At 36.8% G+C, this 72089-nt stretch overlaps 1 protein-coding gene and 1 pseudogene across 1 annotated transcript in view; one reads left to right on the top strand and one right to left on the bottom strand.

Annotated features, from left to right (window-relative positions):
- The window catches only part of LOC135116980 (voltage-dependent L-type calcium channel subunit beta-3-like), a 27910-nt gene extending 3343 nt beyond the window's left edge, over positions 1–24567 (top strand). The window contains 10 exon segments of the mRNA XM_064035062.1: positions 12298–12414; positions 13318–13437; positions 13987–14155; positions 17057–17243; positions 17245–17265; positions 17677–17800; positions 20538–20678; positions 21214–21381; positions 21966–22121; positions 24262–24567. Of these exon segments, the coding sequence (XP_063891132.1) occupies positions 12298–12414; positions 13318–13437; positions 13987–14155; positions 17057–17243; positions 17245–17265; positions 17677–17800; positions 20538–20678; positions 21214–21381; positions 21966–22121; positions 24262–24567 (1509 nt within the window).
- A 2036-nt stretch (positions 24568–26603) lies between these two features.
- On the bottom strand, positions 26604–60634 carry LOC135116672 (uncharacterized; annotated as a pseudogene).
- Between the last annotated feature and the right edge of the window lie 11455 nt (positions 60635–72089).

The raw sequence follows: 72089 nt of genomic DNA, 5'->3' as shown, positions 1-72089 counted from the left end.
TTACTTTTCACTGAGAATTATCTGTAACTAGATAAATCTACGTCTAGTGGTATACGTAAACGATTAAGGATTGTAATTGTTTCGAAAATTATTTCATCGTAACCTAATCTAAAATAAAACCACACGGTAGGTCTTTTGGGTCATTGACTCTCTTTCATTCAAATCTAAAGCTCTTCCACTAACCTACATTAACAAAACAACGAAATATTTAAAAATCATTCACCAATTTCGAGGTTTTGGGCATGAACGTGGATGGATATAGTGAAACATAATGACCATAGAAATGAATACAATACATGGTTACAAATAGTGTTACATGTAGAAAAATATTTTAGGAGAAAACATACTTGTGCCTTCCCAGACAAAATTGGTATACCAAAAACAACTATACTTTAAAACGATTGAGTATACCCTTAGACAATAGGTTGTTTCTAAAAATAATAATTAGTCCGTCTTGTAGATTGTCCAAAATTAAGCGATACGTATTTTTTCTTTTTAAATTGGATCAGAACTTGTTAAGATATAGCGTGTTAAAGTTGAGTGTGACGTCACAAGTTGCTACAATTTTCAGGACACTGTGACGTAAAAGGCCCCCACTCCTAATTTTGAAGTGTATTATCTTTGTCATTTTATGTTTAATTAAAAAGAAAAATACGTATCCAATATTTTTGATTATCTAAAAGCGGACTAAATATTATTTCATTATTTCGACCCTGGAAACTACCCTATTCAGAATTCGAAACAGCGAACACGCCACACAATGACACACGAGCATTGTACGTACTACACCTGCAACAGTTACATAGCTGGCTGTGTATGAACGTAGCGGTTGTCGACCCTACCGAGCGAGTAATGGAGTGCGATCGTGTTTTGTTACGCTGCGGAAGTTGGAAGCACGCGCGGTTGTGGTGCGCTCTTTGTTGAATAAATATTTGAATAGTTTCTTTTATTACTTGTCAAATTAAATAAGTTAGTAATATTTAAGGCAGTTTACTTTTGGTATGTATTTTAAAAGCGATGGATTTGTAAGCTTTTACCTACTTGCAGTAGAGATAGGTCCATGTATTCAGAAAATAGTCTTCAATGAAAAACAGTTTCTTTAAAAGCTTCATGCAAAATTTTGATATTAACTTTAACCATCGTTATCCGATGATAATCGGTAACTGTGTAAGTCTGAAATCTTACGCAAATCATGGCAAAATTCCAAATGCCATCCATAACAAACTATACAACATTAAGTTCATACGAAGCATTAAAGTCAGTATTTACTTTATAACATGTGGGCGTCACTTAGCAAGCGACTGTAAAGTGGCACCACAATTGAGCGAGCGACCCATCGCGTCTGCACAAGTAGGTCAGACACGTCGCCGGCGCGGCGCGACACCGCATCGATCCGAACCAAGCGCATGCGCCCAACACCACAAACAAAACAACCTTATTTACATACACACACAGTTCATTCTTCTGTCGCTTCCACCGAATATTTTACCGCATGCCAACTCTGATGTTACACCGCAAAATTATCATAACCCTTCTTGCATGGAGTTAGAGTTCATTTTCCGTTAGCGTGCAAGGTTTAATTTGGTAATGCAAGTGTGTGTGTCATTTTAGACCGTATGGTAAGGTAGTAAGGTTGTGTTTTCGTTGTTGGGGTCTGTTATGGAATTATTAAATGACCAACCGATGTAGTTTGTGCAGATAATTTTGTTAGAGTGTACTGTCTCTTACTGGAAATGCCTTTTAAAGGACCTCTTTGAGTATTGCATATGTCCTGTATTTTAAAAAGGAGGCTTCGATTTTTGAAGCGTAAGTAACTTATTGAATTGAAAATAATACTTCAGAAACAATTCAGATAATCTAAAACAGCATTATGGAAACGAATTACCTAAGCTTAGGCAGTTTATCATATTTTAAGGAGCATTTTATAGATTTAAATATATTAATCTTCATTCCATATGAAAATTGTCCAGCAGTTTTCCAGTTTTTCGTGAATAGACAGATTTGAGGTAGTGTTTTTGTTTTAAATATAGTATAATGATTTTTACTTGGATGACAGGGTGTTGGAGGGTTCTAGTGCCCTGAAAGTCTATTTCAGTATCATCACTGTGGAGGCTATTTCAGTACATCTACTGAAATACCTAATATCGATTGATTTATTTTCTAGTACTTGCATATTAGCATGACTATGTATCTTATGGAAATTCACATCATCGAATAGTTGCATAAAAATAATTTTGATGTTTTTTATTATCTAATCAATATTTAAGAATAATTCATCATTATTTTAATAAGTATTTATGTTTTTAACAAAATATCGGTCTTAAGTGGAATACTTAACTATGGTAATATAAAAGAGCCAAAATAAATACATGCATATGTTTTTTTCGCATTAAATTAATTAAATAAAGTAATATTCTAAAAGTTAGTTATATTCAATAAAAATACTATTGATTCCTAAATAAAAAAATGAAAATAATATTTATCAATCAGTATTTTATTTCGCAAAAATCTTTCCCGACTGGTACCTTCAAACGATGCCTACGCTACGCGGCTACGCCACTGCGCCAGTGTTACGACCCCCACTGCTACGAGCGCGTAGCTAATACGTAGGTTGTAGCCGCCGTTTGTCGAGTATTACTGAATTATTTTGTCGCTCCAATTTTGTATTGTTTTAGGGTCTGTAGTTGATTAAAGTTTGTTTTATTATATAGTACCTAGTTATCAATGAATGCTTGATATAGTGCATTTTAAATAAAATGAAATCACAGATTTACGGAAGACATAGGAAAATCCACGAGTGGAAAAAGCAACGCTAAAATTGACATTATTAATATATGGCGCGTTCGTCTTTATAGAAACCTAGTTTTGTTGTAATGGACAGCTAAATTTTCCTAAAAAAATATTTTGTTAAAATGTTGTAAAGGCCTAAGGAAACAAATGATTTAGCTATAAACTTTAAAGTTCTGCATGTTACAATATATGTACAATATTAGTTGTGTTAACATAACATAGTAATTTGCCATGGGACTAACTGACCGTGTGTAAAACCTTGTAATATGATTTTTGTTTGGAGATCGGACTTGATACTAAATATGAATAAACTTTAAGCTGATTTGGTGGTTTTATAGTTACATATTTTTTAACTGTCGAATGGCACTTGGAAAATGTAGCTAGACTTATCAAATGAGCATACTTGCATCGTTGCTTGACTTTTATGCACGAGAAGATACTCTGACCTTTTTCATTAGTAATAGATCATAGGTTAGCAGTTATAGTGTTAACAAGAGAAAAGAGGTATCACATTTTGATATTTGCTGGCCTTTGCAATTTGAACTTTGTTAATTTTAACCAAATGTGGGATGATACTCATTAAATTCTGTTTGCTTTTTATTCTTATTAGTGAATTCTTCAGTACTTCACTACAAACTAACGTCCACCTACATGCATTCATAAATATAACTCACTATCTTTCGCACGTGGTGTCACCTGTGTCCCGTTCTTCGCGCACTCGGATAAAATGTAGCCTTTAGCCTTCCTCGACAAACATTAACTATCTGAAATCTAACTAAATAATTGTTCAATTTATACAAGCAGTTTTTTCTCACTTTTAGTTTTCTTCATTAACTTTATAAAATACCTACATATGAAAGCCTCAGATCAAGAAAATAAAAGTTCCTAGTTTTGGGAATATAGGTCAAATGTTCCATAATGTGTCTAGACCTGCTCCAGTTAAATTGGAACCCCATAGACTGCCATAAGAAAGCCTTAAGAGCCTCTAAATATAGCGAGCGTCGTTAATATACAGTTTATGATATTGCGTGATACTAACATTAATGGCTTTTGGCGATGCCTAATGAAATTATTTTTCTTATTGCCATAAAGTCAAGTAGGTATAGTACCTACAGTTTTCTTCCTTGAAACTTCGAGTGATTGTGAGATCCGAAACCAGCCTATGTGTCTTTAGCATATTATAATGCAGTTGGTTTTGGATTAATAACTCTTCGTGACAAATACTTTTGTCTAGATCTAAACTTTGGAAGTTCAAAAGTTGCGAGTTTTGAGGTCAACGAACTCGTAACCTAGAACCAAAACTTCAAAATGATAAGAAATTGTCAGCTATGATTAAAAATACATTTTGATGGTTTTAGACCTATATATTTTGGATTACTTACCGTGATGATTCTAAGTCTCTTGATTAGTAAGTGAAGCCCAACCCTTTCCCTGGAACCTGACTTGATAACTCCATTGAGTCCAGGCAGGAGTGTCGCTGGAAACAATTGGCCCTCCATTATCTGAGGTGACCCACTTACGGTAATCCCTAATCTTGCTCCCAACACGGTTCGTCAACCGGAGTGCCGCCGTGCGCGCGCACCCATTCACCTAACTGCGGGGGGAGGGGGCAGCACGAGGGGAGCTTCAGGCTCCAACTTCGGAGATATTCGGGCGCATTCGCTCGCGACCGTCGCGTCGGACGGTAGTGCGGCAGCTCCGATGTGCCGCCACCACGGCCGACCAAGACGCGATCCCATTGGTGGTCCGCAGTGGCCACCACCTGCCGCCATGTCGTAACATCATGGGGTACAACAACCAAGGGCACGGGTACAACAAGTTGTTTACACAGGTGCGCGCGCAAGTGTTGTGTTGTTGCTTCAGTGTTGATTTGTGGATGTTGATGATAAGGCGGGCCATGTCCTTATGTTTACGTAATGATAATGTTGTTTGTTTACCGACGTCATCTCGCTGTGAGTGATGCACCGCCCTGTGGCCGGTCTCCTATAGGCTGTAGTAGAGGCGGTTTATATGTAATTTGTGTCAGTGGTATTTGGGCCCTGCCCTGTTCTGTATTAGTACATCCGTATTTAGCTTTATTGCCACGGGAACATGGCTATGAATAGGCAACACAGTGCTTGAGCTTTGTTATAGTTTGCGAACTTCTGAAACATGTCTGTAAGTTCTTTGTTGTTCTGAATGTAAATATTGACGGTAGTTGTAAATCAGCGTGTGTTGGCCAGTTCCGCGCAGGTGAGCAACGTGCATGTTTAATGTCCTGTGTCAGTCAGTACGTCTGTTCGCAGAAGACTCTATTTCTGAACGAGTACTGTTCTGTTTGTTTGTTTGTCCGTCGTTAATGTTAAGTCTATTATATTTGGACGCACGTTGTGTGTGTACATTGTTCAACGAAACGATTAGCTGCTAATTGTTTGTAGACCATTTAGTTTGTGGTGTGTCGAATACTATGTGTTTTAATAGTTATAGTAGCTATAATATATGTTTTAGTATACTGAAATAGTTTACAACACTGTTAATCACATACGTTTAGGCTAAAACACAACGTTATCTTTTACACCGTGTAATTCTACTGTTGTTAGGCATAGTGACGGTCGTCCATAAGTTGTCATTTTTCAAGTCCAATGGTTGGCGCCAAATACATATTCCCTCATATTCATTGAATTATATTAGGTACTAACCATTATTATCTTTACTTTTGTCTCTGACATTACCTAAGTATAATAAAAGCTGATCGGTACGTCCCTGAAATAAACAAAACAGCTTTACCTACTCCGTTATAAAACAATAATTAATTATATCAACTAACATACATATAGCACACATAATAACACACTTATCTTTGGTATGATTTTCTATTATCGATAAAATTAACTTAATAAATCTTGTAGTTGCAGTCTATTAGCAGATTACCTTCGATACTGATAAGAATGATGAATTTAGAGCATCAGCTCTCTTATCCATCTTAATTTATTATCTTAAGATACCTACATCTGCACTAATATAATGGGCTAAATTAAGAGTTCATTTGTTTGCTTAAACGCGAAATACGTCCTGTTTTCCGTCCTGAAAACCTGCGATCAACGCGTTTAACCAAACTGCCATCCGTAAGTCCACCGACTTAAGCTTTATATGTTAATGCTAGCCGTTTTCCCGCGGGAACTACTGCCTGTACCGGGACAAAATGTAGCCTATGTTACTTGCAGATAATGTTGCTTTTCAATGGAGAAGACATTTTTAAATCGGCCCAGTAGTTTTAGCTTATCCATTACAAACAAACGTACGAAGTTCTCCTCTTTATAATATTAGTATGGAAAGGTAGATTAACTTATTTGCAAAGCCTGTCTATGTATTACATCTGAGAAGGTAACATACTTAGTTCAGCGTTCCATCTAAGGGTGATTGAGTAATTTTATTTATTCGTTTATTTCAGGCATCTTGTAATACACAAAACTCTTGAGAAAATAAAGATCTACCCAACACCTTTAGAGTCCCTTCCGGGATTCAGACACACAACAATACCTTCATTGTCAGATTACCTAATTTTCGTACATTTCACAGTAGAAAAATTAAAACCATGTCAAATATCTTTGATTGACGTATTCCCAAACAAATGAGTAATGGAACGAGTTCATACAAACAAAGCTCTGAATGAAATTATTACGTGTTTACTTTGTTCATGGTAATTACAATGGGCTTTTATAGAACATCGGCCAAGTAGTATTGCGTATCTGTGCTATCTTGTATAATAGGATTTCTGTACAAAATCCCATATTATAGATTCTAAAGTTGAGGTTTAACTAATCTGAACTACGCTGGTCACTGTGAAAGTATAGTTTGCGTCACTTGCAATTTTGAAGTTAGCCATCGCCATAAGCCAACAAGTATACTCTTAACACAATTTAATGCTGTACCGGGAATCAAACCTAGGACCCTCAGTTCAAACGCCCGAAAAGTGGCAATTGCACCAATTAATCGACGAGTCATAAGATACCGTCACAAGTTTTATAAAAGATAAATCAGCCGTCTTTAAAGGTATTTAAAGTTAATTAAAAGAACTACTTTATTTAATTTCTCGTTTATTATGACGTTTCTCACATTTATCACTGTTACAACCTGTCGGCTTTGCTCTCAATTGTAAACAAATAATGTTTTATGTAAGATTTTCTTTGAACTCTATGCTATTCTATCTACCTAGTAATATATCATGATGTTCTTTGTTAAACTTTTGATTGAAATAATGCGAATCTCAAAGACGACAGGTATCTATTTCTAATCTTCTAAAATATTGTAAACATGAAAATACAGATTACGTATAATCAACGTGCTTCTTAACAAATTACGGTCAGGAATCGCAATACAAAGCAAAGTATAAACACTAGCTTCCGCCACAGGTATACCTAACCTACTTGCTGAAGAATCTTCTTCCCACACTTGGATAAGAAGTAGCCTTTACGAGTGTGTTATTCTGATATGTGTTATATAATAACATAACAGTAACAAATATACACACTCACAAACTTTCGCCTTTAAGTAGGTATATTATTGTGAAAATAAATACTTCATGTAGAAAGCAGTTCTCTTTGCTAGAAGGATCTTAAGACCTTGAATCCCACTCTCAATGGTCTTTGAATACATTTTATGGATATATTTATGACGTAATCAAAGAACAATTTGCCAACTTAAGATCTCTGACATCATCACATACGAATGCTTTCGCCAAAATATTTTCATTATCTGTTTTATGTGACCGTTATGTCAAATTCAAACGTGGAATGGGGTAATTTTACTGCATTGTCATTGGTCAATAATGGGGTATAATGTTGGCAGCGATTCTATAGTTTTATAAGCCATAATTATTCTCTTTGAAGTCGGTTTATTCAGTACTATTGACGTATTGCGATGACGTATGTATTTCGCATTCGTTTGTCTATTGGTGCTTGTTTTAATTCTATGCGGCGATTAACGTTTTATGTGCAATTGTTTAAAAGCTTTTAAAGTTATGCGTTAGTCATTTGATTGAATGTCAATTTTAAAATTAGAATACCTACGCGTTGTTCAAGCAATTTTTGTCCAAACCAAGTTTTTGTATTTACTTTGACAAGATTAACCATGAGTCACAAGTATATAACTAATTATCGAAATTACATCTGGTCTTAAAATATAATTTAATATTCCGAAATTGTTGTTCTTTTGGACTTTTGATTCATTTTTTAAACTATTATCGTCAACTTTTGAACTTTACAAATGTAAATCATTTCTGGCGTTTGTGTTGTTAAATCAGTAAGCAATGGACTTTAATTTCTTACAGGAATTTTTGAACACAACGTTGTTCATCGACTTTGAGAATGCCTATATTTGAAAATCCATCTGCATAAGTACTGAGACTTTTAATAGTTTAATGATTGTTCAACCATCTTTAAGCAGACGTGCTCTCGAATCAGTTCATCTATTCCACTCATCGAAAATAGACTAATAAAACAAGTTACTATTATTGTATGCACGTCACTGGCTTCAGAATATCAGGGTGTTTGATGGCCGGATTTGACTAGGCACCTCGTGTAACATAGGCATTCCATCAGTTTTATATCAATCGTAAAACATTGTTTTGACTGGATCTTCAATATGAAAGATCATTCTTAGAGTGTTTCAGACTAGAGCATTTTCCAACTACTGGTTTATGGTAAAATGCTCGATAGTAGCCTCTAGTGTGAAAGCCCTTTCAATGGACTACTAGCTAACTAGGTATCTCTGCTTCGTATGAAAAAAATTATGTGAACAGTGTCATACTTATAAACCACGCCTTGAGCAGAATCAATTAGTCAGTCTTACTAACGTAGGTAGCCAGTAGGAAATTGTGTTCAAAGATTTGACAAATTCCTTATTCTTGTCCTTTTAGATACTTTGCAAACCAGAAATATGATGCACTATTCATATTCTTGTTTTATTGATCTGAACATAATTTGCTATAGTCTCATTGACAATTAAAATGAAATTGAACCCTCGATTAAGTACTCGTTTCATTGATTTAGAAATAGGCAAAGTTCGTTTAAAATGACGTGACCAGTAGTCTGCCATTACAAAACCATTATTCGACTAAATGCGAATTCTGTGACCCTGCCAACTAATACAAAAAATCCGTATAAAAGGAGTTTACAAAAACAGTAAAGCTAGCCAAAACAGTGGTTGATAAATAAAAATCCGCTGGCGCTGCCCCAAAACAAGGGCGTAAAGTATGCACAGTGGGGTTATCGAGCCAGGCCTGGGTGGGGAGGTGCTGACGTCACTACTTCGACCCGCCAGACTGCCGCCGAAACCGACGAGCCAGTACAGTACAGACCATGATCAATCGCGGCCAGATAAAACCTCCTTCCTTGGCTGAATGGGCCCTTTCCTTAGTCTGTGAATGAAAGTTCTCCGTTCATATTTAGAACAATTAATTTGAATTTCGTTCTTCTTTAAAACAATTAATTTTTTCAAAATTACCGGCCACGTCTTGTAGTTTGTATGTAAAAATGTTTGTAAGTGTGAAGACGATTTTTTGTTTTATTTAAATATTTTGGAAGCTTTGGCTAAGGTGAGCGTCGTCTGTAGTTTTTAGTTAATGTGGTTTGATCTAGATGCTTTTAGTTTCATGTATTATGCTAGAATTTGGTAGTTTCATCTCATTTGTCAGACCCACATACATCAGTCATACATTCATGTAACACTTGTACAAAATGTTTTGTAAATTGTTTTAATTTGAAAATATATAATTTTTCTCGTTATTTTATTCTGTACAATCTGTATGTTTTAATTTATTTATATATTTAAATTTTGTTCTACATTAAATTGGCTATAATCAAATTTGTGATAAAAAAAAAAACAAAATTCTAAAAGTTACTAAATTCCGAGATGACACTAACATGAAACAAACCACAGATTAAAGCATGAACTAATCGTTTTATTTTTTAGATTATGTGCCGACATTACTTTGTGTACAGTTAGCGCCACAAGTCTGAAATGCTGTGACTTATATTAAATGATAACTCGAAAAAAGAAAAATTAAGAAAAACCGTTTTGTTCTAATTTCAAACATTTAAAAAACGAAAAAGGAACTGCCATTTTAATAAAAAATGCCAGAAAAGTCCTGGCAGCTTTCTATTTTCAAATTCAAAAGTGGTTCAATCAATAAGAAGGTTCTATTTTTAGTATTTTTAATAGTTAAACGACTAAATGACTTAATCGAGTTGTTATTTAAGTGGTGGCGCTACGTACTAGCCCCAAGCATGTCTGTCTGATTTCCGTCTGTTTGTGTCGCATTGCATGCAGTCGGCACGACTCACCATCGACAAATGACAAGCTACAAGCCCTTGGTAAGACACCTGTGTTTCTTTCTATACGCTTGTCACCTGTGCTGTCTTTAGTTTTCGAATAAACGTCGTGCAAGGAAAATTGTAACTAAAGCTTGGCCTCCCATGGGATGGTCCTATATCGAAGATTTTTATATTTAATACGACCGTGAAAAGGGTGCCAATTATGTAATTTTATGGGAAAAAATTGGTTACAATTTCCTTGCCAGTTCCAGATGTTTTTCAACAAGACGGTTGATGTTTCCAAATTGTGATTTTGCACACCAGAAAGCACTTGCTTACTCTATATCTCTGTGTTACTTTGGACACCACGTCGGACTATAATACCTTCACATAGTATTCTGAACTCTTTTGTAAGTATTTTCTAAAGTAACGCAAAATAAATTGACAGGGATCAGGAAATTAATCTTAGATCAAAAGTGGATTGGTAAATCTGTCACTAATTTACGCAAAAACGACTGAGCTGTTTTGGGTGTAAACCTAGCTGATAATTTTACTTACTTCCGAGAATCCGCAATTCAATAAAATAAATAAAATGTAGGTTACAATTTTTATAAACCTACTAGCTTCACAATATGTCACTACTGCTGATTTTCTTTGTAAAAATTATAGCAATAGTAGATAAAACTGCATGATTGCTGCAAAGCGTTGCGGGTATGCGCGCGCCGCTCGACTCTCGTGCCAAAATACTTGCACTACTTATGGATTGGTTCAACTATAACTGACAGTTTTGTTTCACCAAACTTTGTTGGTTGTTTTGTAAACCTCATATTTATAACCGGTTGACGCATTTTGAATTTGCGCCGAGTTTAATTGTTTAAAAGTTCCTTCCACTTTCCACATAGCTCATTTGAAAAGTCTACAGCTTTTTAAACGTATGCGCACCTTTGTACAAAAATCAATTGTTATTATAGGTCTAAATCGCTTTTGCAATGAGAACTATTTGTTTGTTTAGTAAACAAGCAAATGTGGAAGTTTTCACGACTGCGTTTGATATAGGAAGACGTGAACGACTGAGCTAAAACATATGTTTGCTGAATACGTTACATAAAACAGATTATTGGCATTTTCAAATGTGCAAAAATCTTTTCATTATATGCTGCATCTATTTTGTATGCAGGAGTAGAACTGGGCCAAATATATTTGCATTCTTCATACCTAATCTCACCCCAAGTCTTTCTTACTGTCGTCTATTGGACCTACCACAAACTTCTAGTAACCAATCACTACTCTGGGAGGAATTTGATAGTCTGTCATAATCGTCATAATCTTCAACCTCCTATTTAGTTATCTATAAACCGTGAATGGCTTACATTTAATGGTAGCAACCATGTAATACATCAGAATCTGTCGGTACAGACTACCGCAGATATAAAATACTGGAACCATTCCAAAAGTGTCAAAGAGACCTTGACCTCTGACAAACAAATTATGTGGTACTGCGGAGATAGGGTTGTAGATCGAATTTCTAATATATTTGTCTTTGAGCTGATATTCTAGCTTTTGTCTGCATCTTGGCTCGCTACGACTTTGATGATTAAGGCACTATAGGTGAATATGAGATGGGTTCCCGAAGCTAAACTAAAGGGACATAGATGGTGTACGATGGTGGATGATGGGTGTACTCATTTATTTTCATTGCGAGAGGAGTAATTTGACAAACATCAAATGCAAATTGTTGGTTTGGTTGTAACTTTTGAAATTACTGCTGTTTAGGAAAAGCACTTATTGGTAGTATTATCCTGTGCCATAGTTTTAAAACGTTTATTGTAAATACTTACAAGTGACTGGATTTACACGAATTTGAGTTCACCACTGTCATAAGTAAAGAGTGAAACATTCCGTTTACTGTTATTGACTATATATTATATTCTTCTTCTTCTTGGCGAGTCGATGGCAACTTAAATTTTGGAGGCCCAATATTTCGCTATGCATACGGCATTGTCAGTAGCGTTATAAAGGTCCTCCACTATGCAGGTGTCGGGGCATAGTGGGCAGCATAGAAGGTGCCGCATGGTTTGTGGTATGGCACCACACCCGCTTATATTATATTGCAAGTGACTGGATTTACACGAATTTTTCTTTAACGTAACTTAAGCTAACGTTACTCCCAAAAGCATTTTCCCGCTGTTTAACAGTTTCAATGTAAATGTTACAGGGCTCAGCAGATTCGAACTATTCGCAACCATCGTCGGAGCTGTCGCTTGACGAAGACAAGGAGGCGCTGCGCCGCGAGAAGGAAGCGCAGGCTATCAAACAGCTGGACAAGGCACGGGTCAGTTCACAATATACCTGTTTATAATTATTTTGGAAATATTCGTATAATGTTGTAGTATTAGTGGTGATAAGAAAAGATTGGCTAATCTTTAATATAGTAAATAATAAAGCTGAAAAGTTTGTTAGTTCAGTGGTAGCAGACAGCTCGTTTATTGAACGCAGCCACGCAGGGTAGTGTTACCTCTGGCAGAATCTAGAGATTAATAAGAGTGTTAAATTCTCATTAACTCATGTGTTTAATTTTAAATTACATTGTTAGAAAAGACCTCATACAAAAGGGCATGGCCATTCATTTTCACTTCTACAAACCGATAGACGATTTACAATTTACATTTTATTTGGAAGTAATGAAAAGCCATATTGGTTTCTTAAGCACGGTTTTTCGGGTATATTTTGGAGTGCCCCAATCTCTTCAAACACATTCTTTTGAAAATTATGCATATGACTCAGCAGCTAATTTGATTTGACTTAACAATGAGCAATTAAGCACGTTGCTTTCATGAGTAACTAAGTGAAATGGAGCAGCCACAGCCAATCATACGAAAATTTACGTAGCATGAGCGTAACGAATATTAGTATATATGCATAAATATTATTTCTATAAGCATACCCGAATATGTGTAATAAGTATTAGAAATTGGGATGATGGGGCAGCAGAATGACGATGTCATTAGTATTCAAACTACATCATCATCTGCCTAATCTTTTACTAACTATGTTGGGATCGGCTTCCAGTCTAATCCAGTGGTTTGTATAGAACAACTCCCTATCTGACCTTCTCAGTCCAGTAACCTCATCAACTCTTGGTAAAAACTGGTTGTCAGACCTTCAGGCTAACAAACATGCATAACTGACTCATCTTAACATGTCGGATTCTGGAAGCTATATCGTCATGTTCCAGGAGAAGCCAGTGGCGTTCGCGGTGCGCACCAATGTGTCATACGATGGCACCGTGGACGACGACTCGCCGGTGCACGGCAGCGCCATCTCCTTCGAGGTGCGCGATTTTCTCCACATCAAGGTACGTCAAAGTTTTCTGCATTTCCTCTTAATCTAAGTGATTTTACCTAGTTTTTAACCAATTGGTAACTATACCAACTGGGATGGGAAAGTTTTTGGGGCCATTCTCAATACAGGTTTTGACATTTGAAAGAGTACCTAGCTCTAATTGACTTTTTACTATTCTTTTGAGATCACGGTGAACCACTTTCAACGATCACACTCCATTCTCAATCACTGCTCCTGCAGATAAAATGTAAAGCAAACAAAGGCTGTTAACCTAAAATTAAGCTTTTAAAGGTCAATAAGGACCTCATCAAAAGTAATCATCATTTCAGCCTATTAGGCCGGCAATACATGAACCGCTTAAAGCAGTCAGGGCGACAGCTTCAATGGGATGGGATTCATCTTCTATGGACGCACATACACGTACCGCTCGAGCAGTTGCAAATGATTCGGGCGGTCGACAGCTTGAAACTGTCGCCCTGACTGATTCAAGCGGTCCGTGTATTGCCAGTCTCACAGTCCATTGTGTAGTGTCATAACTGACACATCAATGTACTTCTTCCAGGAGAAGTACGACAACAACTGGTGGATCGGGCGGCTCGTGAAGGAGGGCAGCGACGTGGGCTTCATCCCGTCGCCCGTGAAGCTGGAGGCGGTGCGGGGGCTGGGCGCGCGGCGCTACCCGCGGCCCGCGTCCGCCGCGCCGCCGCCGCACGCGCCGCCCCTCTCCCGAGGTAGCACCCCACGCCCGGTACGTCATCGCCATACCCGCCGCCACACCTGCACACTGGTCAACGCTCGAATACATACTATCGATTTTGAATGTAACATTTAAATGTTAAAAGGAATAATAGAATTCGATTTTGACAATAGTCGAATTGTTCGATTGTTTAGTCGATTCAAAATCGATAGTTGCTGATTCGAGACGAAGCTGTTGTAATGAAAATTTAAACTTCTAACTGGAGGTTTTGATTTTCATTGGTTTATTGTAATATCCCAATTGTCCGTATTACGAGTAAATTATATGTTTAGGTACCTTTCTGCACCTGATTTATAATTAAGTAAATAGAACAATATAGAAATTATTATCTAAAATGACGAATTGGGATATTGTAAACAAGAGTGACCATCTGCCTAAAGCTTTTTCATGCACTGGATAAAAAGGCATACACAACTTTTTACTTGTTATTCTAATTTTAACCTAAAGGGTTCAAGGCTCAGGTCCGAAGGTTCAAGGTTTTGATGAATAATAATTTTAATTCTATTTTAATATTTTTTCAAATTTTTTGTCTTTTATGTTAAGTCGTATGAAAATTGATTTGGATATAAGATAAAAAAAAAAAATATGTTTACATGTATTTGGCTGTACCAGTAAATGTTTTGTTGATACTAATATAACAACTTATTTATTTATATTTTGTGTTGTATGTCGTTTTATCTAGTGTCTGTAACGTACAACGCAGTTGTTTGTCTCTCTCTTTTACATCGTCTTGCTCTTTCTAACACTCTGGACTCGCTGTTTCGAAAATAATGGGCTTTTAACCGAAAATCTTCAAAATTAACAATTATATTAAAAAGCAAGACGATTATACTTACTGTATGTAGTTCGTGATTCGGTGTTCAATTGGCATCTTTTTGTAAATATTAATTAATACTAAAATTATTTAACATAACTGCACTTCGTCGCGAAATATTCTTCTTCTACTTATACCTACACTATTTATTTTTATTTACACCACATTTATTTTACATATTTAAAAAATATCTTTTACACTTATTTTTATAACTATTGGAAACGGTTATTCAATGTAATAAGGCACACAAAATTTGTTATTTATTTAGCAACAAAATTATTACTTTAGATACAAACAAATGTTTACTATATAACTCGTATATGGTATGTATAACTGCTTTGTACTAGCCATTCATGATCACTCATCAATTCGGTGGAATTTGCCGGAATTTCCTGGTCTTAGAGATGTACCGATTATTGACTCCTAGTCGATTAGTCGACTATTCTCTATTCGATGGTTAGTCAATTCGCTCAACACAAAGCAAGTATATAACCTATATTTATTTAATAATAATCACAAATTATTCTAAAATATCTTATTGTATATTTGTTATTCTAAGATCGAATCGACTAATCTGTTGACGTTTAAATATCGAAGGGTTTTGTTCTCGAGATCGAATAATTCGAATACTCGGCCAGCACAATAGTCGATACATCGAATAATGTGTATTTCGCACTCACGTTTGCCACATTTTCAGATGTGCCTTCGTTCGATCGAGGTAAGCTCACGCACTCATCGCTCGACACCAGGAAATGTCGTAAATTTTCACCTCTATTAATATATCTAGATGTTATCCGAGCTCGTTTGTATTATAAATGTTTTATTATTTTATGAAACACCCCAATTTGATTCCAGTAAATCGATTTTCGCCCCTACTTAAATGACCCGGTACCGAGTAATTTTAAAATTAAAACCATACTTATAAGTTAATGTTGGTAGAAATATTGAGAATAAGGTTCTTAATACAACTGACTTCTCGATATATTTTTTGCGATATTTGCTACTTTATTCCCGTCTTGTTAACAGAATTTTAAAATGAAAAAGTCCTAGTACTTTTGCTCGTACACCGTTGCCATCCCACATTACATTATGCATGGAACCTCTATTATTAATTTATCTATTTTAATATTTTTCTTTAATATCTCTTGATGTTTTACAGGAACGTTATAGCTATGTTATGTTTTATTTGTTTATGGTATGGTTATTGGTTATATTTTGGGCAGTTACTCGTGAGATGACGCTTTTGAATGTGGTCCGAAAGTCTTGAATATTTTCTGTGTTTAAATACACAGTAGAGGAAAAATCGGGTCTAGGATAATGTGACAAGAGATCACTTTGAAGAAACTGTGCCTTAACTAATAGTAGGACAAGACAATATAAATGCCTTGAAAAACCTTAAAGAGATGCAACTGAACCACCATTGCAATGCAAGGTGAATAATGTCACCTAATCCTAATTATGGCTATTATACGAATACAATATTCTGAGGCATACTTATAGAAAAATATACTTGTTATGCCTGTCCCTCAGGGTTTTAAGTCTATAACATTTCAATTCCACTAGGGATAATCTGTTTCTTACTTCCCTAGTTAAAATTGAGTTCTTTTCCTCTACTCTGTAACCTGGGATGTCTTCAATTATTGGTGTTGTCTATGTGTCTCGTAGCAGATATTTTCAAAGTATGTGTTGTGTACCTTGAATGAAAACTTTGATTTGCTCCTTATTGCTACAGCCCCAAAATATATAGACCTTGTTGTATCGAAGAGAGCATGTTAGCTTTAAATTATTTATTTGAGGGTTTTGAAAACTAGTAGAATGGGATTAGAAATGCGACAGCTGTATTTACCTCTCGCTCATACACTATAGCACATGAGCGAGAGTTGAATACATGTCGCGATTTCTAATCCCATTCTTTATCGGCACGGGTTAAGTAATTTAACATATCGATGTTTAATGAATGGTCCGTAAAAGCAAACTAAAAGGATGGTATAAAATAAAGCAGAAACTTAGGTTGTCAATTTGAAATGACGCCAGTCACTGACTATAGTCCTGGCTCTTTAGGCGAGGAGTCGGACGGGCGGGCCGCGGGCGAGCGCGGGCGGCAAGGAGAAGCGCAAGCCGTTCTTCAAGAAGGCGGAGGCGAGCACGCCGTACGACGTGGTGCCGTCCATGCGGCCCGTCGTCATCGTGGGGCCCAGCCTCAAGGGTACGAGGTCACCGACATGATGCAGAAGGCTTTGTTTGATTTTCAAAAGACGCTTTGAAGGCAGGTGAGGGTGGTATCTTTTGTATTATTTGTTATCAGGTGGTATACTTAGTTTTGAAGTTTTGATGAGCGCATGTGCTCGATGCCTCGATACAATTGGCTCGGATCGCAATATTGATCCCTTTGGAGAATTAATTGGCACGTTAAAAACTATTTTGTGACTGAAGTACCTACCTATTTCCTTCACCGATATAAACTATCAGTCAAATGTATCTCAAAATTAACAAACCTAATTGGCATAATATTTTCATATCTGAATAATCCAAATTCTAAATTCACTAAACCCGTTCGGTACCGAGTACCAGCCCAGATGCCTCCACAGACGGCCGCTAACAATTTATTTCAGAGACCGGCACCGACCTAAAGCTAACACAACTAACAACTAACAGTTGACCAAACGGGACTAACATTGCAGGATAATAATAACGCGCGTGATGGCCGACATATCTCTCGCGAAGCGCTCTCTGCTCAACAACCCGTCGAAACGAGCCATCATGGAGCGTTCCAACTCGCGGTCCACTTGCCTCGCTGAAGTGCAGGTATGTCGTGTTGCAGGATCATCATCACCCGCGTGCAGTCCGATATATCATTGGCCAAACGGACGCAAAACGCGCCAAAGAAACCGTTCGTAGAGAGGGCCGGTAACAGGACCAACTGTTTAGCCGAGGTCCAGGTGCGATTTCATTAGTAGGTAGCTGTGGTGTTGTGGTTTGAGGCACGTGATGTCGTGGGCGTGTTTGGAATGAGTGGACCCGAGGCTAGGTCGGCCACCTCTCAGTCACGGTACAAGGCTGAGTTTAGGAGTTTCTGAGCACCTAGAATTTAGGGACCTCCGCGACTTTTAGGAGCGTCTTTTCGATATGGAGCAAAATTTTAGCTATCGTAAACCACCAATTTTCTGAAACAGTTTAAGTCCTTTGTCGGTCTTCCGCAGTCGTAAACTTTAGTCCACAAATATTTTGTTACTAGACGCCTCTGATCAAAGTTCTGCAAAATGAAGTATTTTGATCAATCTAGACGAGTCACTTAACAACTTGGCACTAGTTAGAATAATATATTAAAGTTTCGCTTTTTTCATGCCACTTATTAAAATATTCTTTCATTTCTCTAGATTTAGTGACATTTAGAATATAGTCAATTTTAGTACAACGCTCGCTCGATCCAAACATGCTCATATGGTATTTATTACATAATAGTTGATTATGATTAGTGACTAACGAACACTCCTTAACTCATCCATTTAGTTAGATCAATTAATTCTAAAACCAAGTAACTTGTCAAACTTAGGTAAATAGATAAATAAAGGTAAAATAGTCCTCCTTTCGACAGTTCTAAACCAATATTTAACCATTGTATCCTATCCTACTATAGTCTAATGTTTCCCATCCTGAAAGAGTATCTACACAAACAAACCTCATACCTATTAGAAGTTTAGACGTGTAATTTGGTGTTTCAAAGCATAAAATAATTTCGCGGATTTCGCTTCTTATTTGACTATTCTGCTGATTAGAAAAATTACAATCATTGTTTTAATCTTTTGTAATATTTCATGTCTGTCAACTCGAATGATTTCAGATGTTTCAATTTTGCTTCAGGGATATATGGGAAGGCACTGATACTTTTAAAGCATTTTTTTAAAGATCCAAGAACTAAATAAAGGTCTCACTTAAATGAAGTAGTGTTTGACCTAGTAATCCCACTCACAATGAAATAAAAACTTTTCAGTTTATGCAATCCATGTAGAAAAGAATTTATAACAACAATTTTATAACAAGTGTTGTTCTACTAATAGCATACCTGACATCCCATCTAATATTGCCGTGGGTTATGAGAGTGAAGGAATAGGGAGTGCACCTGAGTCTGCGCAAATGCTCGTGCACTATATAATGTCCTGCGCAGCTGGCTGGTCTCCATAATGAGAACAGCCGCCGTGAAATCGGCCGTGGACGCCATTATTGCCTGACATGAACTACGATTGACTGACAAAACTCAACATAGGGTTCCTTTTAACACTTCTTTTACAGAACCCCAAATATTATGTAGACGAGTTGATCCTCTCCTAATAACCATAAAACGTTAAGTATGTTCATGAGGAGTGTTGCATGACATTATTAATATTACAATGTCGCTAAAATGTTATCATTTGCATTGCCATGCCTCTGCGCTTTGACAATTTTAACACTGACTCCACTAACCAAAAAATCGCATCACTACTCCTAAAAAAATAGCGTAGTTTTAGATGAGAAGATCCAAAATTCTTTGATTGGTCAAAGTGTGGAGGTACACTCGCGAGCAAAAGTGTTTATGCTCCAATAATATCTGACCATCAAACGATATTATATTATAGGTTAGGGGCTCACTTTTGTCTTTGGAGGTACTTGTGGTCTGCAATATATGTTTATTTCGCCCAAGGGTTAAAATGGGACTTTGGTTAGATATTATTGTCCTTGCCTACAAGCTTTTGACTGCCGCTGGTTATTAATTGTACAATGGATAAAAACTTAAAACGTGAATGTTCAATGTTTAGCGTGTTGTAGTTATTGGAATATGATTAAAAAATAGGATAGTTTGTTATGATCTAAGGAAGCATGACTCAGTTAGAAATTAATTAATAGATTAGGTACAAAATGTCGTGTTAAGGAATGTATATTTTTATCCGTAGGTAGTTTGATGTTAGAACGATTTTAGACGTAATAGTGTCCATTTCGACCACATTTTAAACGATTAAAATTAGATGTTCTGTATTGTCTTGCGTTGTTCACTCGAGCGTCGCAAATAATAATTTTGGAACTAAACCAGATTCCGTTGATTTACATAAACGATGTTTTAATATAATATAATAAGATATCAGATGATATTTGGGACGTTATGAGTAGAATTTTGTGAACGTCAACTATTGTTAAGAAATTACGCGCTTATTGTGAGTGCTGAAAAATGCTGCTTAGCAATATCTATATCTGCATATTTCTATGTGTAAAATTTTGACGCGCCTATGTGACCAATTCTTGATCTAGAAGTGATAAGATTATTTTTGTGAACACAAGATACAATTTCCTCAAAAGTCCCAATATCGATACATAGATAATAAAGGTTTTTCACTCAAAAAATTATAAGAAAATATTTATTACAAGTCCAGGTAGGCGTAGATACCTCTGCTTAGCCTTCAAGAAAAGAAGATACCATATAACTAAAGTAACTAACCTCATATTTCATCAATTAATTTGTCATAGACATATCAACAAAAACAATGAATAAAGCGGTTTTGTTTCTATCCAGGCTGAAATCGAGAGGATATTCGAGCTGGCTCGGACCCTTCAACTCGTGGTGCTGGACTGTGACACCATCAACCATCCCTCACAGCTCGCCAAGACTTCACTGGCTCCCACCATCGTGTACCTGAAAATCTCCAGTCCCAAGGTTGTATTACTTGAGTCTATCAATACTTGTGCCATCCTCTCTGAATTTACTTCAAGACCATAAGAAAAAGATTAACTTTTATCCTTTATTGCACACACAACTGCATTTAAAACACGCACAGCACACAGAGATTACTTATTTACAAAGACGAGCTTAATTCAGAGTTGGATCCTCTAACAGCAAACCTTAGAGCAATGCGATATAAAATCTTAAAAGTGAAAATGTTTCCACTATTCAGCAAGTCTTTAATGATAACAATATGCCGTAAGCTTAGCCTTACATAGTCTCTCAGTCGCGACCGACATCCTTAGGTGTCCATATGTTATGTGTAAAATGTACGAACTATTAAATAAGTACTAAAACAAATAAACTTATTGTATCGATATATGTGGACGATCTAATTCAAGGGAATATTTACATTTGTGACTGCAGTTATTTTTTGTAATGATAGTAGTAGTTCCTGGTCTATCCCTTTATAGGCTTGTTAGATGTTATTGGTGCATCAGGCTATAATCAGGTATTTCTGATGCCACAGGTGCTACAGCGGCTGATCAAGTCGCGAGGGAAGGGGCAGACCAAGAACCTGTCGGTGCAGATGGTGGCTGCAGAGAAGTTGGCGCAGTGCCCGCCTGACATGTTCGACGTGATCCTCGATGAGAACCAGCTCGAGGACGCTTGCGAACATATTGCTGAATATTTAGAGGTCAGTTCATTATTCTTTATGGTCCTTAGGTCTTAAAAGAATAAAAGCAATTGCCAGCATAAGGCTGAGGGAATTACTAGCTGGATTTGTTTCAGACCCGCAATTTAACTAGCCTTAATAGCCGCAATCCTTTTATAGGAAAAAGGGTGTAGTAGTAGGGATACAAGGTTTTGTATCTCAAGGATACTACGAGATAAATAGTTCAAGAGGGTGTAGCAACTCATAACAAGCATAAAACTGCGACATCCAATTACGCCTTTGTGACTCGTTTTCAAAATATTTTCCTGTATTATATATTCCGGTCGGGCTGAAATCGCTTTGTGGTTTTAAAACTTTCACAAAGCAGCCCGAAGCCTGGTAGTTGGTGATTGATACACCCGTGCATCGGAGATCACGTAAATGTCGATCCTGCGCCTGATCTCTGGTCGTGTCGGATTGCCGTCCCATCAGGCTATGAGGGTGACGGAATAGTGAGTACTCCTGTGTCTGCGCAAATGCTAGTGCACTATAATATGTCCTGCGCAGTTGGCTAATCTCCTTACATGAGAATAGCCACCTTAGTCATCATGTTGTACGTTCTGCAGGCGTACTGGCGCGCGACACCCGCCGGTGCCGGAGGAGGCGGCGCCTGCACGCGCTCACATGCGCGCACAACGCACGCCATGCCTGGTGAGCGGGATACGGGGACACAGACACATACAGATACAGCTCGTCTCAACTGCGGTGATGCACCCCATACCGCATTTTAAGGCGTTTGAATTTTGAAAGTAAAAGTTGTTTTAAGGAAACTGACGTTTATGTTGTCGGTGAACTTAGGCTTAAGGCCGTGCTCTGTAACTGCGGTAGTGGGCATCATTTCAGTTCAGATGAACCATACAATATACACTGTTCACACACTCTTAACACGACTATGAGTACCTATACATACTTACGCAAAATTGAAACTTTTCGATGTTGTACTAGTAACAATATTAATATTGCTCAATTCTTATTTAATGTCTTAATACGATTTGGTCCATCAATCGATCTATGATTCGACCCTCATAAATGTAGCTCGTTCTTCTTCGTGGACTAAAAACTTGTTTCAACAAATGACTATCAACTCAAAACACACACAAACACATAAATCTCATCATCTCCAGCCTTTTCCCAACTATGTTGGGGTCAGTTTCAGTCTAACCGGATTCAGCTGACTATCTGACTTCCTCAACCCAGTTACCCGGGCAACCCGATACCCCTTGGTTAGACTGGCGTCAGACATACTGGCTTCCACACATACAAATCTATATAAAATAAATATACCTATATTATGTATGAATATTGAATATACCTCGTGTAACCGAGTACTGCGATATTTTGATCCCCGCTAACACTGGAGGACACCGTGAGAGGTCCGACTCCTATAGCTACGAGAGGGAAAGAGGTAACTAATAACCATTGTACTAAGAGGACAATATACAGATATACTGAATAAATACACCTACATATATTTGATAGTAGAAAATTGTGCAAGTATATTTGAATCCAAACAGTTTTAGGAAATAAAAATACTTATCCATTTCGGACGACTGACATCTTTTGGATTAAATGTACAATCTATCTATTTATTTGCTATTACACTGTGCTTTTATATTACAGATGTTTATTATGATATTACAGTACTTTTATTTAGTAGACAGCATATATTTTTCATGCTCATAGTCATTTTTCACATTATCAATCTATTTTCAATGTCTACTAATAACTGAGGTACAGTCACAGAACAACTTCAGAAAAACAATTCTCTACTTAATTTTTGAATAAAGTCTGTTACTGTACCTGGTAGTACGTATTTCACCAATGCCGCGGTTGGATAGTGGTATTGAAGTGAAGTACCTAGATGTCGTGGTAGATGTTGTCCCCTCCCGCAAGTGGACCGCACACTGACCCTCCTGTTCATTTCAGTACAAGCGTCGGGGCAGGCCCACTAACACCAGGCGAGGACTAAATTCCAGGTGTTTATAGTCACGCACCGGCCCCGTCCAGGTTGCATACAATTTCTAGCGGCCCCCACCCTTCTAACCGCTTCATCGCTTGAGGGTGACGCTTCACTAACACCCCCAGAATCTAGCAGCTGCAACCAGCTGCTGGATTCCGCCGGCTAACAAGTAACTGCGGTTCAGAATGACGCTAACTGTATGCGTTTTAATGAGTGGAATGGAAACTCGGGGCGTTGGAATATTCAATTCATGGGGCCCTCTGTACAAAATCTTGAGTGTGGTGAAAAACTTTCTTTTTTGAAAATAAATGTTTACTGAATGGGACTTTTACTCTTTCGTCGAAGACTGCAGAACTTGATCATTGAATTAGTTTCCTAAGACCACGGAACATGGCCATCTCATATACGATTAGTCCTTTCATCGCAACCCGGTCCGCCTAACAAGTCGTCTCGATCAAGCATAAAGCAGCAAATCCATCAAGCAGTAGACCTTCTCAAAGGCAGTAAGCCATAACTCAGGCCAATAGTCTACAGCCACTGAAGTGAAGTGTTCCGCAGCGTCGCCGATCCCCGCCGCGGCTCAGGTAGTCATCCCGGTCCCGGGTAAAGTGCGCACTGGCGGGGTCATCATGCAGATGTCTCTCGGCCTAGTGTCGTAGCCGTAAGTGTGGGTGCCCTCTCGCCCCGGAACTCGTTCCCACTAAGTCCCCGTGTGGTGTGTGTGCTCTTCGGTCCTAGAAAACCTGGTCGATGCAAAGGCAGGATGGATTTCCAGGGCCGTCATCCTCCTCATGTTTTCAGTTTTTGTGTTCGAGTGCGTGTTGGTTTTGAAGGGTTTTGTTTTATTTTGATATCATGTCGATATCCTAAGATCCTTTACATGTGCACGTTACGGTCGACAGGCGGCAGGTCCCAGCGGCGCGGCCGGAGCGCCTGAGGAGGAGTACTACCCGCGCGGCGAGCGCTGCGAGCGGTACGAGCGCGGCTACCCGCGCGACTACCACGACTACGGGCCCGAGTACCCGCGCGAGCGAGCCCACACCGCGCATGCGCCGGCGCCGCACGACGCGTACGGACACGACTACACGCGCGACGCGTACGCGCGCGACGAGTACGGACGCGAGTACGCGCGCGACGAGCGCGAGCGGCGCCGCGACCGCGACCCGCCCGACGACTACGGGCCTCGCGCCGCGCGCTCAACGCTGTAGTGCCGCGCCGCCCGCGCCGCCCGCCTCGCGCTGCATGCCGTGCCGCGCCGTGCCGCGCTATGCCGTGCCACACCGCACTGCACTGCGATTGCCGCGCCGCACCGCGCCGCCATGCCGCGTCCGCTGCGCCGCCGCTGCTTGCGGCAATTGTATAAATTTTACATACAGAACGTAAGAGGGGCTAAGTTTAGTACCGTTAGATATTATCCGTTTCCCATTTTTGAACATACTCTGTAATTATATTGCATCGTCTGTACTTCATTGTTGCAATCATTTGTAAATAAAATACTTTATATCGATGACTGAATTTTACTTGTTTCTTTGAAAAAACCTTGTCCCACATCTATACATATAATAAATCTGTAGAAAAGTATTTTTGTACATTGAAGAAATTGACAAAAATATAGCCAGCGTGCTAAAGGATAACTAACATATAACCCATTTCCATCATTTTTGAAATTTTTGTCTGTTTATCTGTTTGTTTGTGCACGTAAAATTTACGAATTTAATGCAGACAATGCTTATATACAAAATTCTACGTAACTTGAGGTATTACTTAGTTTTGTTTCATCGAAATCGGTTCACTCTATCAAAAGATAGATAGGTAGATATGATTAATTTAGTGAATTCAAGAAGTAAAATATTACGACACGCAATCTGTTTACTATTGAAAACTGTACACTAGAATTTTGGTCTTACATATATTAGTTGATCGGCCTATTATTATCAATCTTTATACATTTTGAAAATCTTGGCAAAACTGTAGGATTCAAGTACAAACATGAATTGGACTCTCACAGATACATTCACAGGTACATTTTGCCTATTCGTGAACTAATGCAAACAAAGGTGTCCCGCCATATAAGTGTTTCTCCTGTACTGAAATTATCCTACCTTATGCGCCAGCCTGATGACTCATGTCATCATTCATCCAGCTATTCCTCAACTATGTTGGTGCTGGCTTCCAGTCAACGAATCAGTTTGAGTACCTACCAATATTTTGCTTGGAGCGACTACCTATCTGATCTCTTTAATCCAGTCAACTACACAACACATTATGCATGGTAAGACTGACAGACTGTCTGGCTCCTGATTAGTCGCAGCTAGGGCTGCCATCTCGAATTTCGCCAAACCCGGACAAACATTAAAACCCGGACATTTGGCATAAATCGCATTGTTTCCGAACGAGTACGATTTTTTAAACAAAATAATACCTAATTTGTAATCCATTTACTATTAACAAATACTTAAATTCAATGAGGTGCTTCCTTACATGAAGTGTCCGGGTTTTCCCCGAACACTTCTTGAAACCCCGCCCGACGGCCTCCAAACGAGGACAACTGGGAAACCCGGACGGATGGCAGCCCTAGTCGCAGCAGCTACAGAAAATTTACAAATGACAGCTTTGTCAGACTCAAAGGATATATACCTATGTAGATTATAGCGGTTTCCTGTGAGAATTACTTACGCACCATACGAATTAATTTCCAAATTGGCTAACTACACAGATACAGAGATTTCACGTCACAAACTTTAGGTACTTCTTTTGTTAAATAGATAAATGGTCACACATCCACAACACAGCCTTGATCAATGAATCTGTGCGGCTGCTTAGTAATCCTAATTATACTGGCACGTGAAAGAATGCACCTACGGGATAAGTAGTATTTTGACGATTCTATATTGCCGACGCAGACGAAGTTGCGGGCAACAGCCAGTACTTACCTAATTTAAATGTTTAAAGTTTTTGTAATCTGTAGACTTCCATTTGTCTCATGTCGTGCAGGTGGAAGAAATAAAACTTCTTATATCAAAAACATATCGCAGTTTATTACAGACGTGTTTGAAGTAAATTCGATGACTCAACATATCGAGATGGCGCACACCAATGTTGCCATATCAAATAAATTAAACATTAAATCGCGTAACAGTTGTTAAATAAATCTAATTCTTCATAATATTATCGCTCGCGTGCCTCTTTGGTGTCTACTAGCTAAATAATACAATAATTATATACATTCTCATAGAATTACATTTTAATAGTTGCAATATTGTGGACGTTAATACAAGAGAAATTGTTCCAACACCTTCCAAAATATTAACAGAAAATCATACTCCATACAAAAAACCCAAATAGTTTACGTGCACCCACTGAAACTTGTGACAATACATTGGAAGGGAAACAGCTTTACGGCTTTAAGCATCATTATCGGCTTTGACTTATTTACCGTAGCATTTACATAAGGCTATTCATTAATGTTGCCACAAAACATTAAAATGGCAAAAGCTTTAATGATCTTCGACTTGTGACTTCATAGCCTTTTGGCTTTCTTATTACAAAAATATATCTTCGAAATATTCTGGGTCCTTCAGTGACTTACAATTAACTGCCTCGTTAGGGTAATTTACAATCGTTATTGCAACAACTCTTTGGTTTCACACTCACTGAGAACCCTGACTGACAGGCTTTCGGAGTACTATTTCGTTACCTTATTTCTTACGGCATATGACGACGTGGCCTTTTATTGTGATACAAAATAAAAACCAGCTATCAATCACCCTTCAATTCACTCCACTCCATCAGTCAGGGCCCAAAGCTTACACCAAATACCTCAACAATCCAAAATCCATATTTACACTTTACACAAAACTGAACCGTATTTACACTTCACAAGAGTCGCTTTCACTGTTCCATCTAGGTGCTTACGGCCTTTGGCGCGGCACCGTAATCGTCTGAACCTGGCTAAGTACACGGCTAGTCAGATATATAGATAGTCATTCTTGGTTTCCCTACAGTAGCTGATGCTGGGGAACTTGTAGACGGGCTGTATCTTCTTCTCGCCTTCAGCTTCGAGGGAGAGAGCTGACAACGCTCTGGAAGGTTCCTCGTCTTCGGAGGGTTTCCTCGGGGTGGGCAGGGTGCGGGGCGGGAGGGGCGGCGCCCTCGGGTTCCGCCGCACCCTGAAGTGGCAGTCGCTGTCGGAGGGCCAGGCGCGCTGCACCATTAGGGAAGGTCGTCGGGGTGTAATTTTCGCTCGTACTCCTGCGAGGGACTGACCTGAAATGGGAGAAGTGAATATTAAAATGATTTTCAAAAGTAAATGTAAATTGAACTATTGATTAAAATTAAAAGATAGGATTTTACCCGAATTCAATATTAAAGTACAGTCGACACAGTACTTCGAATTTCATTCTGCTACTTACTACAAGTAGTAGGGAATCATAAGTGCTTTGAAACCAGATATATGCATAAGCGACTTACTACTTTAATAAAAATAATGGCATTGAAATTGAATCATTGTTTGCCACAAGTACTAGGGTATCAGAACTTTACAGAAGATATTCGCTTGAATCGTATTACTCAGTCTAATGCAAATCTAACAACTAGTGATCGAATTTCAAATGTCGTTACATACCTCATAGAGCGAGAACCTCAACACCCTCGTTGGAGTCGTAGCAATGGAGAAGGATGGCCAGCACCTCGTCAGCCGTGGTCCTCTCGCTGGTCAGCAAGCACTTGTACTGCGACGAAGACATCAGCGCCGAGTCGTAGATCTTGATCAGACCGCCGGGACGCATCTGCAGTGAGAACCTGGAAAAATATAGGGAGATATTAGTTATGGTTATTTGGCTTAAGATCCTACAGATTCTCTAGTAGAAGAACAGTGAACAAATGGGGAATTACTCTCTCAAATGGGAAAAGTTTCGGATGGTTTCTTATTGTGTACTCGATTGTTTTTTTGTCTGAAAAAGCGATATATCTATCGGTCTATCTGGTTGTAATGAAGTATTATCTAGGTGTCTTATTGCAAAATAGTAGGTAAGTTGTTTTCGGAATCAACCTTAATAGATTCTCGGTTTATGAATATCAAAAACATGCTCAAATATAAACATCGTTTCGCAAATTAAAATTAACAACTAAAATGGTCGACTCTTTGTTTTCCAATTCATAGTTACTCTGAAGAACCTTGCTTACTGAATAGTTCATTCTCACGGTTTGTCTTGTCTAACGAGCAATATACATTTTTCTCAGTCTCGGAGGCCGTTTTAGCGCTAAAGATAAATATAATTTATTACTTTTGCTAATTATTTCGGTGGGTTGAAGTCTGCATAAAATAAAATTAACTATTGCATATTTTTAGTTTAGGCCTCGAACTCCTCTTCAAAAACAATGACATTACAACAACAAATAATAATCCTTGATTTATTACACAAAAACTACCCCTTGTTTATTTTGATATAACGCGCTCATAAAATATTTCCAAAACGTCTTTAAACCTACTAAGACCCACGTCTAACTATAGGAATGGCCCATTTAATACTCCATAACAACTCAAGTTAATCCAACAGTATGTACTTTAACTGTCAACACAGAGTAACACGATACATATGGTCAATAAACGCTAAGAGACGTCTTTTCGTAGTTTTATAATTTTATTGCCGCCATGTTTACGGGACGAGAATAGCCCGCGTGCCGGAAGAAGGGACATAAGTAGAATCTTTTTGGTACACCGGACCACCGGCCCGGTGCAACGGCGATGGCCGAAGGGTTCTGTTGACCGATGCCGGGTTAAAAATATAATTCTAAGGAAAAGGGGTCTTGCTGATTTCGTTGCGGGCTGTGTCAATTGTTTTGTGAAAATTGGTTTGCTTAAGAGTGATTCAATAATGAAATAATAGTGCAAAAGTATATAATAAATAGTACTAACGTACTAATGACGTTGCGGTTACATTGCATCATTAATTGTTATTCAATAAAAATGGAAAATCTAGCCGCGGGACTTTGATCTAAATAGGAATCATCATCTTCATTCATAGAGACTAAATCATTCACTAGCCTAGCTCATCGTTATTAACAGTCACGAGAAAACTGAACAGTAAACAAGGTTGACCAGTCACGCACACTGCATAAAAACAATCACACAAAAATACTACTTGGAATACCCCTTCGGATGGCACGCCTGCAAGGCTGCAGGTCTGGCATCGTCATCCAGCACGAGGGTGGTCCTGAGGCCCGCAGCCCTCACTCTGACCTCCATGCTGAGGTAGAACAGCCTCGGGTCCCTGTGCCTCATGCGGAACTTGCTGAGGAGGTGCCGACCACCTCCTGCGCGCGAGTGCCCCACGTCACAGACAGGGTCTTGTACTCAATGTCTGGCGGAGACAACGCGCGTATACTTTGATTGTCGTCTGTGGACAAAGAGATTTTATTTATTAGTAACTTGCAATATGCTGTCAACGTCACAGAACATATTTGCTCATAGTCTTAGGACTGATGCAAATCAAAAGCAGTTTTTTTTTTGCATTTCTTGCAGTAGAGCAATTCAAAGGAACCAATTATTTTATATGCCATTGTTTTCGAAAGTTATAATGGTAGTCGGTTAAACATTGTCAACCGGATGATTTCCACTGTTGAATGGCCTCCCTTAGTTAGGGCGACACAGGTGTATTACCACGGTTGGCTGGGAGGGTGGTGTCATAATATTAGGATCCCTAATAAAATATAGGGCAGGTATTTGGGACATAACGACATTGACAAAATGTAGAAATGTAATACCTTGAAATACCTTGAATCGTCTAATTCTGCGGAATTAGAAGGCACTGGTATTTTAACTCCCCATAACAAATTAAACCAGTGCAATATCAGACAATTTTAAAAATGCGTTTAATAGCTTTAAAACTGATTGAATAAATCCGCATTTTCACGATAAACATTGTCGCTGTTGAGAGATAATCGTTTTTGCCCGGAGCTTGCGCTGATAAAATTCAAATTTTAGGTCATACATGTAATTTTGAACTGTTATTGATAAGCAAGGCAAACATAACGGACTTCCGTTTTAAGGAGCAAACTGTGTGAAGTTACTGCTAATATTTATCTGTGTTAACAATAGATAAATATACAAAAATCTTGCAAATAAATTTTGACCTCGTCGTTAGAGTTCATGTGAGAAAACCCTGTCAAATAATGTAATCGACGTTTTGAATTACGTGTCATAAAACAAATAATAATTGAAGAACGAGTAAGGTATTCAATTCCTCAAGGTTTATGAGCTTCAGGTAACACAATAGATGTGCAAAATTCAAGGTATCTACATAAAACCAGGTATAACACAATGCGTGATTCTGAACAGTTAAAACTCCGGATGGAAAGACCCAGCAATACACCTTTCGAAACTTCGTAAAACCGCTAAACAAATCGCAGGCAAAACAAGATAGTCAAGTACAGTAACTAACAACCAATAAAGTTATTATTCCGTGTAACAGAATGCAAAGATTGCAGAATATCCAGTTCCACGCGAGTCGTTCTCAGCACACAATAAGAACAGAATTACACAAAAATATGAATTAAAGCACATCGGAGATTTTGATAATGATAGATTTAGTGTTATAGATGACTCACGTGATGTTATGCAATGCGGCGCGAGCGCAGACATGACGTGCGTGCGAGGCGACGCGCGGGACACACTGAGCCTTGAGCACAGAACTGCGCTCTACAGGGGTTACATTGCAACCAGCTGTCGTTTACTTCCTCATTTTATTGATGGAGGCAGGGAATGTCGAGATTTCTATAGATTCAGGATGTTGGGTGGATCGACATTGATTGAAGTTTGTGTTTCATTATCAAATGCGTTCGTGATTTCCGATGGAGCTTCCGATGAATAATGAAGCTTTGAAGGGTGAATATTCTGATAAGCTAGCATTATCTAATCTTACTGAGGCAGATATATTGGGCGAAATAAAATTGTGCTAATTTACTAGTATTCTTCCAAAAACTGCACTTAATAAGCTTTTATCAAACTCAAATGTCATTCATCCAAAATCGCTAACGAATTTTAAATTACAACAACAAACAAATGAAAATCCATTAAAACAAGCAGTATAAAACATAGCACTTGCAACAAGACCTGACTTGGCGCCGGAAGCCCCACCCCACACAAAGGGTAAGTCGACACCTGTCCCTTCACGGAAACCAAACCGAGGCCCGATCGATGGAACCGAACGCGTACTATTGGGACCGTGTGAATCTTCCAACACATTTCGCAAGTGGCAGGTGCTTCAAAACCCGAAGATTTTTTAAACGTGGGAGAATTTCCGAAATGATTTAGGACCTCTTCAATTTCGAAATGTTCGGTTTTTCGAAGGTTTTGTAAGGAGCAAGATGTTATCAGAAAGCAATTTGCAATGGAAAGTTCATCGAACTGCATTTTGTTATTAACAATAAAAAGATGACAGTGCAAAATTGTTATTCATGAAAAATCGCCCAACATGAACCAATTCATTGTGATATTTCTTCAACTAAACGAGAATCCCAAGAGCTATTGTTCTAAATATCAAGTCCTAAGTTCGCAATATCCTGAAAATTTACATACAATACCACGTCGAAGTCGATATTAAAAACCTCATTAATGAAAGCTCTACCGCTTAATCAAAGAAAGCACCGGTAAAAGTGGTCATCTTTCGTCTCCACTGAACTTGAACTGGTGACTCGACGAAGGAAACGCAAAACTATCACCGGACGGCCCAGGAATGCGGTACTGGCAGCCAAATATAACCAGCATAAGTCAACCACGGAAAAAATAGAACTAAGTACGCTGTAACAAATTAGAAGGCTGTACTCGACAGCTAGCGCCTCGGTGCAGGTCAGCTTACGCTGGTTGGTGACAGGTTAGAAAATGTGATAAAAAGTTTTATACCTTGCATTAGACATCCTTGTCACAAGGCTATCGGTTATGGCCATTTGTTAGCGCATGCCTGGGTTTTAACGAGCATGCTGTTCAAGTTGTTCGTTCCAATCTCCTGTTCCGTTCCAAACGTAAGAACATGTCAAAACATCCGTTCTTCTTTTTCTTTGTCGGGTAATATTGTTAGTCTAGCAGGCAATCGATTTTCTCTGTTCATCATCATATACAACAATAATAATTTGAAAAATCTCCGGTTTAAAAAATACTGAAAACTCTGTGACAACTGATTCCGCTCAGAAGATCTGCAATTTCTCTATCGTTCTTACAACAGACATAAAGTAGCACCTATTATGAAACAATAAGTCTAAAAGACCAAGAGTCCTATACCTCAAATTGCGTAATGTGACCACATCGCTGCAGCAACTCCCGCGCATAGGTATAGCGTCTACATTACATACAGCACGATACTTGAACATTGTTGAGTTAGCTCATTTGTGATCATGTAGATGGCGTTGTGTGCTTCATATTTGTTAAATGAATTACGAATTGATTTAGACAAAAGATGAGTATTTATTATGGTCGTTAAGAAGTGTCTGGAATTCAAGTTTTGAGACTTAATTAAACAAACAGATATCTTTATTCCTATAGCAGGAAATTTAAGTGTACATACAGATAATGGTTGGCCTTTACAAAACTATCGGTAACCACCATAATATCTATTCGTGACAAGAGCACGTGTTGCTAATGAAACAGTTTGTTCTGCCCACGCGCACGTTGCTGGGTTAACACCTGCAGTAGGCGTTTTATTGTATCTACAGTTGTTAGGCCGAGTTGAAGGTGTTCTTGGTAATGTTATGTCCACCTACGGATAATGAATACACATGTTTTAATGTTGCCGACTTGCCGACAAAGGTGAACATCAAGTCCCTAGCTAGAACTTTGCGACTGGCTAAAATCCCAAAAGCATTCATTAAAATAGAAGTGAAGGCCTATTTCAGTATAGATTTTCCAAGTATACAACACTAAAAGATGGATTTGTGGGTATCCACATATTCAAATATTAGACTACTGATTTTTGCCAACTTTACCTGAAACTTATGATTTTTATAGGTTTGTATACAAAGAAAATTAAATGTAACATGTTTCCTTCAAAACCAATTCTATTATCATCTCCATTTAATCCAAAATCCATTGTATCGCTAATCTGAGCACCAAAATATCCAGTACTTTACAATCCGTATTGTAAGCCAAGTTATCAGATGTTCTACTTATTCGTTACGGTAACGGTACTAAATTGAACAGTACCCTGGGGCCAAACAATCTAATTTAAACAAGACCAACTGCAAACAAACAGGATAATACTTAGTTTTACCGTTAATAGTAATTCGGTGGATGTAATCGGCGACATCGTTAAAGTGAGGTAATAGCAATTTTGTTTGAACGTCGCGGCTTTTGCAACATAATAGTTGTCGAGATGTTTGAATATAAATGAGATGCTTGTCAATGACTTGATTTCTTTATGACGATTTTAAAAAGCTTGCAACGGTTTTGCAAAAAGAAACAGTACCTTCTGAATTAGATTCCTTAGTTACTCATAGTAAAATATCATCTTTAGTTACCATTCCTCAAAATGAAAAAATACCACCATTTTGGTTAATTTTATAACCATCACCAGCTTAATTCACTTCATTAGTCCAGCAGACACACTAATTATATTTTACGTAAATACATAATCATCATTGTTCCAAGGTCAGTGACACTCACTAAGCATCCCAACTCACCCCAAACTGACTCTCACCACTAGCAATTGGTCGGCTACTGTGGTAGCTCGGTAAGTGAGCAAACATCCGCTGCGCAGGCGCAGCCGGGCGCCGCACGCGCCGTCGCCGCCTCAATTAACACGGACAGACGCTTTTGATACTTTGAATATTTTAAGGGCTTCATTCAGTGATTCGTTGGGTCGAAAGACCCATATAGAAAAGTACATAAGTATAGTATAAAGCAAAAATAAAATATTAGTAGGTATGTATTTCAAAAACATAATAAATTACTAACAAAAGTATCCGCAGTTCTTCTTTAAAATAAAAAATATCAAAGGGTGTCATTTCCGCTAATGTCGTTTAGTAATTTCGTCAAAAATATGAACGTTTGAATTAAAGTGACAGTCTAATGTGGGAAATTGGGCGAAATGTTTTCCTGTCCATTACTCCGTCTGGGCGATCGTAAATATGCGGACGGACGGACGGACGGATGGACGGCAGCTAAACTTCATTCAAAACATCACAGTAGCACGCGTTATGGAATTAAACGATGGAGCCACGAAATCAGCGGGTTGTAACTTATGTTTGAAACGAATGCGGGACATTATATTACAGGACACAAAATTGATTGTAGCCATAGAGAGTTCTTAAACGTCACTCTTTAGAAATAATTAAAACGTGTTTGTCCTTCGGTAAATATTTACATTATGTATTAATTTACTTTAACGATATCCTCGCTTCCTGACTCTACCAATGATCAATATAAAAGTACAGTTTTAAGTTCATTAAGATTTACAAAATGTACAACGGATTATCTTACAATTCTTATGTTAAACCGCTGACTTCGTGTCGCGTACCACAGGACGCCGCTAAATTGGGCTGAATGAGGTGTGACGCCAAGCCAACAGCAGGAAATTAGGAAATGGGAAGCACGACCGATCGTGACGGTTTTGTCCGACCCGGTTATAGACCGGAGCGGCGCGCGTATCCGCCGGACCGGGTCTTACCTAATTATAATTGATTGCACCGATTTGTGGATTACCCGGTGATGCGGGCGAGTGAGCGCACTTGAATCGTGTAAGTTCGGATTATGTTAAGTAATGTCTAAGTGTTTATAAACAAGTAATTAGTTGTGCTATACATTGATTGATTGATTTCTGGGGTTCCGTACAGAAAATAAATTATTCGAAGTCTTCAGAATAGCACAGCTGTTATAGATTTGATGGAATAGTATGACTGCGGTTTAAATTGCTAGCCTGAAATTATTTCAACCTTGAACGACATTGCTACTATATCCAAAAGCTTATCTTTAATAAAAAACGATGATAAAAACATCGATAAAACTAATAATAGATTCCAACATGCACAAACGCCCACATCTCTACAACATTTCACGAACCCATTTTAACCCGTAAATTGCTTCAAAACTAATACAGTACGAATTCAAGCATTAAGTTCAGATAATGATAACAGAGCAGTGACAGGTTAATGGCCCATCTTACGGGTTACACCCACACTGGCCATAGTTAACCCACTTCTTGCAATTTAGTTTACACGCAATGGTCGATACGGCATAGATAAGTTTTAACTTTTAGATATACGAAGTTGCACTAAAATTGTGATGGTTGATGGTTGAGATTAGAAAAACGCAATAGTCTTTTGAAGGAAAAGTTACTGATTTGCCACCGTTTTGTATCTTGCGTATACCATTTAAGCTTAAGTTTAAATCACAGTTTAAATACGTCAACATTACCTATGATTGAAATTTCAGTACCTAAATGACATAAAATAGTGCAATTATTTCAAAACATGCGATGATCTCAAATAAAAATTGGAGATAAGGGCAGCAGAATGATGATGATGGATGAGGATACATAATGTACAAGTTTCTTCATATTACAAAACGCAATACATTCTTACTAGGAAAATCAAACATTACCATTTTAATGACGAAACAGAAAGTACAACAAAATCATTGGTTCAGCACCATCGGTCACATGCGGGAAATTAGCGAGGCCATTACAATTACTACAATAAACGCTAGAAATTGCAGGAAAATGAGACTGGACAGGAAACGCATAATTATTTCGTACTTACTTAATTATATTGTTATTATATTGCATGATGTCTGTGAAAGTATGTTACGATACTCGGAACTGAACAATATATTTTGGTTATATTTCCGAATGTTGAAAACGATAATCCTATAGCGAGTATAGATTAAAAATAATAGAAAAGAACATCATGAATTGACATTAGCTATACAGTGTGTAACTAAAATGGTGAATTTCAAAACGAAAACGAACTATAGAAACGGCTCTACAAAAATCATAAAATTACAAGATGCAACCTAAAAAGAACACTGTAAACTGGCTCCCACCAAAAATATTTAACACTTTATCTAGAAAACGGTTCCAAAATGAACGCAATCTAAAGTGCCATCACCCGACATTTAACCCTGTAACTTTGTCCCATCGACAATTTTACCATCACGTTAAAAACACTGTAAAACCAACTCTATTCCTTTGTAATATGGAATAAGTAAAGTGAATAACAAAAGGTGGTATTTCACTGCAGTGTCGCAAGACATCTGCTTCAAAGAAAATGGTCGTGATCTGAGCAGTAATGGGATTTGATATGCTCTCGAAGAGTCGATGTTAATCCGTGGTAATCCTTTTAATCCTATTAAGTTCAGTTTAAATGATTACAGGAGTTTAACCCGTTATGATGCACCAACTCATAACACCAATTCTTAGTTTAGATCTTTCACTATTAAACTTCATCTTAACATGGCAAAAGTCAAGCAAAATTTTGGCATATTTTCGTCTTTTAACTTATTGGAATCACACCTGGATTTCAAATTCCTTTCATGAAACATAATTTACGAACTAAATTCAATGACCTATTCATTCACTAGCGTCCCAATTCATTCAACCTCTAAAACAATTGAGAGCTAAACCAGACGAATGCGCAAAAGCATTGCCCTCTTTCAAACAAATGGTTAGAACATTGAGTTACGAAACTTCAACGTTCGGGTCATAAAAACAATTGAATATAAGTATAAAAAGCTCTTACGAAAGAAGGGACCACTTGAGACCTGACCTAATCTATAGCATATGTAGTTAAAGACAGATACAGAAATGAAGCAGAAGGATCATTTTTCCAAAAAGGTTTCTAAAGAATTCACAAGAGTGAAAGTGATGCATAATAGTAGATTTTGAGATATAAGTTCTAGGTTCGCAAGTACTAAACAAAGCTTTAGCACAATTCAAAGTTTTCCAAAATGGATGAAGCTTGTAGGAAAATTTCTCATAATAAAAATGACAATTTAGTATACGAGGAAAACAAATTCATTTAAAAACTCAAAATAATTGCTGAAATGCGTTCGTTATAATTTGCCACGTTCTTTTTGCTAGATCTGGTCCTTCTGCCCACATCACATTCCTACATTTCTATTTAAGTTTTATAGCTCGTCCGTCACATACGACTGACAACTGGATCAACATTGAGGTGCGAGCCCACCGGGGCGTTCTCCTAAATGCCATAAACCAGCCCCTTTGATGATAAGTGCTTTGGTAACAAGAGCATATGGGTCTTGCTAAGAGAGTCTTATGTAAAGGGCTTAAATAGATCAGAAAGCTGATGCAAGCTAGTTTTCGTGGTGTAGGTAAGTGAAGACTTTACGGTCCGATTTTATGATTGTGGAGAAGCAAAAGAAATAAATCACCTAACTAAAGTAAAGATAAAAATTTGTTGTCATGATAAAAATTCCTTGATGCCCAAATGCATTGCTGTAAACGTGTGACGCAAGTCCTGAATCAGAACAAAACAATCTATTTCGGTTCTGATTATTTTGTATGTGAATACATATTTTCCTTTCGCACTACAATTAAGTTAAAACTACAGATGCCATCAACACAACAAACACATCTATCTACAATTAACCCAGGATGTCATCACACACAAACATATCATTAACATCATTAAACAGACGTCTGTCCTCAACCTAGTAGTTGAAACAACAATAATTATTCTGAAACAAAGCCGCCATTACCTTCAGCTGGCTCACCTGCACCAGACACCATTATTACCAGACATATGCTGACAGCCCTTTATAAACCGCAGAGCAAAACTCCTTGGTCCTTAGATTAGGGCTGGCTGGTTGTGATTTATTGTGAATTTTGTTTAGAATGTTTAGAAGAGTATAATTGTAAGGTTTCAATTGTAATAAGTACTTCCAGAACTTTTAAAGACACTACGACAGTTAAGTATCATTCATACTTACAAGTTTATTTTTTATTAATTGCAAAAATAAAGTAAGTTGTGACAAGAAATGTTTTTCTTAGTTATGATTCAAAAAGCTATAAAAACTTAAAAATATTTTTCTAATAATGTAAGCACATAACTGGAGCTTAACTTATTTTAAATATCCCTTACTCAAACAACTACCTCTAAAGCTCAACCCTACACCATAAAGAGTATAAAGACAGCCGTTTACCAGAGCGTCGCGGGCGCAAAAACAAGAAGCGCGCGCAGCACGTGCGCAGAGCCAGGTGCGCAGGAAGTCATGCTCAATCACTAACATCACAATCTCAGCTTCCGTAGCTTGACGCGGGGCTGAGTAAATGTATCAAAGGACCAAAAGGATTCAATATAAACTTAACCTTTTAAAGATCGAGTTAGTACGGAATCTTTGGCAACTGATTAAAGGAATAGACTGGATAAGATAGTCCAGTAATCAGGTATGCGCTAGAAACCTCATACAATTGGGGAACCTACATATTGGTCTTGTTGGTCCTCCGATTATGGCTTTTCAAAAGAAAATAAATAGATTTTTTTAATGCGTGCTAAATTGACAGGATCAAATAAAACCGTTTTGTCAGCACCCTCATACCTTCATGTTTTGACAGTTAAGGGTGGTAAGTATCTACGAATGAAGAGTCGTTGTTCTAAAATAGCTTTAAAATATTGTCAGTCAGCTGCCTCATCATCTCTACCATGTGTCATTCAATGAAGCTTCAAAATTACCAGATTACGTCGAACTTTTACTTAGATTAACTTTTATTCAGAGCAATATACCGTTTAATTTTTACCACAAATAATCACCGTTCAATGATTTAAACGAAAAACATATTACTATCGTCCTACTTAATAGTAGTGGCGAAAAACTTAATAATTTTTGTGACATGAAAATTCAAGCAAAAACACTTTTTGCAGTAAATACCAGGAAGTTGGACAGTTATAAATGTTATGAGACGCAAGCCTTGAAAAATATTGAGGATAAACTTACAGTTTATAGAGAATATTAATTAACCTGAATTCTGGAAATCACATGCCATCACGGGTTATATTATAATTGCTATATAAGTACTCATCTTACTTAAATTTATGATGGTCATCAGCCAAAATATACACTTACTACGAAAAGACCAACACGGTGTTACGTAGCTCGCCCGAAGCGAGTTCCAGCAACCAACACAAGGTTACTGTTCTACGATGTGTAGGTATGATAGATTACGCACTAATTACATGTTTATGGAATAACTACTGTTATGTTACAAAGTCATACATACAAAAGAGTATCAGTACTGAATGGATTGGATCACTCCTCATCTGTACCTATTTAGAATGGATTAAATACTCCCAAAAGTGGAGAAGAAAATAGTCAGATGTATGGCGACCAGTTACGAAACTTCAAACATCTGACTATAGCATTATGTTAATTGTGTTTTCATGCACTGACCATTATAATATCTGCTAACGACATAATGGACAAACGATTTATTGCCACAACAGTTATGCTGGCCCGTGCAGCTCATTCATCTATATTGGCATTAATGGCACTTTATACGCATGCCTTTGCCTCGTAGAATGCAATTGAAAACCTATTCGTTTCAACTGTCAAACTCGAATTCAACTGTCAATTGAGATTGACAGTTAATGGCTTCTGTCGTTGACTTTTGATCGTATACAAAGACCAATGATGATACTTTGCTTAGTTTATCGTACATTGATTACATTGTTCAAGTATTTAGATAAGAGCTTCCTAGAAACACGTCATGTAACAACGCTTTACAGTTTACTATTTTGTTGGACAGATCTTTGATAAAACTTTTTTATTTGAATGACCACTTCAGTAGTTCAGTCGAAATGTTTTCTGTCATTTAATGTTCTAACACTTCTCGTAAATTATTTGGCAATACTAATTGGATGATCCGCTCTTCCATTTAGTTATAATTATACATGGAAACGCGAAAATAATTGAGTTATAAAAAGATGAAAGCATAAAAATATGTCCCACGCCTACTCGGACCAACTCGTAGCTACCGTAGCGACAAAATGGAAATGATGCGTGCAAGCTTATGATCTTAACTTTAAACGTTGTTGATTGAGAAGAAGTACCTACATATATTTCGGATAGTTTTTAATGTCACTAGAGAAGCTTTTGTATGTCTTTTTAAAGCAATAGCTCTATCTCTGTTAGAGCTGCATTAATTATTGTACAACTTTTGTAAGGGACCAAATTTCTACTAACATGGAAGATCCCAGCTTCAGCAAAACCCTCGTACGAAAAGCACTGTACCTTTGTTCTTTTAATACCTCAACCTTTGATTCCTATTCAAGAACACAATTCAAGAAAACCAGAACACATACGAAATCAAGTAAATATGGAGACATTATAATCGTACGACCACAACCCAGATGCCTGAAAGTGCGACTAATCGCAAATCAACATGTTCCGAGCACCGACTTGCGACCACTTGAGGTAATTTGTATAGCATTGTGTAAACTGGGTTTATGTACACAGGTATTAGATAGTATTTATTTTTAGACTTTTAAATATCAATGTGTCAATATTGCATCAGTTACAGTAAGCAATGACAGTAAGAATATAACAAAAACAAATAATTAAACATCGTTTGAGATTATAAATACTTGAAAGAAACAAATCGATTCAGCGATCCAACCGTAAAAAACTGTACCTACTTTCGCGAATGTAAGTTATTATTAATTCAAAGAGTAAATTTATATTCAAAAGTATGAACAGTTGAAGGTTAAAGGCCTATGTATCCACCAATTACAGCGATTTAATATTTATTTGTTTTCAATAAAAGCCTTTTATTAACCCAACAATACAGACCGGTCTTTCAAGCCGCGGTTAAGCCTCTCAGCATAAATATATGTAGTGTTTGATCAAACAACTGACAGATGCGCGTTAATTGACGCGCATGCGCACTGAGCGGCGCGAGCGCAGCATTGTGCGAGATTCAGGTATAACTAGTGATGTGATGAGCGGGATTATCCATAAAATATAAAGGTTTTTATTATTAAAATTTTAGAATCTGCTATATTTTATATTATGTAGGTATATGTACCTATAAAGTGCAAGAGTGCTTGAGGCAAAGTGAATGCAGTAAATAAAATGACCTTCGTAACACAGTTCTGGGTAATGAATGACAATTTATAACATTAATCAAATACCTATACAATCACATTATAAGCTTTTGAAAGGTAGCTTGCAATTAATGTTTCCTTTGTTAACACATTAAATAAAAATAACGTAAACGGGCAGTGGATTTGGATTGGATTTTGAAACAAACAAGACTATTATATGGAAACACACAAGACTATTATATTTTACTATTCTGAATTAAACTCAACCGTATTAATCCCGTAAATCATCTACTTTATACTCATCACTAACAGTCCGGTTTATGACCGGTCCCGTCTCAGTACCGATTGTGTCTGTATTCCAACAATTAGCGATTGATAAACTCTACCATTATTCGTATAACTAGGTATAAATGTGACTTTAAGCGCATAGTGTTTGTCTACCAAACTAATTTATCAATAAGACAAGTGATATAAAACAGATATGATGTCATTTTAACTGCACCTTTCGGCAACCAATGCCAAACTTAACTGTACATACCAAGATTTTGATAAATCCTTTATACACACATATATTCGACTACCAAAATTGGAAGGATTAGGCAACTAACAACTAATTGGGACAATGTTACACAAACACAATTTAATCATTGTGCGTTAATTTGTACAAACCATAAATTATTTCTACAGTTCGTCAAAGGTCGAATTCTGAGAATTAAAACAATTACAGTCTCTGACATTGAACTTATCATACGAACATACAAACAAACTCTTTACGAATACTTTTACTAATGATGGTAGGTAGTATTGTTTATAGAACCAACTTTGTTCATAGACTTGTTTAAAGAATGAAATAAAATATTTGGTTTTCTGAGCAATATTAGAATGTGATTATTCGAGATTATTTCATAAAATAGCGAGATAGATCGCATCTTCTTTTTAATTAAAGTACAGACCTAACAACACTTATTTTTTTTTCATATTAACAAACTTTTTTACGCTAAAATAATAAAAACCTACGCTAATTAGCAAAAGAATTCAAAAAGGTATAATCGCTAAATAAAGAACAAACAAGGCGCCACGGAAGGTCGGTATCGATTGCCTGCGCGGGCGCATCCATGCAATATGACGCCTGCGCACGATGCACTGATCGTTATGAGGTGCAGTAATATGAGAACTGTCTTATACTCGTAGCTCAGAGGCGGACATTGTTCTTTGAAGATCCTTAGGGCTGGTCCTTTTGATCTTTTGGTCCTTTTGGGTCTAAGAAATTGGTTTATGAGATGGTGGTAGGTATCAAATGATTGTCGTATCATATTTATTGCTTGCGTGATTTGAAATGGTGGTTAATTTATAGTTCGCGTTACTTGTGTGATTCCAGTTCTAAAATGTTTTTGGGAACTGTAGATAATTGTTCAGGATACAAGCTGTTAGTAAAACAAGAGAAAGGTTTATACAAAATGAAAGTTGTTTTTACCAAAACGAAACGAGTGTGCGAAAGTGTTTATAAAACAATTAGTTTTTGAATAAATACAATTATTATTACGATACGGATATCAGTTTCCGCCAGTCGAAGCATTATTAATTTTAAAACGGCAATCTATTAGAAATTGTCGATGATACAGGATCAAACTTAATTGGTAGAAATGCAACTGATAGAGTGTTTTTATTTAATAGTTGGTACAAAACAAATTGCATTTAATAACAGGTCTATTTGTTAAAAGGAAACATAAAGTCTTTGCCGGATGCTTCATCGCAAGATTATTGCAAAAAATAACTGGTATGCTAAATGCCAAAAATCGCAATAGGATACATTAATTACTACGTACGTATTTTTCTTAAATGGCATAAGGCTTATAAATCATTAAGGCATATCAACATATTTTAAATGTCTAGCTTCGATACAGTTTCCATTTTTGTGTTTAAACCGACTTCAAAAACGAGGTTCTGAGTTTGACCCGTGTCTCACGTTTGGCTAAACCGATTTTAATTTGATTTCGACACAGTATTTTCAAACGTGATTTAAAAGAAGTTTTAGGTATATTATTTAAGTCGGTTTATTTTTTGTAATATACTATTTTCCTTGGCAACCCTATTTCATATACAGCGTGTAGTCAAAGCAGCCGCATGCACCGATACGGTCACGACCGCCTCCCGACCTGCCCTCACGACCTTTCTGAGAATCTGTAATTATTGCACCACGCTGTTAATGATTTATCTCGCCATTTATTGGACTCTACTTTGTATGTATGAATGGAGATGAGTAATTATTATGATGTAATTTATGACGCAGATGGAATTGAGTACCTATCTTTAGTTTTGGTTAACTTTACATTTACTTTATTTTTAAACATTTTTAATACATTTACTTTTTAGAACTGAAGCCCAGAACTAATTAAGAAGGATTATTAAAATTGACTAGGAAACGAGACATACCAACAACTTAAAATAATAAGTACATACATACATAGCTATTAAAAATGTAACCAGAAGCAAGTCATACCAAAACATACCAAATTTATTCATCCTATAAGCACGTTCATAATTAAAGTCCCAAATTAAATGGACTGCACCCAAAAGAGTTACAACAATGGATCATTGGTGCAGTCACCATATGCGAGGCTGGGTGCGCCTGCGCCGGCGCGCACGCATCTCATCGAGCGAATCGCACCCACTGGCCATGTTCGTGTAAAACATATGTTACGATATCGCAAAACAACGTGTAAGGTTTCAATACAAAACGTTTTGATATTGAATTTCAAGTCTGTGTAGTAAATTAAGGCCCGGTTGTTCGTACGTTACAGTTAAATTTGACCGATGTCATTTGACCACGGTAAATTGACGTTTTGATTATGAAATTTTACGTTCGTAAAACTAACTGATACTTCAACAACGCTTTTGAATTTAAACCCTGTTAATTTTACTGTAACTAGAATTTAACCCTAACCTTGACGTAACTGAGCTCCGAACAACCGGGCCTAAGAAAACAAAATACGATATCAAACAAATGAAGATCGCCTTGTCTTAAGAAAGGTAACATTGTTGATAGAAATGAAAGTATAACATGCGCAGAAAGTAAATCAAATAATAAACCATAATAAACAAAGAGATACAATCTACCACATAAATAAACTCCCCATATAAAACTATGAAGCGTAAAAATCCGGCAGACATCATAATAATGTACTGAATTACCATACAATAGGACGCAACTATGCACTCAACCGCGGAAATATATTTGTTTGAGGAGGAACAGTTTAGCGTACTGCAATTCCGGGGAGCGTCAACAAACCCTGAAATATATGCAGAACCACAACATGTAGCTAACTATGGCAAAAGCCTGTTTAAAATCATCACGTTTGATTGTGGACCCTAAAGACCATTTTGAGCCGTCAGCAAAAACTGGTCCTTCCATACGACCACACAGCCTTGTTGACGTTATCAGAAAGATCACAAAGTAAACACTTTCCAATTTACTTTATCCAATTATCATGATGTGAAACGTTGGACAAATAACGAGAATACAAGCTTTGCGCCCACGGTTCGCCTACGTGAGGAACCGAGGTCTTATGTGATGTTGAATAACCTGGTCCTTTGTGCAGATAAACATATGTTTAGAACTTAACAGTTCATGTGTCAATATATTGTCAATGAAGAATTAGGCATCTCTGTTTGACTAATTCAGTAAGAAAACAATTAATACAGAGACTTGAATTATAATATGCAAACAGGTTTTGAAGACCTTGACTGCAACCAATATCTTGAATTCTTTGACTGTTAATTGCAAGGTCTTACGTTGCATTATCCTTATTTGTATTATCAGGGTTATCCTTAACTGACAGAGTCCATGCCAATATAAAGTAACAGTACATAAATCCTACTTCTATAATAGATCGGCAAAGATATTCCCATTAATCGATGGATCATCGTTAAATTGCAATGACATAAATATAGAATATTCCAATCGTATTTAATTAAAAGGAACATAAGAACCAGTGACTCCAGTCTATATATTAACTGGTCCTTGTATTCGCCAATCAGGGCTGCCCTCAATACCAGTCGTGTGAGTCTCTCGCTTGATCGCGTCTCCTGCAAGCCCTATAGATCTCCGGTGACATTCCGCGCGGTAGCCAGACCGTGACTGTGACCGAAATACTGAGATATTACTGATGAATAATAAGCATGTAATAAATTCTACTACCCACGAAACGTACAGAGAAACATAATAATCTGTTACAATGATTGATCAATACTCGAAACGGCATCTTCTTGTATTGTATAAAAGGTTTGGTCCTAATATGGTCCTCGAACCATTCAGCGATTTCCTTCAATTAAGCCAAGAACTTTGCATGCAATCTTTTTCTCTTCCATATTGGTTGGGATTCAAGATATTTTCTTGTGTGTACCGTAAGTATAAAACTTGTTTCCTATTGTAGATGTTAATTATGTAGCATCCAATTACTTGAAGATGTGAACTTATGCTTACAACCTTCGGAACCGGTCGAGATGTGGCTATGTGACTGTAAGGGACAAATTGATCTACACAGATTCAATAACTAGTTATTTAGGTAGGAGGTAGTAGTACCTAGTAGGCTCTTTGATAAGGTAAGATTGAGATTTAACAAGAACTACTATACTACACGGTTCAGTAGACTTTTTGGAAAACTCAACTTTTAAAAGAAAATTTGCAGAATTTTGAGGTCATTTACATTTTATATCAGCCAGAAATTTGAGGTGTTTGACATGTTATATTTTTGCCTTCCAAAGCCTTCACAAATAATATTAATTTCCTATCACATGATGTGTAGAAGAAACTGCGGCATTACAGCAATTACTTGCGCCTATAACAGTCTACACACCAAAGCCGCTGACCCGGCGGCACATTGGCGGCACGACTGCCGCGGCATGTGGTGTTCTAGTAATTGTCAAATACTCTATGAAAGCCGGCGGCATGATTGTACAAAATACGGCCGGCGGGTTGGCCAGGCCATCGCCGGCATCAGCGGCTTTGGTGTGTAGACACCATTACAGTAACATGTCTATCAAACAATTGGTCGTCATCGTCACTGTGTAATCGCGTCGGCAGCTTCATAACACATCTGCTGACAATATGACGATGCAAGATTGCTTCATACTCTCGATTTATTAAGACTGATCGCACGCCTAACATAATATCATATTTCCATTATACCATTCCATAGGTCCATTAACTGAAGTCATACGAAGGATTTTCTAAATGGAGAGCTTTTTATTTTCACACGTATCGAAAGACATAAGAAATACTTTTTAGTTAATCACTGAATTTGTAAAGTTCTGTAGATCTTCTTATAATAATAAAGCTCACCATTTGTTTTAACGTTAACTATTTAAAGTCACACATTTTAAAGCTTAAATACCCGGACAAACACCTCAATTTTGTCCTTATAGGTAGCTACATCATGCCTAAACTTAGCAATATCGACATTTTAGGTAATACTTCAGTTCTGAGAACAACTTATTATCATGCTTGGACCTCGGGGTGCTTGCGACATTACAGTTCCCAGAACCACTGACGTTTAGAGGTCGCCAATCGCGTGAAACTCGTGCGCAATGCGCAAGCGCGCGTGGAGTTGATTAATGTATCGAAATGTCAATCGGTACTTAATGAATGTAGATAGTTGTTAAATTTAACTTGATGGTATGTGTATGTGGGCAATCGTATTGTATCGTGTTGTGGCAATGAATTTGAATTGTAATGCATTGTAAATGGGCATGTAAATCAGGCTTACTGTTTATGAGCTATCAATAAGTATAAGCTCAATAAAAGGCATTATAAATGTAAAATACATCGGCTTGATGAAACATTACAGCCTATTAATTATAAAAAGTCCAATAGTACAAAATACACCGTTACCATACATGACATGCAGTCAGTGACCGAGAGTCACACGACCAAAGTCTCGATGATTCACCCGCGAACTTCCTTATACGTCGATTAGCTAAATAAAGACAGATCGCTTAATGACGTCACATGACAATTAGTGTCTACATCTGGCTATCACAAGATCTGTGGCTCAAAGTGGCCAAAAGTGGCTCAATTGTCTCCAAGTCGTTGTCGGATGAGTTGAGTGCATGAGGTTTGTTTAATGGGCTTTAAGTTGTCAAGGTTTTGTATGAAAGTAGCTTGTGAAGTGAGTCATTTATGGTCAATGTCTTTTCCACAATCGCCAACTAAGATACTTTATTTTAAGAGGCAAAAGCCCGGATTTTTAGTTCAACCAATTTCGTTAAACTACAAATACTAATTTATTTTTAAACGGTTTTATTTATTCTAAATTGTATATGTACTAGACATTGACAGATGAGTAATATTTAAAAGCCTAGCATAAAATATAAAAGCATAAATATAAATAACAATAAAATGGTTGGTTCCAACATTTCTATAAACAGGACATTGTTATATTAAAACGTTTGAATGTAAGTCAGTGTCAGTCATTCATTTATAACTGATAGTTGTAACATTGGCATAAAACAAAGGACAATGTTAACCAAGTAGCAATAATATCAGAGAACGACGCAGTTACTGCCATAACTAACTGCTTACTGATTAATTAGCTCGTAAATCTGCGCCGGCGCCGTTTACACGGTAGGCGCCACACGACGCGAGACATATTCCGTAAATAGTGATTTTAATTACAATTTAATTTTATGAGCGAGAAAATAAACAATTACTATGTTATTTATAGCACCATCCATGATCAAAAACTATTTAAAATTGACAAGCCATAATTTGCATTTCATTGGGAAAAGCGCATCGAATTTCCCCAAGATAGTTACCACATAAAATCCGATTCCTAGTCGATTTCGGTAAAACCGAGATGAGGAAATGTTATAGAATGAAGCAACCGATGACAGTATACTTTCTTGTGAAAACCCGACTATGTTGAAAAGAGGCTTTGTACTAACGACCCTGACTTGAGAGTCATGAGTTCAATACCGAGCACGTACATTTGTGATTGCAATCGCCGATCACTAGGTTACTGCTTAAAACGGCGAAGGAAAGAAGCTGGCGATGTTGAACCTTTCAATAATGAGAGGTTATGAAAATGCATAACATAAAACATATTCTATCGTGAAAAGAAAAATTGCTGTTCAACTTGTAAATTGTAAAGCTGCATTTTCTTTTAAATATTTCAAGTAAAACTCCGCCAAATTCCGACTATCAGTTTAAGTTATAGATTTTATGTAAACTACTAGTTACTTAAGGTATTCTGTTATATAATATGCAATCTGTAGTAACGTAACTGACCGACACGGATACACAGACGGAGAAACACAAGGCCAGCGTTTAATTACTGCACGTTTTGTTACTGCGACACATATCACTCTCCGTCGAGTAGAGAAGGAAGGAAGAGAACCCACAAAGACATTTCCCTGTCATTGATATAACAATGATATTTCGCACGTTGTTATGTAATACGGAATTAAGTAACGAGAATTTATTGGTTCCTAGAAAATGACGTGCGTAATGAAAGTATGTATTTTATCACATAAAAGTTTTATGGAGTTTTCCGTGCAGAAAGTGCGATCGTGGTTCGAAGATTATGCCTCATTTATGGCAAAGAAAATTATTTATACTCTTAAATAATTATAGTAAACTTTGAAATCAGTCATAGAATAATTAACGTAGACTTTTCATAGCTTAATTTGTTGTTTTATTAACGCGTGCCAATAATGCTGTTCTAAGTACGTACATTTAGTAACAATGAACCATTTTACAATTGAAGTGATAGGTATTACTGCGTCACTGTTGCCCCTACAACTAAAGTTACAAGGATACCTTTGACACTTCCTGCTCTGGTTATTCCGAGCGCACGAAGTAATATAGACGTCACCAACTTGTTTTGATGCTATTTTCTAGGAAAAGCACGCTATTATTACTACTAACGTATTTGTAATGAGTACTACTATTTGTAGATCATTCAAGAATAGAATAATAAACTATCGTTGTGTTATATTTGTAGAAATAGTGAGCTTTATAAGCAATAACTTTCTTCACGTAGATATCAAATTGAAAGATGATGATTGAGCAGAAACAAGAGATGATGATTGTTTACCAGCGTTTTGTGATGACAACATTTCAATTCCATTTTATAAGATTTTTCTTATTTACCTAATAACAGTTGACAATTACTATTACAAACCTTTCGTACTCTCAACGTCTACTTTTACAAGCAAGGTCGTTGATACATTATACTATTGCAGACTCACGAGTGGATGTCATCGGTGTGATGATGACCGGCCGTACAAAATGTGTCAATATTATGCGTTAGCATGACTCATCATACGGTGTTAAGTATTGAATGATTTAATAACTTCACTGCGGTTGCTTGCACGTGGCCCCGTGCGCATGCGTAGTGATAACAGTTCTTTGCTATAACTGTAGTCGTATAATATGTACCTTTACTTGTAATAATAAAGAATATGACTTTGTGAAGGTTATTCGTTGAGCAGTTACTCGTATTTCTAGGCTTTTTAAAACAATAACCTGGGATTTTGTTACAGTTTTATATTTATTATGACTATGTTTTACGGGTACACTTTTAAAAGCTAAAACTGTCTTTTTATAAAATCACGCGAATGAGTAGGTCATTACCGTTTCCAATTATAAAATAATCAAGTTAATATCTTCCTGTTTAGCTAAACGTTAAAGTTAACGTGAATTCAGATTTAATTCATGCGTACCTAATATTGAGGAAATATATCCGTTTACCAAATACGTACAAATATACACGATAAATTAGTAATGTACACTTAGGTACAAAATTAGTTCCGCACACATATAAATCCAATAAATTATTCACACAAAGCGCATTAAATGCATACACCTATTATACACCTAATGCCTTTACAATGCAACACAAAGGAACTATATTTCTATAGAAAAACAACATAATAGGAACACTTAACATTTCACGGTAGAGTAGTGGAGTTGTATGCGCACGCGCGGATCTACGCAACAAGTGCATATCCGGGTACAATGATCAACTTCCGGCCCTATATTGGGATCAATTGGGCCCTATTGGTCCCGGGAAATGTAGGGCTCTTGCCCTTCGTCCGGTATCCGGCATTAGGCATGGGAACATTTCGTGAACAGTTTTATCGACGTCGACATAAACTCGTAAACTCAATTTACAGACGTACAAAATATAAACAAAACTGACACAATTTTAACTTCAAACAAAATACAAAATGTCAGTAACAAAACCACAAAGTCGATATACTTAATCAAATCTATCACGCTCTATACATATCGAGTACCAAACCGCCACAATGGACCACGTTGCACAATTAACGAACACTAGCCGTTTTCCCGCGTCCCGTCTGAGCAACTGCCCGTACCGGGATAAAATATAGTTTACGTTACTCGGGAAAAGTGTAGCTTACCAACAGTGAAAGAATTTTTCAAATCGGTTCAGTTGTTTCGGCGCAAACGAACAAACAAAAATGTTTCATCTTTGTTATATTACTACAGATTACGAGCAACTCCAGCAGTTTACACAATAGACCATGCATAAAGGATAAACAAGCATGCATTCGACCGACATGTAGCTACTGGCCATGATACACTGTTAGATAATATCGTACATGCACGATGTTTGTATTTAGCAACAGCTATTATCTGTTATATAAGTATTGGATAAAAATCTGTATGGATTTACTTTATGAGACGTTAAAAATCTGTAAGATACAAAACAGATTAACATAACACCTTGTATCATTAGGTAAAGTTCATAAATAAGCTTCATACTTGCACGTTTATTTTAGGTTTTTATAAAAATGTGCTTATTGTAAATCTAAAACCAGCAACGTTTTCAAGTGCATACATTAGTCATTTTGCATGACTCAACTGCAGCCATTAAATTAGTCACCAAAACAACATTCTTGCACAAAAACTATCGACTAAAACACATCGACATTACCCCATCCCTAGTCCCAGTTACGTCGCGTCGGCACTACAATAGGTCGATAAAGTATTACATAAACAGTCGCAGGCGCAAGTCACAGGTTATCGATCTATTGGCCGTCATGCAATTTAATTAAATTATTGTTACTACATGCTAATTGGTCACAAATTGCGTGTGGGCATACATTGGGTACAGTCAACAAAAACATACGCAACATATAAACACAGCACATATATACCTAGATGTTTTGCAAATTATTCGAGAATACTCCTACAAGGTCCTGGTACAGAAAGGGCTCCAGACAGAAGGAACATGGTGGGTTTGAGTAAGAGTCTGACACCCTCACGCTACACCACTGCGGAATTTGATTATTTTTTACCAATAAAAGTGTTTATTTCTATAGTAGATGTGTACTTTTGCAGACTGTACCTATTGATTACATCGATCGAGGTAATTGTGAGAGACAATAAAGGAATCTTTATTGGGACAGGTCATGGACTAATTTGTTTACAAGTACTTGCTGGGCAATTGTTTTAACGGTGCTTTGTTCTTGTCTTGCTACCTAGGTACCTATATCCTTTGTTTTACAATTCATATATATATGTATTTAAGAAAGCTATATTTACATTAGGGTTTGTTCGAAAGAATATCCTTGACGATACCCAAAGGGCTGATCGGCTTAGTTAGAGTTTAAATAACTAAAGAATGAACTAGAATAGGTTTTGACAATTTCTCCTTATGAAATACATAAAACTATTAAAGACACTGCCTGCAAGACAAAGCTATTAGATTCCTTCAAATGGTCCGAGAGAACTATAAAGGTAGGTATTGATGATTGAAGATTCAAAATGACCTAACCAACCTACCTGAGTCATCTCAACACAGTACAAATTGCTAACATCCTAGAGATGAGCACAAACAAATAATTGTAAATAAACATGCGTCACGGCCCTTAGACTATGACATCATTGAGTCCTGCGCAGGCGCATACATGTGACAAGTATAACACTGTTGGTACCACGTGTGTCTTAGCGTGACTCATTCGTGATTACACTCAGATGTCCTCAGATTGAATTTAATTTTTGATAGGAATGATACAGTGGTAGACCCCTAGGTGGGTCTACGACCTAGATTAGTATAGAGTTGCTGAATTATGGCAGAGTAGTGGCGACAATATTAGGCTGATTTTGCACACACACATACTTAAATTGTCACATCTGCCTAGTAATACAAACTTAACTATTAGAACATATTGTGTGTTAAATACTACTATAGGTTGGGCGATTATTAAATAAAGTTTCAATGTTTAGGAATATGGCAGTAATAACTCAACGCTAATACTGTCCAATCTGAAGTTACTTCAAACTACCAGTAGCCATGACAGCTACAACAACAAATAAAAATAAATCTTTCCTCACACAAAGCACACACGACGCCTTTACAACAACCTGTATAGCACCTGGCGCATCCGTGTCGCAGCGATTAATTCTGCGCGCGCGCATACCACCAGATTATTGTAGAAAGGTCACGTACGATGCCTGCGCGCATCAAGTGTACAGAAAGTTATTTTTAGCCCATATCTAGATTATTGCTAGAGGATGTCTATGTCTAAGCTGACTGTTAAAAGCCCTGATCCCAGATCTAGTGAAAGATTAGCCACAATACGGTTCGATGACTTAAAACAATAAAGTTGGGTATAGTGTCTACAGTATGATATTTTATCGGACGAAGTTATCGGTTTATTAAGGCAGACATAAATAAAGCTACCAAGATTATTTTAATTAAGGCCTACCTAATTAAAGATAATCTGACAATAAATACATCTTGGAAGAGATAAAGAACTTGTTATTCTTTTCTCCACGAAGTAATCAAACAGTTATGCAGGCCACCAAGTGCTATAGCCTCTATAACAAAATCAAAACGTGATCCAAAGAACCTCCTTTTTGGAAGTCGGTTAAAATAGATATTCATTTCCGTACACAGCTCGTGGAAGGACCCTTATTAGTCTGATTTTAATTCGAGTCAGTAAAATGACATTTCCAGTGTTGCACAGTTTTAAAAAATAGGGTCCCAAATAAATAGTCATGTGGAAAATCGAGATTTTAAATCGAGAATTAAAAGTTAGTCTAGATTACATTCATTTATTTATTTGTACATACATTTCATTTCTTTATTAATATCAAATTGGCTTTATATTAACATAAATATGTAATTTACGAAATTAAACTGAAGACATGTAATTAAATATTACATAAAATACTGTTGTTATATTTTTTTGTTATTGGCAGGACTAAAATCATGACTAAACTTCTAAGTCGATCGATTGTGGAACATCACTATTGTAGTGGGTCACCCTTTTTGTGAAACTGACAGTTGCCCCTGTCATTTTACTGACTCGAATTAAAAATCAGACTATAGTTAGTAATCTATTATGAACTGTGTATAAGAGATGATCGCCTCTTTATAACCCTGTAATTCTAGAACCTTAGCCTTCATCTCCAATATCAGCACACTACACTTGCTTACAATAAAACCTAGTCTAAACAAACAGTATTACTTATGTCCATGAAACTTGATCACCTACAAGTGCAGATACTTACATATAACTTGAAGGCGTTTCAACTTACTTGGCAGTTACACGGGCTCAAGTTGCTTCTCATCATGAGCTAATGATACGGAGATATAAGTAGTTTATTGTTTATGTAAGATATCATGTAATGTGATATTATAGTGGGCTATTGTGGGGAGTATATGAGCCAAGTTTTGCGTCTTGCGTATGTGGTTGTGATGGGATTTGTAAGTACTGTTGAAGATAGTTGAATTATGCAGAGGTTTGATATTGTACAATACAGTAAAGAATATTTTTGGAATGCGTTTTATTTGTTTTTTCTTTCACGGGCAGAAAAATAAAGAAAATCTCGACAAATTAATTTGTCGAAGTTATATTATCAAAATTGAGTATGACCATTAGGTATAAATTCTCTTATTATAAACGCAGATAACTGAACGACTGAAATACATAATATTATAACAAACATTTCTGTGTTTATAATTTCTATCCATTCATTATGTCTAGGAATAATTTTACAATGGCGTCTTATATAATTTTATTTAATAATAACTGTTACGCGTTTATTCTCATAAAGGTTTGAAAAAATCGATACTTAATTGTCAGCTTTGTTTAAAGGATTAAATAACATCAACGTTTTAACAAAATTGCAACTAATCCAACGATATATTTAAGAAATAAAATGCTATAGGTATATCAACATCTTATGGCGTCGTACTTAAGTAGTAAATAAATTCATCAAAATGTCAAAGTCATTTTTTATTGTAAATAGGCTGTGAAAGCTCTTTCGAAACGAAAGTTAAAAGTAGTTAGTTGCACGGTTCCAAAGATTTTTAATTTTCATCATATACACAACCACCTAAGATCCTTTGTATCCTTAGCAGGGCCAGCAGAGCCAAGGCCTGCCGGGGCTGCGGGTTGTTCGAAAGAGATACCGCGGCCCTAGTACATAAAAGACCTATGACGAACACGACGGTTTTAGTCAGTAAGATTCTGACACTCCTCACCGCTGCTAACCCACAGCGGGAGGGTCATTGATGATTTTTGACGTCTGTAAAAAAAGATCCTTTGTATCCTATACAGTCCTATGTACTATAAATAGCACTGTAAAGCTAATTATGTCAAGTCGGGTTGAGTATAAGCCAAAGGCTGTTGCTATCAGAAACTGTATTTCTTGGCATTGCTATCGTGGTCCCCAACATTCATTTGTTTTCACATGCTCTGGTAAAGCGAAGCTTACTAAAAGCCTGTTTATCATATTATCTAGATTTGCTGTGTGTATGTATGTTTGTGTTAAATGTTATTGTAGGTAAGTGTTTGTTTAGTTTATAAGTAAGATCTCTTCGAAGAATTACTGTCATGAGTAGCTGTCTACATTTGTTTTGTTTTAGTTTGATTAGCCGTGTTGACACTATGCATAAATATGTAAACAATGAATGCCGCTAAGTTAAGGCTAGTTTAAAGCTCCGTGTAATCTTAACACAATATGAATAGATTCGTGCCTCATCTTAACTTTTGAAATTATAAACCGACCACCACCTATTAGGTGACAAACCAAAAGTTTATCTCTTCTATTAGTGGTACTATAAAATCTAGGTTTTAACTTTAACTTTGCTTTTAATAACTTCCTCCCTATCTCGCCTTTAAGTCCTACATTCAGTCTGGTCTGCAAGACCTGGGTGACAACAATTTCACCGGTAGAAAGCCTGTAATGGCAGGAAGTGACGGCTCGTGACCTACCGCTGCGCTTGCGCAATACCCACCGGATATCAGCGTGATAATACCGGAGTGGAATTATGATTGGGCAACTGTGATAGATCGGTTGTAAGTGAAATATGGGTGAAAGATAATGGAGAGGCAATCATAGAAAAGTAATTTAATAAGACAAATGCTACTTGCGTTCACATGTCAATGTAACTAAGATTCGATTTTTGTAAGCTCAAGCAAAAATAATAAGTGAAGGATGTGTCTACTCAATCATAAATATAATAAGGTACTGTAGTCTATCTGAGAAAATCTTTAACCGACATAGTCTGTTTAACAAAAGAGGTAGATGAATAAGTAAGTACGTTCCAAAATTAAAAGAAACAACTTCAAAGCAGTACCGATACGATAAACTATAAACACCCACTGCACAGAAATTGGGCCAGTCGCGCGCAATTAAACAAATGTGGCGACCATCAATATCGCGCTAAACGGTTATATGCTGCAAGATGACGCGCTTACTTGTCTATTAGTACTTCTTAGAACTTGACTTGATAATAACATGCAGAAGTATCACAAAATAAACATGAATGATGAAATGGATCATTACATAATTAGATGGTCTTGGAAATGTTGATCTGAAAATACGTAACCTTCTTTTTGGCCCAGAAGGTCCTAAGTCCGATGACCAACAGCTCTTTAAGATATGGACAATTTTTATTCAGGAATATAGGTACAACCCTCCTTGAAATTCATACTTAGGTATAGGAATGTCCTATCAGTGAAGAGCATACCTTATTCTGCCCTGCCAGTTTACCGAGGCTTGCTTTAAGCCTAGACGTTTCTGCTTTCAAATTCGTCATTTTCTAAAGCACATAATCTACTAGTACTTCTTCATGAATGCATGCATGATATTGTCCAATAAGTCCATGATTAGCGTCATGCCAGCATGCGTTCCCACGACGTGACATGTGTGCCCGAATGCATGCGTGCATTGTCTTGTTCAAATATAAAACGATTAATTTTTCGTTACAATATGGCGGCTGGTATTTCGCGGTTTTGTCCAATGTTTTATTGGATTAATTGTGGTTTAAATGCTTGTTTGTTTAACACTGAAGTAACGTGTATATACGATTTATTTTCAAAACTAAAAATACTTAAAACAATTATGTTATTTACTTAACAATTGCACAATCGCTCAATAAAATACCCACGACAATACATAGGTTAATATAATTAATAAAGTTTATCATTGCGAAAAACAAGGAAAACCACATATTGACACTATATCAATACAATTCACATCATACTATGGCAACGTCATCAACCACTTTCATACGCAAACCATTTTAAGTTACAATTTATTAACATTTCCATAATTGGCAAACAACAGAAAATAAAATCAATATTATTGACACTGTAAATCATTTACGTCACAGAGGCCTTATAAATCTTAACTATTATATTATTATAAACACAAGTAACTCTGTCTATCAGTCTGTATGTCCGGCTTGCACTCTAAAACTACTGAACCGATGTAAATAAAATTCGGTTCATAAGTTCAGTTCATAGACAGACAGTCTAGCTTGAGCCTGAGAAGAGACAAAGGCAACTTTAAGAACACAATAGAAGAACATTTTGAAACATGTCGCTATGCAAATAAGCCAACGTGAAGACAGAATTTCTACAAAGATTACTTTAATCATATGGGTAGATTCTATAAACAATAACAAAGAAAAACAATAGAGAGGACAGGTACAGTTAAGAGGGCGTGTCTATCTATTGTATGTCTGTGTGTAAACCTATAATATTGCATGTGTAGAACAAATTAACAATTAAATGAGGTTCCCAAGTCGGGGATCGGAAATGTCTGTTAAAGAGTGATCATTATGCTCATCACAATCGACATGAGGATGCAATAACGGTACTTCGATATATAATAACAATAAACTATATGAAACTTAATCTATACTTAATATAATAAAGCTTAAGAGTTTGACTGTTTGCTTGAACGCGCTAATCTCAAGCAGGTACTACTGTAGGTCCGATAAAAAATATCTCTGTGTTAGACAGTCCATTTATAGGAGCAGGCTATTGGCTACATGCGTGGAAACCGGCTGTCGTGGTATGGGCATGTGATGCGGAGGAATGAGAGTCATGTTGTGAGGAAGGTGATGAGTATGAACGTGGACGGATATAGTGGAAGAGGAAGACCAAAGAAACGATGGATGGATTGTGTGAAAGTAGATATGGTAAGAAAGAATGTTACTTGTGAGATGACGGCAGATAGAAGAGTATGGAAGAAGAAACATGCTGCGCCGACCCCAAATAAAATTGGGATAAGGGCAGGAGGATGATGATGCTATTGGCTACATTTTAACCGAGTGCACGGAGAAGTTTACAGGATGCAGGTAACACTGGCGGAAGCTAGTTGTTTATATTTACTAAGCATTAAAATCTAGGTCAAGGCTATTTATTAGAATAGAATCTAAAACATCAAAGATTTTGGAGAACACATGTTTTTGATGCCTTAATCAATGATTCATCGATCAATTTGCATAATGTTATAAAGAATCGGAACTCGTAAAAACTGATTATATTATAAATTCTTAATGAATCCGCAGAATTAAATCATTTTAACAATATCTCATTGACGTATTTATTTTACAAAGTGATGCAACGATACATATTGTAAGCTATAAACAGGGATTTACAGAGCATATGTTAATAGTAAATAATAACCAAGTATTAAGTACGTAGGATAATAATAAACCAAACAGTCTGCATATGGTGACCAGCTCTTAAAACTGGCTGATCATAAACATACTGAAAAAACAATTAAACTCTCATAGCCAGAATTAATGGTAAACAATATGTAGTTTGAAAAATATATCGAGTATTGGACAGCTCTATTAGACAGGCTGAATAAAATATAGTTCTTTAGTAAATTTTGTTAGTCAATTTAGCGGAGTCGTTATTGCTTTTTATAACCTGGCTGGGTTTATGTTTTTCTTAAAAATACTAAATATTTTGTACAGCTTTCAGTTAATTAATCTGTATAATACTAAATACTTGTAATATAATAAAGAGAAATATTTTTTGATTGTTTGTTTATTTCAAACCGATTTGCAAAAATTTTCAAAATGGCGGGAAAACAGCTTTATAAATAAAACCAGTTTGCAAGAATGCTATTATTCAATATTATGCACTAATCGTGTCGTCTTCTATGTTGCTGCATTACCAATAATTAAATAATAAACAATGATATTGCACATAGGTATGTACATTAAATTCTTATCGGTTACATTTCCGTTATTGTTTATTGGACGTGAAACATTTAGTTTTACTGTCTGGAAATCCTGCGCAAATCAATTGCGGTTGAAAAAATCCCGGATTATGAAATAGTATAACGTAACACGATGACTACATTCAATCAGATTATTGGCATAGTAATACCATTTTCTTATAAATTCAAAGAATATTTTTAATTTGAAAATTTTAAATGTGCCTTATTATAGTCAATCCTACTTATTCGCACAATGCACAAAAGAAAGAGAGAAATGTTAACAACGATTCATTAATCCGCTTCCCACAATGGTCTCCCAAAGTTTAACGACATCACCCGACAAGACGGTAACGCTCACAATGTCGGTCAAAACTAATTCGGATGCTCTCACCGTTCGAGAACTTTCCACAGCCAACAATACTTAACTCCTAAACCTAAGTTCACATGTCGCTAAACAATCGAGAAATCATCAGCTATCTCTATCGGCCATCAAAATGTCAGTGCCAGCTTAATTAAAAGCAGCGAGGTAATGAACGCATTGTCGAAATTGTCCCATTGTGCACAAATTCCCAGGATTTATGTTGGAAATATTTAGTTTGTTCACTCAAAACAGTTAGAGACCTTGCTAATGCAGAAAATAATGAAGAACAAAGCATATGGTAGACCATCTGTGCGATGTACTTACAGACAATTGAAAAATGAATATTTTGCAACAGTATCCTTGTATAAAAAACGCAGTTGAGAATTGTCGCAAATAACTTTTGAGTTCTAAACGCAGTAAGAAGGTCGACGTAATTAATGTGGCATCGCGCAATACCTACGTCCGATTTCTCAACTGATAAGTCAACGCGTAAGGGAATTGATCTCGATTGCATTACCGAACTGGCCGTCATAAACGTAACGTGTCAACGATCCTTACATTTGGTGAAGTTAAAAATAAAAATAATAACTGTACGCCGAACATCAAGTTCCAACAAAATATAAACCCAGAAGCGTTTACGCATATTCAAATACAATTACAGATAACAGTATCTTCTATGTCCACAAAGTATTTCCTGTCGTTATAATATTTATACGGAGTTGTTCCCATGGGGTTATTATCTCATGGGAGACGGAGAAATTCCGCCATTAGCTGGCAAGAAAGTGAAATCGGATGATGATGCACGCACTGTGATGGCATCGCCGTCACTTTACATGTAATTAGAACATTTGAGAAGCACCGAATGATGGATGATGGTAATCAAGAGGTAAGAGTTGAAGTTGCAAGGTTACGTTACTGATGTCAGAGTGCATTGCTAGTTTATTGCAAAACTCAGTAAAATAAGCTAAGTATGGGAACTTAGGAAGTATTTCTGTTCTAGCAAAGGAATACGGAAAGAAAGTGACAGAGGTGAGAGACAAAAACGTATTTACGAGAGTTCCTAATGCCTTCAAAAAAACGTAAAATCCTGGCTATCTTCAGCTATTACCACAGACCTTCGGGTTTTACGTAAGTATGTGATGTTTTGCTGGATAGGCACTTGGCAAAGGCGGAATCACGTAAACGCTGAATTCAAACTAATAAGTAATGTTTAAACAGGGTCTAGTACTTACCGTTCTATGGGACAGATCCGTGACGGAGTCGTGCCGATGCTCGAGGCTGCCGAGGCTGCAGCAAGAGGCAGAGGACGCGAGGCTCACGAGTCTGCGCGCGCGCGGTGCGGCGACACGGCCACGTGTTTCAGCATGCCGGGCCTGGGACAAGGGAAATTGTGTTATTGACCTCTTGTGGTGTGTGTTGGTCTTGCTTCGGAAGGAAGATTAATCTAGTCAAGTAAATACATAGGTCATGAGTTAGAATATATAGCACTGTAACGCAATCTATTTCTTAGAAAGCCTCGTTCAAGACTAGGCCCACAACGATGGTGGCAAAATCGCAACAAAACAACAAAATGGTAAATAAAGTTATAGTTAAATAGGTCTTTAGTTAGAATACAGGAGTTTAACGTGATCGATTACAAAAGGTAAATACAAAAGCCTTTTTCAAGACGAAGCCCACAATAATGATGACAAAACAAAATACAAGAGACATTTAAAAAGGTTCCCTAATTGCCTTCAAACCTAACGAAGCTGCATCTAATTCTACTTGCCGATCGCACGCCACTTGCGCACGCACATCGCACATGTCAGCATCCCTTATATCGCCGGATGTATTGCAAGTACCTGAAGAGTCTACTTTACTACAATAGTACATTGTTGTCCCCGGAACAAGGGCGGAGGCCAATTGTGGTGGAAGAAAAAATAGACCAAAAAAGAGGTTCAATAGATCAACTTGATAGAAAAAATATCTGTTCTCTATTTGAATTTGGAATGAAAAATGTTATGCAGACTTTTTGTGGATAAATCAATGAACATCCTTGCTTCCTGGTTTGAATGCGAATCTAATTCTGTCTGTCGGTTTGTCTATTATTTAGAAATTGGCGTGAAAGTTATGATTGAAAGTATTCGGATACATGAATTGCATCCTTAGTAGAGTAGAAAAATTGTAGAATACAAAATTTGGCAGTACCATTTATTTGACAAATATCTTCGAGTAATAGTATATTTAAATGGCTATGTTTAACTGATCACCAGATATAGTAACAAATAGCAGACAGAAATAGTAAATGATCACCAAAATGAAACTCGCATTTTAATGTAAAACTATCACCAAAGTTTTAACACTTTGCTATCCTATTTAAGTGAAATTACTCCAAAATAAATCATGTGTAAGCCAAAATAGTAAATGATCACCAAAATTATACCACCATTTTAAAAGTAAGATTATATCCAAATATTTAAGCAAAATGAGTCCAAATAAATCATTGTTATCCCAAAGTAGTAAATGATCACCAAAAGTAGTAAATGATCATCAATTTTTTCAATCACAAAATTATACCAGCGTTTTAATATAAAATGAAAATCAAAGTTTTACATCTTGTGTCCTGTTTAAGTAAAGTGACTCCAAAAATAAGTTCGGCCTGATACAATAAGAGTACAATAACATTATGGGGACCCTTTTCCTGCACTAGGGTGGAAAATTGTCTATTGCATGCCTCTAAACAGTGCGATAAGAGCGTGTTTTCGAGGTGTATTGAGAAACACATTCTTCTTCTTCTTTCTCCTGCCCTGTTCCAATTTTACTTGGGGTCGGCGCAATATGTCATTTTCTTCCATTTTCCCCTGTCACTCGTCATACTGACACTCATGCATGCATTGCAAGCCGGACACATAACTTAATATGGCATCATAAGACTTTATTTGGTAATAAGCCTACATTTTATGGCAATCACAGTGACTTATTTAGGCAAAAATAATACATTAATTTGGTCGTCAAGAGTTGGTGATCATTTACTAAATTTGGTGGTCGAATACAATTTAAAGTGAAGTCGTGACTAAAATAGCTGGTACTATTACATTTTTAGACTTTATTTTTCTGGTGTTCAGTAGATATTCTGGTTACAAAACTTAGGTTATCAAAGCATTTTATGGTGGTCATTATATTTGTTCCCTATTTAAATTGATTGTATCACGAAAATTTATACCACTGACAACATATCCAGGAACTTGTCTATACATATAATAAATCTGTAAAAACTGTGTCTGTACATTGAATATATTTAAAAAAATAAATTGGGTGGGGTTTAGAAACAGTAATCGAGCACAAATCCAAAAAATTATGTCTGTATGTCTGTATGTCTGTCATGTCTGTATGTCTGTATGTCTGTTTGTTTGTACACGCTAATCTTCGGAACTACTGGACGGATTTCAATGATTTTTTTCTTTGTTGTATCAGTATTAAGCCTGGTCAACATATAGGCTATAATTTATCTTCAAACTTGAAGACCTGATGCAGAACACCAACAGACCAACAAAACTATAAGAGATACCAAAATGGTGCCATAGAAAAATTGTTTCATGTGATGAGCATTTTCAGCTGAGATAATAAATTTTAAGATCTGGAACACCTGATGTGGAACCCCAAGAGCCAGCTTCTCTGTACCATATACAGGTATGACGTTTAGCAAAAGTTGTTCAACTTGATAAGCACTTTCTATTGACTTATACAAATTGAAGATCTAAACACCTGATGTGGAACTCAGGGCCCAGCTAGACTTTAGCATATAAAGATATGACGTTTTTGCAAAAGTGGTTCAATCTAATAAGCACTCTCTATTGACGTATATACATCGAAGATCTGGAACACCTGATGTGGAACTTCAAGAGCAATACTACACTTGAAATGTATAGAAACGAATGTTATGAAATAGGTATGGTGACACAAAACCGACGATTATCCCTTTATACACTATAGAAATATGAACTCAAGGACAATCCTCGGTGGACGTCGTTAAAAAGACAATCCCTGTTCTGTGCTGTACCATTGCTAACTGTGGATGAAAACTACTTGGGCTATTGTGATGGGATGCTAATGGACTAGAGGAAACTACGGGAACTATGGCACCTGCCGATGACAATGTATTACATGTAAAATTGCAGGAGACTTCGCTAAATCTTACTGGGCCCTGAATCAGTCACTGAATAGCAACAAGAGGGCAACAGGGACATGAGCGGCTGAAGTGTGAGAATACCTCGGCGGATTTTAAACGCAGATTACGCGCCCTGTGGGTCACTTACGAGGCATCCTCCGAGCAGGGCTACTAACCATGCTCTAGCGACTCCCTCTGGACAGCCAAGCCAAGCCAGAGCTTGAGACCTACCCGTCATGGTTCACTCCGACTGGCCGGAGATGGGGCAGTATACTCTCCCTGGAGAACTCGGTATATATAGCCCGCGGTGGCTACTCCCGTCATCAGCCTCAGATGTCCTGCGGTGCTTATATCTCATTATTATTGTCGTTATTATCTCAAGAGCCTTTGTCCCAATTATGTTAGAGTCGACTTCCAGTCACGATGCAACTGAGTACCAGTGTTTTACAAGGAGCGACTGCCTACTGGCCTCCACAACCCGGTTACCCGCTCAACCCAACACCCTTGGTAAAACAGGTCAGACTTACTGGTCTGACTACTCATAACGACTGCCAAGAATGTTCAATGACAGCGGAACCTACAGTTTAACATGCCTTCCAAATAACGGTCATTGGTATCCAAAATATGCGTAGAAAGTACCTACATACGAACTTAGAAAGTTGCATTGGCAGGTACTTGCCAGACCTGGAATCAAAGACGCACGCTCATGCGAGAGATTGGTTCTCTACCCACTAAACCACCACGACTTCCACTAAGTCATCACGACTTTGTCATCTATTTAAAGTTTTTTACGTAATAATACGTGTAATATTTAATTTTTGCCACACACAACTTAAATGCGGACTAATTAGAATCACTACTTTTATCCCTATGGTCGCGTCTGTGCGGTTCAGTTCTCAGCGTTCTGTTTTCTGCTGTGTTTTTGCCGTTGAAGTACAAAAATTAAATATATGGAACGTTTCTAATGGGTATTCCGTTGTTTTCAAGTCAACAGGCTCTTAAAATTCAATATCAGACGATTAAGGTCTTTGATTTTGCTGACCCCGTAGTCGCTGGCATAAGGACAGGATCCGCGTACGAAGTCGCGGGCAGAAGCTAGTTTACAATAAATCGCTGATAAAGGTCTAAACGTTGCCACAGCTTTGCGAATATTGCCTGAAGTCATGAACAACTTTTACTTGTGATTCTGTGTTTAATTCAGCTTCCATTGCTGTATCTGTACCTTATGTGGTTTAAAACCAGTTTCAAAATCAGCAATGTAACTTTCAGGATCGACAAATACATATTTCGGCGGGATGTTTTAATTCTGTTTTTAGCTTAAATTAAATATCTAATCCTAAACGTTCTATCATGCATAATATCGATATCATTTCTAACTGACCAACTGTTTTATATTCTTACTTACCTATATGCATCTTCTTCTGAATCAATATTGTGTTTGATTATGCCAATTACATATAAAAGTATATAAAATTGCCCTTATTGAACTCAAATCTATCTGCTAACCCCAATTTGCTAATAATACGATATACACTGTTTCAAAGGTCGTGAGATTCGGTACAAACAACAAGACTGCAATAAAGAAAGTTGATAGACAATAATAGTTACTTCATTGTGATTTGGAGTACACATCCTTTCTATGTTCTAGTAACCTTTTGTCTAGAATTTTAAGGCTGAGATAGATTAATTAAATCCGCTATTCAAAAGTTCTCTGCTATACTTTCATGGTGGAAGAGCCACCGAACCGAAGTAGATGAAAGGGAGATTAGATATAGATTGGAACCTGAGAAAGAACAGGCTGGCTTTAATGAGGTCCGTAAAATTCTTAAAATACATTTGAGTCTAGATGAAAGATATTTAACCTTTTTCAAATCTGGATCAAGGGAAAAAATGCAACAAAGATAAAATAACTCAAGTCCATTCCAATTTTCGCGTCAACCTATTATAGTCTTAAGTAGTACTAAAGTATTTCATGATTCGTGGGAAACTGCAACAATGAGCCCATAACTTAATAATTTAGTTTAGATACAATTGACAGTGGGGTTTTGTTCGCACATGGATAACATCGTTAATGTTTGCGCGCTTCTGCGAAGCATGTGCAAACCATAAAATGGATTTAGAAGGTTAACTCTATAAATAAGTATATAAATTGCTATAAAATATGTAGGTACAGATTGATCAGACCGCAGTGTCAAGAAATAAGTAATGCATTATATATTTTGTCATTTTTGTTTTCAAATATACAATGATTAACAGAACGACAATATTTAAATATATCACAAAGTGGATGAACAGCAAATCGGCCACCTTAATTATATAGTAACAATTTACTCTACCGAAATCATTCAAACTGGCACTACTATAAAATTCCGTCCTTAAGCCCCAGGCGTTGACGCACGCGCATCCGCCGCGCCGTGGCATCTGTCGAACAATAATCCCGAGTTTTGCGCCTCCCATTGTTTTGCCAGCTTCCCAGAAGGCAGGGAAATCTTGTGGGATCCAGCTACAATATGCAGCTTTCTACGTAAGTGCATCTCGTTCGAGAGTGATAAACGCTATCTAAGAGATTAAAAGTAAGTGATTTTTAATGTGCCTGCTGTCAATTGTGATTTTATCTCTGATAGAGGTGAAAATTGAAACAATCTTGTCACATTAAACGGTACAGTTATAACACAATTGCAAACTATAGACAAATACATACAGATATAAAGATAAAACCCCAATTAATAAAACAATCCAATCAAATCGAATTAACAATATTAATTGTTGAATGAACGCACAAATTACGATTACCGCTCGTGACCGGCTACGTATTAAACAGGGCATTACGATTACGGTAATCAATCAACATTATAAAGCAATTCATCAATTTTTAATGAAGCCAATCGATTGCTACTAGAGATAATGACTGGTGTACTGTAATTTGGAATATAATTTGGACATGCATATCCTCATACACGGGTTTATTGTCGGAGGAAGCACAATGTTCTGCTTCATCGGTTTATAAATGTTGATGCTTATCATATTCGTACAGTTTTAAGTATATGAAGTTACAGTTTTTGACAGAGCTAACGTATTGTAAAAACTTTTAAGATCTTCCCAACGTGATTCTTGAATAGCATCTAAATCATCTAAATGATACCTATGATGAAAAAGGATAATCAGATAAGTTCTTAATCTTTCTAAAATGTTGGTTACCAGAATCTTTTAATGTGAATTAAAATACCAAACTTAAGAAATTAATAGTGACATCAATTAAACTTATAACGAAATTACTTATCTTCTCTACAAATATGAGTACACGAGTCATTAATGATATATTGTCTTTATTTGCTTATAACTCAATCGCTTCCGTTCTGTCTGGTTGTGCACTTAATATTTATTTTATGACCGTCTCATTAGCGTACATATCTACCAATCGAGTTAAAAAGAAAGGCGAGGTTGTCAAAACATCTGCAGAAACTGGTTTCGGGTTTTTTGAAGGTATCGTCGTCATAGGTTACTCCACTAAATCTTCCAAGATGGGCGGTCACTTGGTGAAATCTTTCGCTATCTTAAGTAGTTCCTATGCGGCTATGATCTTTGGGATTTCTCCATTATTATTGAAAATTACGTAAAGTAATTCCAATAAATTATTTGATGCAGATAATTTTTGTCGTCTAATGTAGTATGAATTTTATGCACATCACTGTTTCATTGTATATATTTACTTAGCTGCACAGATTTTGAGATCTAGCAAACCTCTACTTACAAGATCATCCAAATATTTCGCAAATAGTTGAAGGTCATCAATATCGTATCTCACTCTTAAGGTTCGATTACACACATCAAATAAAACGATCTCTGTATTCGGACACTAATAAGCAGTTGCTGCAACTTATCTCGAAAAACTAACGTTAACCGGATGAAACGCAGAGAGTGCCATTAAACAAGGAATGTGGATCAATTAATTAACCAATAAGTAGCAATTAATTATTTTCTTTAATTAAGTTGGCTCAATGTCATACAATCCCGTGTTTATGGGAAATTTTCTGTATTAGGAAATAGCATCTTTCGAGTATTAAAAACTCGATCCATTGAAAATTTCAACGTGTTCAAATATACACCAAATTAAGTAGATCAGTCATTTGGATTTTACTGAATATTTAAATACTACAAACCATACAAAGAATAGCCATGATGAAGATGCTGATGATAACATAAAAGATATAATTCCTCCTTTTGGTAAGACAGCACTATTAGCATAAGTATAAAGTATTGTTGGCAAACCGCAACAATAACGCCTACTGGCACCAACGTTGGATCCAACATTTGTATCAACACAACCAAATGTGTAGTGCGAAGGATTTCTAGTTGGATTACGGAAACTGCTAATTCCAGACTTAAATTCCATTTGAAGTACGACGAAATAAGCGGATGCCGCTAATGTACTAATTTGTATCTAACAGTCGTATGCACACGGAAGTTTTCAAGTATTTAATGTCTTTATGACGTATATAATGTCTATGAAAGAAAAAATACTAGGTATTATAAACATCACCATGCACATGCCGCTAAAGACCACTATAGACGTTATTTAATTTGGTTAATGCACCATATTTGAACTGATTTTTGAGGCGAGAAAACCTTTCGATAAGAATAAACATGCGTACATTGACCAAACGATCCCTCAAAAGAATTTTACGCTAACCAAAAGTATTGGCCCAATATTCCGACCATGTTACTACACAACAATCGTGGGTCGATATTATAGTAATCGATCCCAATATGGCGGCACAGCTGGCCACCAAACAAAGCTTTACGTAACCCACACAATACTTGCAAATTACTCGAAAGGTCAGGTCCTGAGAGCTCCGGCTTTCAAATTATCGAGTGTGGCTTTGGATTTATTGCTATCATTGGATTTGTATGTGATATCTATGACCCTAGGAGATAAAGAGGTAATGCATAATGATTATGATGCATAATAAGCAACAGAATTGAAGTGCTGTGGTTTAAGGCTATGTGTTCACAGGCTATTTAGACCATGTACTTTGGTCTCAAGATGAATTTTCCTGTATTTGCGATTCAAAGTTCTCTGTACGTGCTAACTTAACTTTGTAGAAAGATTTGGTGGACCAAATTGTTTACGAGAAACTGACCCTTGAGTACAATAAATCACCTCTCATTCTCCGAAACAAGAACGGAAGTTAAGTAAACCAAACACCAGCAAACGGAACATAAGTTCTTGTCAACAACAATGCATTATAAATCGGTGGTTTAATCCTTTTCCATAAATACGAAACGGTTCCTGTGAAATAGCACTGCAGCGGTAACCGAGAGCTATATTGTGTAAACATGTCCTATAAATTCGATTCTGACGTTTCCAAACAAACCCGGCCAATTTACCATTATCGGAATTAAAGCCGGAATGCGCAGGCGCATGGTACGGGCAAACAAACGCTTTGGTGAGGTGGTAACCTTTTACTTATCTTCGTGCACAAAGTTAACGATGCAGTAATTGACTGAAGTTAGGAACCTTTAGGCTGAATTATAATTGTTTTTTGGAGTATTGAAAGCTTTGAAATAATATACAAAAGAAAAGTTGAAGAATTATGATGGTGTTTCGTAGCTGAACCCTACTTAATAAGTGTTGTTTTGGTTATTTCAATACATCAAGTATTTGCTCACTAGTGAAGTCCATACGTGTTCTGTGTCCAAGATCGTTCACACAACCCGTGCGGATGTTATGCTGACATATAGTATGAAAGCCAAATTTCGCGTGTGAACTTTCTTTGTAGTCTAGAAATTAATAAACAACTAACTATTTGTTCTGAATTTCGTTAGCTAGAAAGTCATTAGCCGCGACCTATCCATCACCATGTCAGTTGTCCTCTACAACATTTTAACACTTTGTAATATTTGAATAAAAATATTTGGGTCAACTATTTTGTCAACAAGCTAAGCTTTGAATCATTAATTTTCTAGTTCTTCTGTTAACAGAATATTTATCGTGTTAAACATAAAATCGCCACCTATGAGGAGTCAACTAATAAAAATGTCACTCTGATTCACTGCAGCGGTAAACTATTAGTCATTGGATGCTTCTGCAGCGGACCTTTGCACTTCATAAATCTTTATACGACCTCTTAGGTAATTGATAGGACATTCATTATCTATAACTTTGTTATTGCTATGTTTATCTTTAACATGTATATGTTTTAGCAAATGTATATGAAATCAGTCATTTTCATCATCGTTTGACTTTTGTAAAGGAACTATAGCTACTTCTGTAACGAGATGAGGTGTTACTAAACTCCAATTAGGTGCTCTATCATCTTAATTGTATTCTACTCCCAAATAAATCTTTACAATTTCCTGAACATTTCTGCCCAATTAAAACTTATAAGCGCAGTTACTAGCACGTCCAGTCAAACCAGATGCAGCAGCACCTAATGTAATAATTAACAAAATTCCTTCATTAAATTAACATATTTTAACACGCCATAAACGTGGTAACTTAGTTATTGCTGCATTTGAACCGCATCCGCCATGCTCTGTGATCTATAACGGTTCGATTAATTAGGATGGACCAAGGAAGCTGTAATGGGCATAGGATGTTGATGTGAACCCTTTTGGTGCGTTTATGAAAGAATATCTTCCTCAAAAGGAATGGTTTTGATTGAAGTTGAATTAGGAAGTCAAATGTTGTGGTATTTTGATTGTTGATTGATGAACGAGGAGTGAGATTTTGTGATAAGATAATATTATTTTCACTGTTTTATAAGAAGTATTGTTTAGATGCTAAAGTGCTTATTTGTAATGGCTGTCAATTCTTCTATAGGAAATCCTGTTAGTGTTAATGTAGGTATTTTAGTTTATTTTACACTTCTAACTAATTTCCTACTTGAAACACAGCTAAAAATACACCCAACAATAGTATCAGACAAGGCTTTTTATATTTATCGTGGTATTTCCACAGACCGAGGTGCGTACAACCTTGGCACTGAGTTGTGGGGTCGATTACACGCGATACCGAACATTTGTATGCGAAACATGCGTGGCGAGGTGTACGCCGGGAAACTTTTGGGCTTCATTTCCGGATTATTTGGTTTATAAATGAATTAAGTATTGTTTTATTTATGTTGTTTAAGTACCTAAAAATATATAATGGATTAACAACATTGTTTGAAAAATTCAAGCTATAGGTAAGTAGATTCCTACGTACAAAAAATATTTTCTATGGTTTTACTTAGAATCGTTTGTACTTCAATTCTTTATTTTATAAGTACTAAAAGTAAGTCTTTGTTTACCAGTTATAACAATGTGTCGAGAAACCGCATCGCGACTATAATCGATTTTCTTCAGTTGACATTTTATGACTTTCGCGGTAACACACATTCTTAGGTTTCTGCGCTCACACGGTTTTCCTACAATAAATATACGTAATAGAACGATGTTTTTATTTCTGAATATATATGATAGTTAAAAGAAAAAAACTCTTTATTTTTAACTTTTATACAAAATGATTTTTCTCCATATAAAATGAAAATAACAGTAATTTTCCCTGATAACCAAAAAAATACAAGAAATTGAATAAGTTACGTTTGTACATTCCTAATAAGTTGTACTTATGTCACTACTTAATGTCATTCTAATGAACTATTGTTGTATAACATTCACTAATCACCATCACCAAGGCTGTAAGGTCAATGACCTTAATCCATAGACAAAGTCAAACTAATGTGACTTTAAAAAGCCATAGATAATTCATATGGTGGTCATAAACGGAAGTCTCGTCCCAATATTACGCGCAAAAAACCGTCTGTACGTGTGTCATACGAATTGCATGAAACGGGACTCGAATGCGGGATCGATCGTTTAGCTTAGCAACCTATTGGAAAATATGATAGCTGGTTTTTGTCAAGAGTATGGCTGTGGTCAAACAGAGAACGGCTGAATCAATTTGCTGAAATATGGAGAAATAGCTTGTTTCTAGCGTTGTCTTATTCTTTATAACAAGTTCTAGAACTGCATTATTTATTTACCTAAGAAGGTAACTAAGTATTTGTAGCCTGAATCATAAGGAAAAAAAATATATAGCTCAAATACTATACCTACTATAGGTATGCAATCGTAGTCATTGTCATGACATCAATACTGGTGAAGTAATACATAGTATGCTATCTAATCTCTGGCAATTCTAGTAACAGTTGTTTGAAAATCCAATGACCAATAAGCACTCCTTTCTTTTACAAAGAAAAATGTACAATATCATCATGTTTATAAAATAAAGGACCAAAACAAATACAACGTTTTTACATGGCAACTCGAAATAAAGTTAATAGTAATTATATTCAAAATCGCATCGTATAAAAGGTCATACAATAAAATACACATACAACAATAAGTTATAAAATATACCGTGATATCATACTACGATACTATACCCTATGGAATTCTTAGATCTATTAGGATTCTCCTCGCGAAACGCTCACAGTCTCAACAATTATACCAAGACGCCTATACACGACCACTGCATACAAAATGCGTTTTCAATCACGTACATTAAATATATCAGTAACCATTGTCGATGATCTTGAAGCTTAAATCAGTCAGGTGCAACAAAAACGCAATGCATGACGTCCCATTTGTAAGTGTCGCGCCAATAGGCATTAGCTTTCAGCTCGCGTGC

Source organism: Helicoverpa armigera, chromosome 6, assembly GCF_030705265.1.
Source record: "Helicoverpa armigera isolate CAAS_96S chromosome 6, ASM3070526v1, whole genome shotgun sequence".
NCBI lineage: Eukaryota > Metazoa > Arthropoda > Insecta > Lepidoptera > Noctuidae > Helicoverpa > Helicoverpa armigera.
The sequence above is the reverse complement of the archived record's forward strand: the minus strand, read 5'-3'. Positions and strand labels throughout refer to the sequence as shown.